At 35.9% G+C, this 70,710-nt stretch overlaps 8 protein-coding genes, 1 long non-coding RNA gene and 1 other non-coding gene across 15 annotated transcripts; 5 read left to right on the top strand and 5 right to left on the bottom strand.

Annotated features, from left to right (window-relative positions):
* Positions 1-3,396: 3,396 nt before the first annotated feature.
* LOC142539380 (gamma-tubulin complex component 4 homolog) lies at positions 3,397-10,359 on the bottom strand. Of its 3 annotated transcripts, XM_075644804.1 has the most exons (17): positions 10,217-10,359; positions 9,748-10,015; positions 9,334-9,625; positions 8,670-8,806; positions 8,294-8,392; positions 8,090-8,207; positions 7,487-7,759; positions 7,175-7,255; positions 7,020-7,103; positions 5,948-6,034; positions 5,410-5,465; positions 5,135-5,323; positions 4,730-4,952; positions 4,480-4,568; positions 4,184-4,337; positions 3,866-3,988; positions 3,397-3,784 (listed from the first exon to the last, which is right to left on the bottom strand). In XM_075644804.1, the coding sequence occupies exons 2-17, from the start codon at positions 9,915-9,917 to the stop codon at positions 3,719-3,721; spliced, it is 2,241 nt and encodes a 746-aa protein (XP_075500919.1). In that variant the 5' UTR covers positions 9,918-10,015; positions 10,217-10,359; the 3' UTR covers positions 3,397-3,718. The 3 variants fall into 3 exon arrangements, with proteins under 3 accessions (XP_075500919.1, XP_075500920.1, XP_075500921.1); XM_075644805.1 differs by lacking the exons at positions 9,748-10,015; positions 10,217-10,359 and having other exon boundaries at positions 9,334-9,415; positions 9,481-9,614; XM_075644806.1 differs by lacking the exons at positions 9,334-9,625; positions 9,748-10,015; positions 10,217-10,359 and adding an exon at positions 8,961-9,318.
* Positions 10,360-10,924: 565 nt separating this feature from the next.
* LOC142538300 (uncharacterized) lies at positions 10,925-15,138 on the top strand. The gene is made up of 5 exons (XM_075643650.1): positions 10,925-11,201; positions 11,292-11,315; positions 11,683-11,741; positions 12,290-14,796; positions 15,083-15,138. Exons 4-5 carry the CDS (start codon positions 12,969-12,971, stop codon positions 15,136-15,138), a joined length of 1,884 nt encoding a protein of 627 aa, XP_075499765.1. The 5' UTR covers positions 10,925-11,201; positions 11,292-11,315; positions 11,683-11,741; positions 12,290-12,968.
* A 1,836-nt stretch (positions 15,139-16,974) lies between these two features.
* Positions 16,975-17,081, bottom strand: LOC142541196 (small nucleolar RNA R71). The gene has a single exon (XR_012819263.1). It is a non-coding gene; the product is annotated as a small nucleolar RNA R71 (small nucleolar RNA).
* A 10,151-nt stretch (positions 17,082-27,232) lies between these two features.
* On the top strand, positions 27,233-27,888 carry LOC142538831 (protein SENESCENCE-ASSOCIATED GENE 21, mitochondrial). The gene is made up of 2 exons (XM_075644126.1): positions 27,233-27,412; positions 27,513-27,888. The coding sequence occupies exons 1-2, from the start codon at positions 27,339-27,341 to the stop codon at positions 27,724-27,726; spliced, it is 288 nt and encodes a 95-aa protein (XP_075500241.1). The 5' UTR covers positions 27,233-27,338; the 3' UTR covers positions 27,727-27,888.
* A 4,347-nt stretch (positions 27,889-32,235) lies between these two features.
* On the top strand, positions 32,236-33,066 carry LOC142538832 (uncharacterized). The gene is made up of 2 exons (XR_012818747.1): positions 32,236-32,606; positions 32,705-33,066. It is a non-coding gene; the product is annotated as an uncharacterized LOC142538832 (long non-coding RNA).
* Positions 33,067-40,317: 7,251 nt separating this feature from the next.
* On the bottom strand, positions 40,318-40,779 carry LOC142538301 (uncharacterized protein At5g01610-like). Its single transcript, XM_075643651.1, has one exon. It carries the CDS (start codon positions 40,777-40,779, stop codon positions 40,318-40,320), a length of 462 nt encoding a protein of 153 aa, XP_075499766.1.
* A 1,734-nt stretch (positions 40,780-42,513) lies between these two features.
* Positions 42,514-45,589, top strand: LOC142539383 (large ribosomal subunit protein eL19y-like). Its single transcript, XM_075644812.1, has 5 exons — positions 42,514-42,710; positions 43,186-43,308; positions 44,546-44,859; positions 45,215-45,279; positions 45,357-45,589. Exons 1-5 carry the CDS (start codon positions 42,599-42,601, stop codon positions 45,379-45,381), a joined length of 639 nt encoding a protein of 212 aa, XP_075500927.1. The 5' UTR covers positions 42,514-42,598; the 3' UTR covers positions 45,382-45,589.
* Positions 45,590-48,917: 3,328 nt separating this feature from the next.
* Positions 48,918-51,911, top strand: LOC142539382 (putative polygalacturonase). Of its 4 annotated transcripts, none has more exons than XM_075644808.1 (6): positions 48,918-49,077; positions 49,752-50,050; positions 50,167-50,287; positions 50,396-50,570; positions 50,661-50,731; positions 50,945-51,911. In XM_075644808.1, exons 1-6 carry the CDS (start codon positions 49,062-49,064, stop codon positions 51,622-51,624), a joined length of 1,362 nt encoding a protein of 453 aa, XP_075500923.1. In that variant the 5' UTR covers positions 48,918-49,061; the 3' UTR covers positions 51,625-51,911. The 4 variants fall into 4 exon arrangements, with proteins under 4 accessions (XP_075500923.1, XP_075500922.1, XP_075500925.1 ...); XM_075644807.1 differs by having other exon boundaries at positions 48,919-49,073; positions 49,748-50,050; XM_075644810.1 differs by having other exon boundaries at positions 48,920-49,077; positions 49,748-50,050.
* A 5,101-nt stretch (positions 51,912-57,012) lies between these two features.
* On the bottom strand, positions 57,013-58,639 carry LOC142539384 (putative galacturonosyltransferase-like 7). Its single transcript, XM_075644813.1, has one exon. The coding sequence runs from the start codon at positions 58,168-58,170 to the stop codon at positions 57,094-57,096; it is 1,077 nt and encodes a 358-aa protein (XP_075500928.1). The 5' UTR covers positions 58,171-58,639; the 3' UTR covers positions 57,013-57,093.
* Positions 58,640-66,762: 8,123 nt separating this feature from the next.
* LOC142538833 (phenolic glucoside malonyltransferase 1-like) lies at positions 66,763-68,365 on the bottom strand. Its single transcript, XM_075644128.1, has one exon. It carries the CDS (start codon positions 68,280-68,282, stop codon positions 66,891-66,893), a length of 1,392 nt encoding a protein of 463 aa, XP_075500243.1. The 5' UTR covers positions 68,283-68,365; the 3' UTR covers positions 66,763-66,890.
* Positions 68,366-70,710: the final 2,345 nt, after the last annotated feature.

Below are 70,710 nucleotides of genomic sequence, written 5' to 3' on the forward strand. Positions count from 1 at the left end.
ATTAAAAAATGTAGCAGTTAAAACACTTTCTCCCCAAAACTTGACGGGAATTCGTGACTGAAAATACAGAGCTCTTGCCACATTCAACAAATGTTGATACTTTCGCTCAACTATGGAAATTTGTTTCGGTCTTTGTACACATGAAAACTGATGCATCATCCTTTTTGATGAACTAGATCAGTGAAAGCTAACTCCTTAGCATTGTCAGTTCGAATATCCTTGATCTTGCAATTAAACTGTGTCTCAGTCATTGTATAAAACAGTGTGAAGCATGTAAAGCATCAGATTTATTTTGGAGAAGATACACCCAAGTAAAACAAGTGCAATCATCCACATGAGTGAGAAAGTATCGTTGATTTATTAGAATCATTAAAAGATCCCAATACATCACAATGTATCAGATTGAAAGGAAATGGGTACATATAACTGTTTGAAACAAATGGAAGTCTTCTCTGTTTGCTAAAGGACAAATATAGCATGGATCAATTTCATCCACATTGAATTTTTCAAAGTTTAGTTGACCTTTTAGGCTGTCCAGGATCTTCTTGGAAGAGTGTCATTGACGATTTTGCCATACTTGAACAGAGACATGATTTGATGTGAACACTTCATAAGTTGGCGCTGCTTCATATAGATTGTCCACCTGTCTACCCTTACCAATCATCTTCTTGAGTTTGAGATCCTGGATCGTGAACTGATCATGGAAATTTTTTGGTTCACTTCTGACTGTAAAGGACATCCCATTGGGTGGACATGTAGGAGCACTTTGGGACCAATTTGTCGTTGCCTCTCCGCTTGAATATCATATAGAACACTTTATTGATTGATGGAAGGGGATCAAGTAAGAAATAAAATGATATGTTCGCTTTGTGTGGTCAGGGGTTGTCGACAATTCTTAATAATGCGGTAGATCATAGATTGTTCAGGGGTGTCAAGATTGCCATTGGTAGTCCTTTGGTGTCCCATCTCTTCTTTGCTGACGATACTTTATTTTCTTTTGGGCCACTCTACATGATTGCTTCCAGGTTAAAAAGTGCATTTAGCTTTATGAAGAGGCATCGGGGCAAGCAGTCAACTATGAAAAATCTGTCATTGCATTCTGTCCTAGCACTACGTGGATGATCACTGATGAAATCCAAATTGTTTTTGGAATGCCGATTATTTGGGGGCATGAAATTTATTTAGGTCTGCCCACTTTTTCACTTCGGAGCAAGTGTATTCAATTTGCATATCTTCGTGATCGGGTTTTCTAAAGGATTAATGGATGTGCTTCCTAGCTATTTTTTGTAGGGGGCAAGAAGTTCTCATTAAGTCGGTACTTGAGGTGATCCCATCCTGTACTATGTCTTGTTTCAAGATTCATTCATCTTTATGTAATGAAATTGAGTAAATGTGTGCCGTGTTTTGATGGAAATCCTCGGGAGATAAAAGGGGCGTGCATTGGCCTTATTGGGACAAATTGTGTAAGCCTAAACAGTTGGGAGGTATCGAATTTCGAAACATGTAGGAATTCAATAAAGCCTTGTTAGCAAATCAAGTTTGGCTTATTATTCAATTTTTGGTGTCTCTTCTGGCGCGAGTCTTCGCCCGTTATTTAAGAGACAAGGATGTTTTGGATATTCGAATGGGCTGTAAACCGTCTTACATATGGCAATCTATATTGTGGAGTCTAGATCTTATTAGATAAGGAAATTGGATGGTGTGTAGGGGATGGTCAGTGTATCAGGGCGAATAAAGATGCATGAATTTCAGATTTAGCCACGGGCCAAAGTTCATTGACTGGTTTGGAAAGATAGTATTTTTTTAGCCCTTTGTTCGTCTCTGCCGAGAGGGTGAGTTCTTGGATACGTGGGAAGTCAGATTTGAGAAAACAACGATCATTCATCTAACCTTTAAAAAGTAGTTAATTGATTGTCTCCTGCATCACAAATAAAATTTTACAAACGTCGAAGATTATTCAACGAAAACTTTCTGACCCTCAAGTCAACATTACCCAGAACCAAGAAATGAAAAGACTTTTAAGAGCTAAAATTAGAGTTTATCTAAAAATGTGTGAATGATCAATTTATAAATCTTTTGATGAACTTGCAACGAGCGGGTCTCTTCTTTGGGCATGGGCCATGTATGTCGCTATTTTAAATGAAATAAATATAAATTGGTCCGATGTAAATTGGGTCTTACCCATAACTAATAATTTAATATTAAATTATTCCATGCGATCATTTCTATTCATTTTGATATACACTTTTATAAAAGTGAACTATTACATGAGAATTAAAAAAAATATTTACTTCAAAATGAAATAAAGTTTGTATCTCTACGCTTAGGGATGTAAATGAACCAAACCGTTTGTGAGTTATTCGAAGCTCGATTCGATAAAAGTTCGTTTGAGCTCGTTTAATGAGGCTCGTTAAGATAAACGAACCAAGCTCAAGCTCTACGATATTCGGCTCGTTAGCTCGTGAACTTGTTCGTTACTAAATTCATAAGTAATATCTTAGATGAAAAAATATAATTTTGATATTTAATTTATTGATTTAACACATTAATTATGAAATATATAGAAAAATCTATTAAATTTATTTATTATAATAAATTGACAAATTTTAATAAGAATATTATATGTTTTCTAAATGTATAATATATTTTTTAATGAATTTAATGAATATTTAAATGTACAATTCATATTTATTGAGCTCGTTTAGGTTCGATAAAAGCTTGAATAAGCTCGTGAGCCATGAATATATTCGTTAAATAAAGCTAGAGCTCGGCTCGATTATAAGCAAACAAGCTCAAACATTCAAGAGTTCGGCTCGGCTCGACTCGATTACATCCCTATCCACGCGTCATATTCTTATTTCCAAGGAAAGGGCCAAGGAATACGTGGAAAATTGATAGAATTTTCAATAAAATATTTTCATTCTATTTTAGTTGGGATTAATAGTAAAACTTGTAATACATGTAATAAAAAAGGTGTGAACTAAGTTTTTGGGACAAAAATATTTTAATGTAATTAAATTTAATTTAATCTACAATTTTAAATATTGGAAACAGATCCATCAAAATTTATCTTCTAACTTTAAATAATTAGCAAGAAAGAATAATAAAAAAGGTGTGAACTAAGTTTTTGGGAGAAAAATATTTTAATGTAATAATTAAATTTAATTTAATCTACAATTTGAAATATTGAAAACAGATTCATCAAAATTTATCTTCTACCTAATAATTAGCAAGAAAGAAAATATTTTTGTTTATGATTTTTTTTTTTTTTGAATTGGTAGCTTCACATATGGAATATGTACTATGATTATTTCTTCAAACTCCATTCGACGAGTTTAACTTTATTTGATATATCTGCATTTTGAGTTGACCAATTTATCATGAAGACAAACTATATTATAAACTGAAAAATCATTTGATTAAGATAACAGGCCTTTTTCTAACTTTGACCCCATTCATGATAATTTAAAACTAAACAAACAGGAAAATAATACAGAGGAGATCGGAAAACATCAGAACCAGGAGACACACTAATAATCATATAGCCAGGAATTAAGCTGTACAACATTCTTTCAATTCGATTAAGCAGAAGATCATCAGGCATAGGAACGTGGCATTCATCACCCCGGAAATAACTTTCAAGCGGCGAAAAACATCCTAGCAACATATCACCCTTGGTAACTCGAGTGCAAGGTAATTTAGGAAACATGATCAACACTCATTGAAGAACTCCTCCAAGTGCTGGCCGTGGTCTCACAACATTCAGCACTCCCCTTGCAGTTGCCTGCCGATGCAAATATCATGCAAATTATATCGTGATCATACAGATGGTCAAATTAAATTCTTTCCAGTTAGATGTTTTGACCTCAAAAAAGGAGTTGTAGTTAAGGCGCAGAAGAAAGCGTCTGAGGAATGGTGCTCTTTGACTCCCAGCTATTCTGCTGCTGCGAAGGATGGTGTATAATGAATTTGATTTCTTGTTGAACTCCTGCAGAGATATAGACATCCAACGACTGCTAGTTGAGCCACTTAAGAGACGATATATGGGCTACAGGATCCATTCATTTCACAATACTTCATAACCAGATGAGTTCAATGTAATGCAAAAGTCAGATTGTATTCCATTTGGTCAATACACTAATAAAGTACAGAGAATAACGTTGCCTGTATGCTCTAGTAGTACCTCAGCTATGTGCTCCAGTTCGGCCGTACTTTCACTGTTTTCATGGGTTTCAATCTTCCAGCAAAATTGCAAGCAAACTTTCATTATTCCATCCAGAATGCGTGATACAGAACCAATGTCCAAGAAAGATTGAGAAATTAGTGTGGATAAGTACCTGCAGAGACATAATTAATTAACTAATGCCAGATTTCCACAATTCATCCACCATTGCAACAGAAAACAAACCAGACTAGATATTTTATGGGCACAATCACCTGCAATTCTTTAAGCTAAAAAGAAAATAGCACTGCACTTACTCTTGATGGTAGCCAACCAGTTCTGTGAAATCGCGAGAACTTTGAATATGAGCTTGTAAAACATTCCATTGAGATTCGACCACATCCACCTGGCAAAATTAAAGATGCTTGTAATAACAAATAAATCTCTTAAAAGAGAATTAAAGAAATTAAGCTGTTTGCAGTTAACATGTAAATTATTCTATTATATTAACAGAGAAGTATTTACTGGCAGTACATCACCACTGAGCACAAGGGCATTGCAAGTTACCTGGATATAGAACTGAAGATTTCTTATTAAGAAGGCCATATGCTCTCTGACACGCCACATTGGTTTACAACGTCGTCGCTGTTGAGATATTGAACTCTTCGAACGGTCATTATGGCGTTTGGCAAAATCAGAATGATCTTCATGCATTGCAGAAGCCCAGGATTTTTCCAATTCCATCTGTGTCCTCTTTAATCGGAGTAAGTACTGGAAGATCCTCAGATACCTGTGACAATGGTTGATAGAAAAGGGTAGTCAGCAGCAGCCATAAAATTTGATGCTGCAGAGAAAACCAAGGATTCCACATTCTTGACAATAAAATTCCGGAATGAAGTTTTATATATATATATATATTCACTTCATATGCACCAGAAAAATAAAAAACCATGACCCCAACCAATAACTTACTTAGAGAGAACCTCCTGCGTAAAGAACAACTGTAAGGGCCAGTCAACAGAATATTCAAGAGCAATGCCATCCCAACCATCAATGGATGTTTCTAAGGAGGTACCTGACTGGATACGTAAGTCTCCAACAGAACATGTTTTTTCTTTTGGAAACTCAATCTGTGAGGTCTTAACTGTGATTCCTGACATTCTGAAAAAATTAAATTAGGACAGAAGTTACTATGAAAAGTGATAGTACATCTTAATTGAGATTAGGAGACAAAAAAAGTGTAAAACCTCAGAGACACTCTAGAGAAGTATTTGTCTTCTTCGCCAATGGTCTTTATTGCAGCCTGGATTATAGATATGATTGTTACAGCATAGTAGGATTGCCAAAGATATTCATTTTCAGGGCAGATTAATACGATCCCCGCTGGGGCTTCATGTCTGAATTGGAAAAGACTTGTGTTGAATTCATTTATTTGCCTTAATTGGACTTTGTTTAGTTTCTTGATTCCTTTGAAGTTCACTTACATCTTATATTAATAATTACTTACAAAGAAAAGATATAGTCACGTAATTTTAAATTTAGAAAATTATCAAGTATACTTCACCCATATTGATTAAATAAACTTTGAACAAAAGGAGGGAGAAAGTAAAACTATATATTAATTTTCTTTGGTGAGGAGGAGACAACTTTTAAAGAAACTAGAACGTATTCACCATTGAATTCAAAATCATGATGCAAATAAATCACAGGAGAAATTAACTGATGCAAGGATAACAAAAGTAGTATGTCTTCCTAACCATGATGACTGTCAAGATTAAAACTAACCAATTGAAAAGGAACCATGAGATCAGCTTCAGCAGTTGATTGACGAGGTGGTAATCGCATCAGCAGGCGACTTTCTTCAAGAAAACTCTAATTGCAAAAAAAAAATCACCATTACTACAAGCAAAAAGAAAGACTAAAACAGAAAAGGATTAATAGTGAGGAAGGAAGGAAGGCTTCCTTCCAACAAATTTCCATTGAAACTATTGCAATTGTTCTCATAGATTTTTCAGAGCTTGGGGAAGCTTTAAAAAAAGTGGGGATTGCTGAAGATAAATGGCCGTATTTGTTTTCAAATGGAGTTCTCCACACTCAAAAGTGGAGATATTCGGTCAAATTTCCAGTACTTCTGAAACATATTTCCTGGAAATGTATATAAATATATTAAATAAATTGAAGAATGTGATGTATTTTTTTTATTAGATTTTTAGATATATTTTCTATTGTAGATGCCATATCATATTGACATGTGTTGAGCTTTCGGGTTTTTATTAATAAGTGAGATATTTTAAAATTTCAAAATATAGTAATTTTTTATTAAAATATAATACAAGAACAGAAAAATTGTTGAAATTGATGAAACCATAATTAAAATAGTTATTGTATTGGTAAATATGAAAATGCGATGAAAATATAATTTTGGGAAAGGATTGTAAAATAATGTGAATATGTTTACTTGTGTTCCAGAAAACAAAAAAAATTTCCGACCAAACATTGCCTGAGTAGCTACTAGTTTCATCCATTTCCAAAATCAAGTCTCTCACAATCACTAAACCATTCCACAAAAATTTACATCTCACAAACAAATTTTCCAAACAAAAGAAATCAAACACACATCCCATATATTTTAAAAAAAAAAAACATTGTACAAACTTCAATTTTTTTCACCGTACACAATTCAACATTTATTTTAAAACTACTTTCGAAACTTTTAAGCTAAAAGATTAATGATAATCCGACCAAATGGCATCAAAATTATCAAACAGCTGAGTTCTTTATTTGGATATCCAAATCCTGATCCAGAAAAATTAACCCAAAAAAATTCATAAATAGATGCAATCGCCTCTGATCAAACCTGGAAAAAATCGCCTTTCGCTAAAAGGAAATAATCTTTAAGAGCCTTCAAATGACCATTCAAGTCAGCGCGCACAACAACAAGCTGCATACATCAAAAAAAAAAATTAATTAATTTCTTTAAGGCCACAGAACAATAACGTCTGCAATCAACACCTGCCAAAGATGACTTGCTGCAATTGCTTTGATTGAGTCGACCACGGTCTCAAATGATCTCTTATGGAATTCAGAAGACTCCTGAGGAAATAATAGAATATCTCAACATAGAAAATTCAAACATATGCTAATATCCAAAATATATAAGCACAGGATGTTTAGAGTTTCAATCACAAGAAAAAGACCAAGATGTATGATAACTACAATGGGAACATCACATCATGTTGTGTTAGAAATAGTTCGTTATGATCTAAAACTGATAGACTTGAGTAAATATCAAATTTCATCTGTATGTCAAAAATATGTGAAAACCTTTAAATCTTGCAGCATAGCCTCAATTTTGTCAGCCTCAGACTGAGGAAGCAATTCTTCTCCAATCAAAATGCTCTTAACAGAAGAGTCCTTCTGAAGAGAAAACTTCCCAGGAAACCCTTGTCCCCTTAGTGAGCCTTTGGGTATCTGCTGCTGTGATGATGCATCCTGGTATTGAACAGTCGGACATGGATTTCGTAGAACCTTGATAGCTTTTCCAGCAAATAGTACAGATTCAGCAACATTCATAGGAATGTACTCAGGAAGCATATCCTGCAATATATATGAAATTGGGTAATTGTTTTTGAAACAAGAAGATACCGAAGCAAGAAAAAAAGGTCAAAAAAATGAGTAATTATGGCACTGTTCAATAAGAAAAACGATCAATTAAAAATAGCAATCCTTTCAAAACATCATAGCCGATAATTCACACATTTTACTTTATTTTTTCTACATATATTGAAATAAATAAACAAGCATACAACGCCCACAATCCTTTTTCAGGTATGCCATTAAGATTACCAACACTTGTCTGCAAATATATTTACGTAAGAGCATCAAGAACGAGAACAAACCACCGTTGATTATCGATGAAAAATGTACCAGATAAACATGGAAGCCCAGATGCCAATCAGCCAATGACGCATCATTAACTGACAAGTGTGGCAACTTCTCGAGAGTATTTGGAGGTGATTCGTGTTCAGGATCCCTATCCTCTTGCCTGAAAAGGAGGGATTCATTTAAGCAATGTTTTTTTTAAGCTAATGTATCAAAGATAATTAATAAAGCTACTATGAAATCTCATACCTTCTAACAAAAAATTCTCCATATTGGTCATGCAGTATACCATACACCATCCATGAAGCCAGTTGATTGTACATGACCTGATGCCCATGCCATAATAGCCTGTCTGACACAATCATTACACAATCCATTATACAAAGTCAATGGAAAAGCGTATGCATAGAAATTGTATTTTAAAACCATTGATCTACAGCTTCCATAGCCCTCCATATATTCAGCTGGAAGCTTATACATAACTATCATGTAAAACAATATTCTAAAAGCAACAAAAGTTGTTGTTGTTCTAGACTTCAGAATGATACGGACTGAAGCAACCGGCTAAGAAAACTAGCTTAAAAAACAATTTTGATACAAACAGATCTCGATAAGCAGTTCACACCTCTGAATGCAAGTCTGCAGCTCAGGAACTCCGCAGTGGCATCTTTTGTGTAGAAGGTTGAGAAGTTTCCCTCCACAAATATTATCACGCTCAATTTCCAAAATTAGCCCATAAAGAGGTGGCAACAAAATCAAGAACTGTGAAGGAAACTTGAAAGTAAGCATTCAACGAAATGAAAGAAAGCAAATTTGAAATGAATAAAATATATGCTTCAAGCACAAAAAAAAATACAATTTGGTATCATTAAACTGCTCAACATAAAGATATTTCTAAATGTAATTTCACATTAACCATATATGAGTACACCATGCATATTGCCACTGCCACATAGCCCCACAAACCATGTTAAAAAAACAACATAAAACATAATAATATAAGCAAGGTCTGCATGAATAAATTCTCAGGTTCCAAGAAACTATTATACCACAAGCTCAGAGGACAAAGATATATCAAACGGGAAAACGGCAAATAAATCGAGCCCATTTCAAGTGCAAATTTCCAATCATATATTGATAAAATCATAACATGTTTCAGTTATCAATTCACGATGCTTGCAAACAGCCCTAATGAACAAAGAACACAACCAGAGCCATAAGCAATATTACAAAGAGTCAGGCTCACAACTTTCAAACAGTAGAGAATAATTAAATATCTTATATCCTACCTTATTGAGTCCTTGAGTCACTGTTGCCAAAATGGGCAGAGAGTCAGATAACATTTTCTGCTCAATGTGTAAAACAGCTGATCTGTAAACAGAGAGCACCTCAACAATGCCGTTCGCAATTGCTCTTCTATACACGCTAGGCTTCACCTTTTTAGCTTTCAACGATTCATTTACTCTTGATAAAGGAGACTCATTTGGAGCTCTAATCCAACTCAAGTTCCTAGATTTGGCTGCAAAACGTTCTAGTTCCCGGTAATAAAACCCTAGTGTGATAATCCTTTCTATTACTTCCCTGCAAATCAAAACCCGAAGCAACATTTATAAACAAAAAAACCCTTGCCATACTGAAGAAATCAACTTTTCAACTCTTACAGAAGAATTAACAGAAATTAAAGTGAAATATAGTGTGAATACTTATCGCTGGGTTGGATAAAGGATATATCAGGAGCGAGTTTGAAAGTAGGCTCCTCGGCGAGAGGCGCTTCTGGGGATAAGCTAACACGTGGTGATTCATTGTATTCCCTCCCATCGATTATGAGATCTCCAGTGTAACCTACGAGAGCCAACAGCAATTCGTGCAGCATGATTTCACAAATTCACTGGCAAGAGATCGCAGTGTTTCGAGACGTTAAATTAGTTGAAAATTAAGATCTTGCCAGTTTTCTTGTCGCTAAACTCATAACTGCAAATAAATCATACAGAGTTGGTTTCGTGTCAGTGGATTCTGTAATCCAAAGCTGCCGCAATCGAAATCGAGAATAGAGGTGATACAGTCGCATACTGAGGCGATGTAAACAGGCCAGCAATAAGCAAAATATACTCATATCCATACATACACATACATGAAAATGGCTAAAGAGAGAGAAAGAGAGGTGAAGATAACCTGAAAATAAGCAAGCCTCGGCCGACCCACATACAATCGGAGTGGGGAGAGTGGGATCACTACTCATTCCATTCCCTTGCTATTCCAATTCCATTCCCGCCGCATACAAATCTGAAATCTTGGTTGCAGTAATAAATGAAAACATGCCAAGAAAAATACAGGCAAATATTTGAAAAGGACGGGTTTTAGAACTGATAAACTTATTGGGCCCAAAAATGGGTTTCCTTGACGGCCCAGATTGTTTCGATCTTTTGAATTTTTCTTCAATTTAATTTTTACCAAAAAGAGATTACTTATTATTTAAACTTATAGTAAAAATTTTAAATGTGTTTTTTACTCTTAAACTCGTAGTAATCTTGATTAAGCTTGAATTTTGATCTACACGCTTCGACGCACTTCGCGTTCTTTAGAACATTTATATATATATTTGAAAAGTTTATTATACACACATTTAGTTTTGTGATAAAATAATAAATAAATTTTATGTGTTTTATTATTTAATATACTGTATTCACTTATATATAATTTGGAAAGAAAGTTGAAAGATGTTGGGGTGGACAATACTTGGGTATTATGTTTAGTTTTAGTATTAAAGGAGGTGTGGGGGTGTGAGAGCCCAAACACAAAACCCCAAAGCCCAGCCCATTTCAGTAATAAGTTAAATAAATAAAAATAATAATCATGAATCTTCCTTTTCTCTTTCCCGTAAGAACCGAAAGCTGCGTTTTCTTTCTTCTTCTTCCATTTCGAAATTCTTTTCATCGATTGTGGCCGTTTCGATCATCCAAAAATTAAAGTAAGTATATATTTGGAAATCCCGTGACGAGAGCTATCCATTGATACCTATTTTGCAAGGTTTTATCGCGATCCCATTCGAACCCGTGAACCTTGGGTCGTTCGAATTTTCTCTTTTGCCTTGATTTCGTGTTATTTCGAGCTTGGACAACTGATTGTATAGTTGTACTCGAAATTTGAAGCGTTTGAGGTAAAAATTCAGATTTTAGGGTTTCGAATTTTGGGTATTTTGTTTACTTTGAGTTCCAACAATTAATATTTGTTATATAATTGATTATAGGTACAAGAATTGAGCCGATTAGAGGTATCTAACAGATTTTCGGAATTTATTTGGATTAATTTCGAAAATTCAGATTTAATTATTTGGGAATTTATGATTTTTGAAATGTTAAATTGTTATTGGGATGCGTTTATAGCATTAGAAATAGAAAATGAAAATTTTGGAAATTTCTAGTAAATAACAAAAATTTCAGATTCGATATGATTGAATTTTCGAAATTTCAAGTTGTTCGGTATTGAGAGATTTAAGTTAAATAAATCGTTATATTTGACTTTGCGATGAATTTTAGAAATTTGAAAGCTTAAGTTATGGATTTTCGGAATTTTAGGCTAAATTATCAAATATTGGAAAAATAAATGGAATTTGATATGAAATGTATTATTCGTCACAGGATTGGATTCTGCGAGAAATCCTTAAGATATTTCGGTGGTAAATTAGTTATCAGTTAAGGTGCGCATGAACTCTTTTATTATGACGTCTATATGATGAAAATGACGCTAAGTACTTTGTAATGAGTTGTGACGTGCCTTATGTGCTTCTGTGAATACGTGATTGCATTCATGCATTTATTTGAGTCGATACTATTGCTGCATAGCATTTCGAGCCTTGACTCCTTTGATTGCTATTGATAATCGAGTTGTTGCGTCATCGATGGAGCGGGTGGGTAGGATTAGCACTCCCGATGACTTGCATGAGGGCTGACCGGGTAGCTCCCGTACCCTCGATGCTACGTGCATGGATGAGTGGCGACTTGATGTTGCGTTGCTACGTTCCTGGCACGGGTGGCCACTGTTGCTGTTGTTGATGCGATTCATTTGTACTCCGTTTGGTATCCGTTATCGGTTGTTACCTTTCACACATTGCATTACATTGCATTGCATCGCATTTTACTTGATTTTATTTCATGTCAGTTATATTTGTCGTAATATTATTGGTTCGTCATACTGGGGCCCGACCCCTCGTTTCTTTTTATGATGTGGTTGTTTTTGATGCTATAGCAGGTTATCCAGGAGGATTTGACGCGTCTGGTGGAGCGTCAGGTAGCGGTGCCCAGTAGTTGGATTGTGATTGAGAGTTCCAAGATATTATATTATGGAGTGATACTTTTGCCAGGGAATGCCACGTGTAGCTGTACTGTTATTTTTACGATGTTTTGAATTGATAGTTGTGTGAATGAGCCTTGCCGGCTCTACATGTGTTTAGTCCTGGCCAGTGCGGCTATATGTTGTGAATTGATGTTATGACTTTATTTCGAGTATATAAATATTATTTGTGATGTTTTGATTTTTTCTGGGATGTCTTATTTACGAATAGGTCATGCCGAAATTTTTGTACGCCCAAAATGGAAAATTTTAATCGCTTTCGCTGTTTACATTAATGAATCCTGGTTGTTTGGTTATTAAATATTAATCAGGAGCACGGGCCCCCACAGTTGGTATCAGAGCGTAATTGGGATATGCTCGAATTAGAGTCTAGGGCACTTGAGTCTAGACACAAATAACATGATTGTGCATGTGTTTGACTATTTGCTCTTATTTGAATTATTTGTTGTGATTTGCTTGAATTTACCTGCGTTAGAACGACTAGCTGATTAGACATGGTTTGTAGTTTAGAAATTGCCTATAACTTTCTTTTACCTGTTATCTGCCTGTGGATTTAATCATCGTGTCTTGTAGAATGGCACCAAGAGGAAGAGGTAGAAAAAGAAAAGAAATAGCGCAAGAATCTGAGACGCAAAATGTTCGAGGAGTTGCAGATATCATTAGAGGTAGACGTGGTCGACCTCGAGGACAAGTCGCTCAAAATGTTGAAGAAGAAGTGAACCAAGAACCTCCTCGACCTGAAGCTAGACAGGTAGCAATTGAGCAAGAAGTGGAACAGCTGACACAAAAATTTGGAGGAATGCAGTTAATAATTTCTCAGTTCCAAGAATTACGTCCTCCAAAGTTCTTTGGCAACGAGAGCGGAGAAAAAACAGCAGGCTGGCTAAAAAGTATAAATCATCTAGTTAATTTGTTGGAGTATTCCCAAGATATTAGATTGAAGCTTGCCATCTACCAACTTAAAGACCGAGCACAACTCTGGTGGGAAGCCACAGAGGAAGCAATGAAGGACTCTGGTGAAATTATTATTTGGGATGCTTTTCGTGCTCAATTTACCCAAGAATATGCACCACCATCATATTATGGTGCTAAAGAAGAAGAGTTCAATCAGTTGGTGCAGGGCAATAAATCAGTGGTGGAATATGCTTCACGGTTTTCTGCTCTTTTGCCCTATGTTCCACATGTTGCTTGGAATGATCAGGCTAAACTATCACGTTTTCTGCACGGGTTGCAGCGGAATGTTCATACTTTGGTAATGACTGGATCGCCTAATACGTATATTCAAGCAGTGGAAAAGGCGAATAAAATTGAAGCAAGTTTGCTCAGAGGAGACCCACAGCCAGGTCCATCATCTGTTTCTCAGGGATCTGGGAGTAGTATGTCAATGCCAGTGGATTTACCTCCATATCAGCCTGTACAGTCATACCAACAACCCAAACAGCAGAGGTACAAGACAAAAGGAAAGCAATTCAAGAAGAAGTCTCAATCCAGCTCCTCCAGTTCAGGCAGTGCACGAGGGGGAGGTTCTGTTGGGTCGTCTAGCACTGTTCATTGTGACCGATGTGGTGGTCGACATTTTAGTTCCCAATGTGTAAAATTTCAGGGGACTTGTCATAATTGTGGTCAGGTTGGACATTACGCCAGGGTATGTCCTAATGCAGGGAGACAGCAATTCCAGCCACAACAGTTTGGTCAAGTTCCCCGTGGACCAGTTTTTAGACCATATGCTCCTACCCAATCATTTCAGCAATCTAGTTATCCACCTCCCAGAGGTCCTATTCAACAGCCATTTCTAGGGCCACAGCAAGCCCAAGTCCATGTTTTGACTCAGGACCAGGCTCAGGATGCACTTGGAGGAGTGATTGCAGGTATTTGTTATGTTTTTGACTATCATGCACGCATATTGATAGACACAGGAGCATCTCATTCATTTTTATATGCTGCATTTGTTGATGAGCATGAGATTGCTACTATTCCTTTGTTGGATACTGTGTCAGTTGCTACTCCTTCCGGTGTATATTTGATGTCCCGTGAGATAGTTTTGAACTGTGTGATTAGACTTGAGGGTAATATTATGATAACAAATCTAATCAAATTAGACATGACTGATTTTGACTGTATTCTGGGTATGGATGTGTTGACGAATTATCGAGCCACTGTGGATTGTTTCCATGGAGTTGTCAGATTTAGACCGTATTATGGCAGTAAATGGAATTTTTATGGTTATGATTCACAGTCTCGAATTCCATTAATATCTGCAATGGAAATGTTCACGTTGTTGTTAATCGGCAATGAAGGATTTTTGATCTATGCTCTTGATGCAACACGGGAAGAACGATTGAAAGTTTCAGATATTCCCGTTGTCAAGGATTTTCCAGATGTATTTCCTGATGAGATTCCAGGTTTTCCGTCTCAAAGGGAAATAGATCTTAGCATTGAATTGATGCCATGGACAAATCCTATTTCTAGAGCACCATATCGTTTAGCTCCAACAGAATTGAAAGAACTCAAGGAACAGCTACAGTATTTACTGGAGAAAAGCTATTGATATGACTCGTTTTTACGTGTTTTTAGTGTTGGTTTTGAGTCGCATTCATGCATCATATTAGTTTGTTTAGTTTAATTTTGCATCTTTTTAGCATTATTTAGCATTTGACTGACCTCGTGTATTTTGTGGTGATTTTGTAGGAATTGAACCAAAGAGTGGGAGAAACTTTGGCATAATGTCGAAGAGGATTTGCTAGGACGGTCAAAAGTGACCGCCCCAGCGAGCATTGTGGTCTGGCCGAGGATTATTTTGCGCAAGTGTCTCGCTAGGGCGGTCAAAAGTGACCGTCCCAGCGAAACCAGGGACATGCTCGAGGAAGCTTATTCGAGGACCTCTCGCTAGGGCGGTCAAAATATACCGCCCTAGCGAGAAGCGAGATTGAGAAAGATTTGTTTCTAAATTTCTAGGGACTCTATCCTACACCATAACCTAACACACGAGAACAGCAGCCGTTTTTCATCTTTTATCATACTTTTCATCATTTTTCTTGGAGAGGAGGCTAGGAGCAAAGGAGATTTCGAAGACGTCGAGATTTCCACGCGTCGTGGCCGTCATCCATCGTCATCTTTAGTATTTTCATTATTCAGTATTTTATTTCTTACATTGATTGTTGGTTTTTATCATGAATTTCAGTAGCTAAACTCTAGATTTGTTGGGATTTGAGGGGATCTTACCCCGTACTCGGTGTTTAACATTATTTCTCGATGTTTTCATTAGTGAATTGTTTATGCTATTGTTCTTTCGTGTTTCAATCGAAGCCTAGCTAACTTCCTTTGATTATTTCATGTTGTTGATGAGTTCGATAGAATAGTTAACAATAGGATCAAATAGTATAAACCACGGATTTACAATTTTAGTAGATATACGGAATTGGGTACGTGTCGATAGTGATAGTTCACCCGAATGAAAGCTAGTGGATTCCATAGAATGTAATGCAATCTTGAACTGTTAAATATTTGAGGACACTTGAGTACTGCATGTTTTTTATTAGTATTAATATAGCTCGACAGAGTATATTAATTAGTCTAGGGGATTCCGTCGAACGCACGAGTAAAAGTCGAGTGTAATTATTTAAACACGAGTGGTAGGTGAACTGATAATTCCCAACAAATTCATTTCTCATTTGATTTAATCCAAATTAATCATTGCGTTCTTGAACACGTTTTCTTTGCAATTTAATTATTTTAATTGTTTACTTTACATTAGTTTAATCATCAACTCAATTTATCGTTGCTAAAGAAATTTTACTTGAAAATAAAAAATAGTGTAACGCAGTCCTTGTGGAACGATACTCGTATTCACTTACGTTTATTATAACTTGACTATCGTGCACTTGCGATATTTAAATCGAGCTTTCATTTATAAAATAAATTTTGGGATTATTCACTGTGCAAGTTTTGCTCGATCAAGTTTTTGGCGCCGTTGCCGGGGACTGTTGATTCACAATTTTTTATTTTTCATTTAAATTCTTTAGTATTATTTATTTTATTGTTATTTGATACTCTCATTGTGTTGCAGATTTTTCTTGTGGTGCATGCGAAGATCACTCGAGTTTAAGCTTGAGCCTTTTGACCCCGAGATCGAACGCACAGCTAGACGTCGACTACAGCAGCAAAGAGCGAAGGAAAGAATGGAAGGCGATCAACAAAGAGAGGAGCCAAGGCGTATACCGATGTTGGATTATGCACAGCCGTCTCTTGATGGAGCACGTCCAAGCATCGTAAGACCAGTCATCCGAGCTAATCAGTTTGAGATCAAGCCAGCTATCATTCAGATGATTCAAAACACTGTCCAATTTGGGGGAAGTGCACTTGACGACCCTAATTCTCATATAGCTGACTTTCTTGAAATTTGTGATACTTTTAAGTTTAATGGCGTGTCTGATGACGCTGTTCGTTTGCGTTTATTTTCATTTTCACTGAGAGATAAAGCTAAGTCGTGGTTAAACTGTTTGCATGTAGGGTCTATTACTACATGGGAAGATATGGCAAAGGCGTTCCTGATCAAGTACTTTCCTCCGTCGAAGACTATGAAGCTCAGAGCCGACATTACTACTTTTGCTCAATATGAGCAAGAGTCACTTTACGAGGCATGGGAGCGCTACAAGGACTTGTTGAGGAGATGTCCACACCATGAGCTGCCTCTTGGGTTAGTTGTTCAAACTTTCTACTACGGTCTGCTTACTCCTAACCGTACTATGATAGATGCTGCTGCCTGTGGTAACTTACTGAGAAAGACGGCGGAGGAAGGATATGAGTTATTGGAGGAGATGGCTGCTAGTAGCTATCATCCTCAGTCTGATAGGCAGAGACGAGGTGCTGGAGTTAATCAAGTTAATGATTTGTCGGCGGTTTCAGCACAGTTAGAGGCTTTGAATAGAAAGATTGATGGGATGAGCATGAGTGGGTCGGCTATGCGTCTGCAAGAAATTTTTTGTGATTAGTGTGGGGGTGAGCATGATGTGCAGGATTGCCAAGATGGCAATCCATTCTATGTGCCTGAGGGAGCACCGGTAAAACAAGTGGGATTCCAGAACCGTCCTAGAAATGACCCTTACTCGAACACATATAATCCGGGATGGAGGAATCACCCAAACTTTTCATGGGGAGGTCAAAACAACCAACAATGCCAACAAAGAGGTCCACCATATGTGATGCACCAAGGATTCAAGCCAGAACCGTCTCGGGAGGAGAAGTCCAATTTAGAGCAAATGATGACTAAATTTATTTCTGCAACAGAGACGAGATTTCAGAACCAAGATGCATCCATAAAGGGGTTAGAGAATCAAATTGGACAATTGGCTAAGCTGATTGCTAATAGGGAGCAAGGAACTTTACCAAGCAACACGGAAACTAACCCAAGAGAACATGTGAAGGCGGTGGAATTGCGTAGTGGAAAAACACTCGGGTCTAATGAGGAAAAGACCAAGCACGGTGAGGATGAGGTGAAAAATCGAGGAGGTAAGTCTTCTAACTCTACATCTACACCTATTGCACAGAATAAAATTTTTATCCCTCCACCTTTTCCTGCAGCAATGAAGAAAGCTAAATTAGATGCACAATTTGGTAAATTTCTTGAGATATTTAAAAAATTGCATATTAACATTCCTTTTGCTGATACTTTATTGAATATGCCAAGTTATGCAAAATTCTTGAAAGATATCTTAGCAAATAAGCGGAAGCTAGAAGATCATATGACGGTGAATTTGACCGAAAATTGCTCCGCTTTAGTTCAAAACAAGATGCCTCCGAAGCAAAAAGATCCAGGGAGTTTCTCGATACCTTGCATTATTGGTGACATTAATTTTCATAAAGCTCTATGTGATCTTGGTGCGAGCATTAATCTGATGCCTTTTTCTGTGTTTAGGAGACTGGGATTAGGTGAACCCAAGCCAACTGGGATGTCGTTGCAGCTGGCTGACAGATCTGTCAAGTATCCACGTGGGATTATCGAAGATGTTCTGGTGAAAGTGGATAAGTTTATTTTTCCTGCAGACTTTGTGATACTTGACATGGAGGAAGATTTAGAGATGCCTTTAATCCTAGGGAGACCGTTTCTGGCTACAGGGAAAGCACTGATTGATGTTGAGGAGGGGAAATTGAGACTGAGAGTTGGAGAAGAAGAAATTATTTTGATGTTTTCAATACTCTCAAGCACACAATGCACAATGATAGTTGCTTTCGTATTGATGTCTTGGATTCGCTTGTTTGTGATTTTGTGCAGGATGGATTGAAAGAACCATTGGAGGCCACTCTCACTACTGAAAAGCAGGAGGACGAGCTAGACGAGGAAAAGATGGAGATGGTAGCTCATTTGAATGCCATTCCACCTTGGAGAAAGCAAGTGAGGCTTAGACTAGAGGAATTGGGAGACAGAAAAGATTTAATGCCTCAAAAGTCAAGCCTAGAGGAGCCACCTATTTTGGAGCTCAAACCATTACCTCCACATCTCAAGTACGTATATCTAGGAGAAAATAATAAATTGCCTGTTATTATTTCCTCTTCTTTGACAGATGATATGGAGAGTAAGCTCTTGGGAGTCCTCAAGGAGCATAAAGGAGCGTTCGCTTGGAAGGTTTCGGACATAAAAGGGATAAGTCCTTCGATCTGCATGCACAAAATTCTGATGGAAGATAAATACTCACCTCTAGCACAACCACAAAGGAGACTCAATCCAAAGATGCAAGAGGTAGTAAAAGCTGAAACAATTAAACTTTTGGATGCATGTATTATCTATCCTATCTCTGATAGTGTGTGGGTAAGTCCTGTACAATGTGTGCCTAAAAAGGGTGGGATTACTGTTATTGCTAATGAAAAAAATGAGTTGATTCCCACTAGAACTATTACGGGTTGGCGTGTATGCATAGATTATAGGAAATTGAATGATGCAACCCGTAAAGATCACTTTCCCTTGCCATTTATCGATCAAATGATTGAACGATTAGCAGGTCATGAATTTTATTGCTTTTTAGATGGATATTCGGGATACAATCAAATCACAATTGCACCTGAGGACCAAGAGAAAACTACTTTCACTTGCCCTTATGGTACTTTTGCGTTTAGGCGTATGCCCTTTGGTTTATGCAATGCACCTGCAACATTTCAAAGATGTATGACCGCTATCTTTCATGACATGACTGAAAATTTCCTTGAAATCTTTATGGATGACTTCTCTATTTTTGGCTCCTCATTTAATGAATGTTTAGAGAATTTGAACTTGGTGTTAGTTAGATGTGAGGAGAGCAATTTGGTGTTGAATTGGGAGAAGTGTCATTTTATGGTTCAAAAGGGGATTGTGTTAGGACACAAGGTATCGGAGAATGGAATTGAGGTTGACAAAGCCAAGGTGGAAGTAATCAAAAACTTACCCCCACCTTCATCAATAAAAGGAGTTAGAAGTTTCCTAGGGCATGCTGGTTTTTATAGGCGTTTCATTAAAGATTTTTCCAAAATTGCTAAACCTTTATCCTCTTTGTTGATGAAAGATGCTGAATTTAATTTTGATTCTACTTGTCTGCATGCATTCGAGATACTCAAGGAAAGCTTGGTGACAGCACCTGTTCTGACTGTCCCTGATTGGGAGCTACCGTTTGAGGTGATGTGCGATGCTAGTGATACAGCTGTTGGTGCGGTGCTGGGTCAAAGGAAGAACAAGGTATTTCATACCATCTACTATGCAAGTAAGACTTTAAATGATGCTCAATTGAATTACGCTACTACTGAAAAGGAATTGCTTGCTATTTGTTCTGTCTAAAGCAACTGTGTATACAGATCATTCTGCCCTAAAATACTTGCTTGCTAAGAAAGATGCGAAACCTAGGTTAATTAGGTGGATTTTATTATTGCAAGAATTTGATCTCGAAATTCGAGATAAAAAGGGTGTGGAAAATGTAGTTGCTGACCACCTGTCTAGGCTTGAGCATGTTAGAATTAAGGGCAGTGACGATGATATTGATGACTGGTTTCCTGATGAACAATTGCTTGAGGTAAATGCGTACCCTTGGTATGCCGATTTTGCAAATTTTCTTGTCACTGGCACACCTCCACCTAATTTATTGTTTCACCAAAGAAAGAAATTCTTTTCAGACGTGAAATATTATTTTTGGGAGGAACCGTTCTTGTTTAAGATTTGTGCAGACTCCATGATAAGAAGATGTGTGGCGGAGGAGGAAACCAATCAAATTCTGAACCATTGTCATGACCGTGAGGTAGGTGGTCACTTTGGACCCATACGGACGGCATCTAAGGTACTTGAATGTGGCTTCTATTGGCCAACTCTTTTTAAGGATGCTCGTTTGTATGTTCTCAATTGTGATAGATGCCAACGCACAGGTAATATTTCCAACCGTCATGAGATGCCTTTAAATAACATTATTGAGTGTGAAATATTTGATGTGTGGGGGATTGATTTTATGGGTCCTTTTCCTGCGTCTTTTGCAAAGAAATGTATTCTGGTGGCAGTGGAGTATGTATCTAAATGGGTGGAGGCAGAGGCTTGTGCCACTAATGATGCACACGTGGTGTTAAAATTTTTGAAGAAACATATTTTAATCGATTTGGTGCACCACGTGCAATCATAAGTGATGGTGGCACCCATTTTTGCAACAAAATTTTTGATAAACTGTTGGGCAAATATGGTGTCACCCACAAAGTTTCCACTCCATACCATCCCCAAACGAGTGGACAAGTTGAAGTATCCAATCGAGAAATTAAGAGGATTTTAGAGAAGACGGCCACGACGCGTGGAAATCTCGAGGTCTTCGAAATCTCCTTTGCTCCTAGCCTCCTCTCCAAGAAAAATGATGAAAAGTCTGATAAAAGATGAAAAACGGCTGCTGTTCTCGTGTGTTAGGTTATGGTGTAGGATAGAGTCCCTAGAAATTTGGAAACAAATCTTTCTCAATCTCGCTTCTCGCTCGGGCGGTATATTTTGACTGCCCTAGCGAGAGGTCCTCGAATAAGCTTCCTCGAGCATGTCCCTGGTTTCGCTGGGGCGGTCACTTTTGACCGCCCTAGCGAGACACTTGCGCAAAATAATCCGGCCAGACCACAATGCTCGCTGGGGCGGTCACTTTTGACCGCCCTAGCGAATCCTCTTCGACATTATGCCATCCACTCTTTGGTTCAATTCCTACAAAATCACCACAAAATACACGAGGTCAGTCAAATGCTAAATAATGCTAAAAAGATGCAAAATTAAACTAAACAAACTAATATGATGCATGAATGCGACTCAAAACCAACACTAAAAACACGTAAAAACGAGTCCTATCAACCCCCTCATACTAACCTTTTGCTCGCCCTCGAGCAAAATAGGTTAAAGCACGATATTCTAAACAAACACAACAAACACAAAATACTCAAACAAAAAATAACCAACACAAGTAAATGTCAATGGTGAGTTAACACTTTTATGCTCATGCCTCAGTGAACTTTCCCACATACAAATCATAATCAAGTCAAATCACAAACGAATACTCATTCTCATCTACACATAAATCTCGACACTAATTTGAACGTGTGTGTGTGTCATGATGGGTCTAGTTATTCGTACTTCAAATAGATCAATCATCCGATCATGCGAGTCACTCAATTAGCACTTCAATACAAGTCTCACTAGCATGCACCCCGGTGTCCATTTATCACTAACCATAATTTGAATTTTATTCGATTCTTAAGTGCAGAGAAGGGTGTCGAAAAGAAGGAAAATAAGCTCAAGTGGCTAACAGTCGGGAGTACACCGATCATTTTCATTGTGCAATCGTCAAGACTTTTCGTCTGACTTTCCTCGTCTCCTTACATCTCCAACTTTTAGCCCAGGAATAGAATTCCATTCCTTTTATTTCGGCTCCCCCTCACCTTACATCTCCACCAATTTTTTCTTTTTCGATATATTTTTTTTTTTGATGCACAATTTTTCACACGTGTACTCCCTAGGCTAAGAATATATACTTTTGATTACAGCTGGTTAGGAGTATGATATTTTAATTCAGTGCATTGAAAAAAGGGGTATATGTGAAGTTCAAGGCAAATCACATGTTCTCATTCAAGGTCCCAATTAGTGACTTATTTTCACGGGTTTACATGCTAAATCAACTCATAAATGATGCCTTTCAAGTTAACCACACAAAACCTTCAAATTTCACCATTATTCCTACAAAATTCTAGTCCCCACACATATGTGCTCAAAAAGTTCAACTTTGTGCCAAAATTCATGCTTTAACAATCAAGAGTACCATTCATGAGGTGACCCAATCAATACTTTTGTATACTATCAATTCAACATCATCATTGGCTCATACACTATGTATTCTCACCATAAACGACACCAAATAAAAGAAATGCAACAATTTAAAACCAATTAACTAAGCAAACATAACAATCTACCCCCCTCATACTAGAGTTGTGCAATGCCCTCAGTGCACAAAACGAAACAAACACTAAAAACATAAAAAAAACTCATGAATTTAAATGCAAAGATAGAATATGCAAAATAAAAAGAAAGGGGAAACTGTAAACTCCCCTGATCAGAAATCATCCTCCTTCTCATTCTCCGGCGGTGGAACTCCCTCTTCAGCTGCTGGGGGCATATGATAATTGTACTGAAATTGGAAGGGTGGCGGGTATGCGGGTGTAGGTGGCCGTCCGGAAGTGTCGATGCCCAAATGAGTTGAGATCCCCTGCACCAGGTGTTCGATGTTCTGAATATGTGCCTGATTAACGGCCTGGTACTGCGTCTGATAATGGGCCCAAGCGCCCAATTCGGCGATGCGATCTCGCATGGCATGGCGGCGTGGCTGCGGGGGTGGTGGTGCATGTCCTAAGGCCGGAGGTGGTTGAGCTGCTATCCCATAATCGAAAAATACCTCCTCGGGCAGCTCAGCCTGTCTCTTCTCCCTCTTGGATTTATAGAGAGCCTCATCAATGGCTCTCATCGGCGGTAACCACTCATCATCATCTTCGAATATCACCCCCGCTCGGGCACACAGCTCAGTCACTATCGTCGGGAAGTAAAAAACCAAATTGCTGCTATTAATGCACATGTTAAGCTGTCCGAAAATGAGCCTGCCCACATCAATCACCATCCCAGTACAGATGGCATAGAGAACAACCGCCCGCTCACGCTGCACATCACTCGTATGACCGACCGGCATCAATCTCTTAGACAAGAATGCATACCACAATGCCCCCTCCACTTTCAAAAACTTTTCAAGAAAGACCGTGTAAGTCCCCGGTTGTTTCCACGTGGTGCCCGGATAACACAGTGTGCGAATGATCAAATCATAATCCGGGTTAAGCACCCACGCCTGAAACACCGAATCGTCCACCGACGGTAAACCCAACATATCATTGATCGTCTTGGGATCATACGGGACTATATGTCCCCTCACAAATGCCTTCGACTCATTTCCCTCCGGAGCATTGGCATAAAATTCACGCACAACCGGAACCACTGCTGCATTTGGTTGTGCTACAAAGGTATTCCACCCTCTTCTTTCTATTTGGGACTCCGAAAATTGACCGATAAGAAACGAGCTAAATCCACGCTCAGGGATTGGTTTCCTATGTAGTCTAGCATGCTCAAATCTCTCCCTAGCTTTTTCATTCACAAACATAGATGGAGTGGAACGAGAACTAGAAGCACCGTGAGTTACCTTAGATCTTTTGGGTGCCATGTAGAGATTGGAGTGCACAAAGTATCCAACCGCCGGAAAATTGTTGAGGGTCGCCGGAGAAGCTCACCGGAATATGTGGAAGATAACCGGAGTTGCTTGAAAAACCGCCGGAGAAGAAAATCTTGTAGCCTAAATGCTTCCTCGTGGAGTGTATGGACCAAGATTGAGTCTTTGCCCTGAAAAATCACCAAATAATAAGGATTGAGCACAAAAGATGGAGGGGGGTGCCGAAAATCGGAGGGGAGTAGTAGGGTTCGAAGTGGGGAGGAAAAGAGAAGAGGAAAGTATTTATAATCTGCGCGACTCGCTAGGGCGGTCAAAACTGACCGCCCGAGCGAGAAGTTTTCGGAAAAAAAATTTTTTGTTAATCTGTGCGACTCGCTAGGGCGGTCAAAATTGACCGCCCGAGCGAGAAGTTTTCGGGGAGAAAAATTTTTAATCTGCGCGACTCGCTAGGGCGGTATATTTTTCCCGCCCTGGCGAGACGTTTTCGCAAAAGACTTCTTTTTTTTAAAAAAAAAAAAAAACGAGTACCCGCTGGGGCGGTCAGTTTTGACCGTCCGAGCGAGAAGTGTTCGGGAAAAAAATTTGAATGCAATGCCATGCAACTACCTAAATACAAATGATGCGATTAATAACTAAAAAAAAATATAATCAAAATCAAAATAAGGAGTAGAAGTAGTTCTCAATTTATAGTCTAGAGCTCGACTCTTCACCCATGTCCTCAATGACTGTCATGGAGCCGAGTGACTCCAATTTGTGGCTCAATTGTGCCACCGATATAGTGCTTCAATCTTTGAGCGTTCACAGTAAATGTCCCGTCCTTGCCATCATGCAAAACCACTGCACCCGATGGGAACACCTTGGCTATAGTGAATGGTCCTGACCACCTTGACTTTAGCTTGCCCGGAAAGAGTCGTAAGCGAGAATTGTATACCAACACCGCTTCACCCACTTTGAATTCCCTTCTTATAATGTGTTTGTCATGGGCTCGTTTGGTGCGTTCCTTGTAAGATAGTGCAAGATCATAAGCTCTTCCCCGGCAACGGCGCCAAAAACTTGATCGAGCAAAACTTGCACAGTGAATAATCCCAAAATTTATTTTATAAATGAAAGCTCGATTTAAATATCGCAAGTGCACGATAGTCAAGTTATAATAAACGTAAGTGAATACGAGTATCGTTCCACAAGGACTGCGTTACACTATTTTTTATTTTCAAGTAAAATTTCTTTAGCAACGATAAATTGAGTTGATGATTAAACTAATGTAAAGTAAACAATTAAAATAATTAAATTGCAAAGAAAACGTGTTCAAGAACGCAATGATTAATTTGGATTAAATCAAATGAGAAATGAATTTGTTGGGAATTATCAGTTCACCTACCACTCGTGTTTAAATAATTACACTCGACTTTTACTCGTGCGTTCGACGGAATCCCCTAGACTAATTAATATACTCTGTCGAGCTATATTAATACTAATAAAAAACATGCAGTACTCAAGTGTCCTCAAATATTTAACAGTTCAAGATTGCATTACATTCTATGGAATCCACTAGCTTTCATTCGGGTGAACTATCACTATCGACACGTACCCAATTCCGTATATCTACTAAAATTGTAAATCCGTGGTTTATACTATTTGATCCTATTGTTAACTATTCTATCGAACTCATCAACAACATGAAATAATCAAAGGAAGTTAGCTAGGCTTCGATTGAAACACGAAAGAACAATAGCATAAACAATTCACTAATGAAAACGTCGAGAAATAATGTTAAACACCGAGTACGGGGTAGGATCCCCTCAAATCCCAACAAATCTAGAGTTTAGCTACTGAAATTCATGATAAAAACCAACAATCAATGTAAGAAATAAAATACTGAATAATGAAAATACTAAAGATGACGATGGATGACGGCCACGACGCGTGGAAATCTCGAGGTCTTCGAAATCTCCTTTGCTCCTAGCCTCCTCTCCAAGAAAAATGATGAAAAGTCTGATAAAAGATGAAAAACGGCTGCTGTTCTCGTGTGTTAGGTTATGGTGTAGGATAGAGTCCCTAAAAATTTAGAAACAAATCTTTCTCAATCTCGCTTCTCGCTAGGGCGGTATATTTTGACCGCCCTAGCGAGAGGTCCTCGAATAAGCTTCCTCGAGCATGTCCCTGGTTTCGTTGGGGCGGTCACTTTTGACCGCCCTAGCGAGACACTTGCGCAAAATAATCCTCGGCCAGACCACAATGCTCGCTGGGGCGGTCACTTTTGACCGCCCTAGCGAATCCTCTTCGACATTATGCCAAAGTTTCTCCCACTCTTTGGTTCAATTCCTACAAAATCACCACAAAATACACGAGGTCAGTCAAATGCTAAATAATGCTAAAAAGATGCAAAATTAAACTAAACAAACTAATATGATGCATGAATGCGACTCAAAACCAACACTAAAAACACGTAAAAACGAGTCCTATCAACCCCCTCATACTAACCTTTTGCTCGCCCTCGAGCAAAATAGGTTAAAGCACGAGATTCTAAACAAACACAACAAACACAAAATACTCAAACAAAAAATAACCAACACAAGTAAATGTCAATGGTGAGTTAACACTTTTATGCTCATGCCTCAGTGAACTTTCCCACATACAAATCATAATCAAGTCAAATCACAAACGAATACTCATTCTCATCTACACATAAATCTCGACACTAATTTGAACGTGTGTGTGTGTCATGATGGGTCTAGTTATTCGTACTTCAAATAGACCGATCATGCGAGTCACTCAATTAGCACTTCAATACAAGTCTCACTAGCATGCAGTTACTTCAATTATTCAATCTTATTATTCTCTCGATTTAATATTTGATAAATTTTAATATATAATAATCTTGTTATTGCCAGAACGATTTATTTTTATTCAAATTTAGTGATATGATTAGAATATGGTTAATTATGTGGGAGACTATTCAAATCACCGCGTGCATTGTAAGTAGCCAACTGTGCAACAAGCGCCAGCTGCGTGGACACCTACTCAATCATTTTGCCGTCTCACAAAAACCCTATTTTGACCCGGCCCATTTATTTTTTGAATTTAGTTCTCCTATAAATATGGCAGCCTCCTCCCCTCGAAACTCCAATAAAAAACAGAGATTCATTCTCCATCCATCGCAGCTGCAGAAACCTGTTCAATAAGAAATTACTCTCTGCGGCAGCTTTCGAATCTCAATGGCTCGCTCTTTCTCCACCGCTAAGAGTGTCTCTGCTTTCGTCACCAACAATATCTCATCGGCAATCACCTGGTAAAATCAATTTTTTTTTTTCCTGTTTTGATGTATAAATGCATGTGCGTATTGATTTCGAGTTCAAGATTGTTGAATGGGTCTTGTTTGAATATCACAGGAGGGGATACGCTGCGGCGTCGCAGGGTACCGGCGTCTCCAACATCGGGGCCAGTCCGAACGTGATGTTGAAGAAAGGATCCGAGGAACCGAGCAAGATCTCATGGGTGCCTGACCCGGTGACCGGGTATTACCGACCCGAGAACCAGGCGAAGGATGTGGACGCGGCCGAGTTGCGCGCGATGCTCATCAAGGACAAAACCAGACGAGACTGAATCCGAGATCGATCGAGTCACCGTACGTTCTTTTGACTGCGGTAGAGAAATATGCGAGCTCTGCTTCTAGTGGTGGACGGAGGGGTGTGGAACTGCAATTACCGATCTTTGTTTGGTTAGCAGTATGAAATATGAAATGGGAATAAAATCTAGTTGAATGAATATCTTCTATTTTTTCCATTTTAATTTAATTATATTTACATCATCATTTCTTTTGTCTTTTCTATATTTACCGATTTCATTATAAGATCTACATACCAGATATTTTATATGTGTGTGTATATAAATATATATATATATAGTAGAAACCATATCTCTCAATAGGTTAGTAAATTTATCATGACTTAGAGAGACATGAAGGGTTTCGATGAAAGATGTGGTTTCTAATATATATATATATATATATATATTATATATCGAATTTTCAACTTTCACGTTGAGTGCTATAATCCTATAATAGATAGGGTCTTCTAATTTCAAAAGGTCAAAAGTTGGATCACTCTAAATAAGCTCATAGCTATTTTGTATTAAACAAATAAATCGGGTTTTTGGATACCTATCGAGTAATTCAGATACATATTTTGTACCCGAACCCGATCAGATTAAACATACCTAACTAGTTATCCGCTTTACGGGTTTGGGTCGGATGACTCTATCTGATTCCCCACCTTACAAATTAGTTCCAAGTCATACAAAATAAGTTATTGCATTAGTCTAGTAAATTTAAAGTTGCAAATAGAGCAAAAAATGTTGAATCACTAATTCAATCGTTACATGTACCGGAAATGCGACGTAGGCAAAAAATGACAAGAGGTAGTACAAAAGGATAAAATTGAATCAAATACAGGGCATTATGTTTCTGGCTTGGTTCCGAATAACCAACCCCATGATTTCAAGTACTTGTTAAATTAATGAAATTTTATTCTTGTATATTTTTTATTATTTATAATTTGATAACAAAACATATATTAAGAAAGGAAAATTAATACAGATTCAGTATCAAGCAAACAACTTCAACCAATTAATCCGATTGATCTAATCTAATCTAATCTAATCATGTGCGGTCATTTTCATTAAGTCAACTGGTTTACGGTTGAGCACGAAATGCAAGTAGCCAAATCTCTGTAATTTTTAAGATGGTCCACTTTGCTTATATATAAATTTATGTCCTCTGACACTATCACTAATGATAAATTCATATTGTTTTCGATCTTCATGTATCATCTCTACGCACGTTGAATGACATGTCAATAATATCGGAGTATAGTTCTCCATACCTGTGGGCCCAAGATTGACACATGTTCCGAAGTGCTCTCGATGTGAGGACACTGACATAGTATTCTTCTTATAATGTTTGGGCTAACCTAAGAGCTCGAGCTTGTTTGTGGTCAGTTTCCCTTATTGTTGCAAACTCAGAGATGACCTATAGATGAATATTTCCTTTTCCCTATTTGGTTCTTACACGACTTTTCTTGTCATCTCGATCTATCCTCTTTCTTGAATACTAAGATGACCCGGACTCTTCTCGGTATATCAAAAATATAAGAGAAAAATATTGGATAGTACAAATAGATACAAATTCAAATATAGTTTCCCGTCAACCTTGATCACACATTGAAGTTTGCTTATAAACACAAGATTTTCATACATTAGAGAATTTGTTTGTTCAAATGTCTTATGTCGATCGCTCTCGTAACAAAAAAAATTTGATTGTTGAAAAAAAATAAATCCAAGTTCTTCTATCCAGATACACGATTTAGTAATTAACACCAACTTTGAACCACATACGTTTTTGCAGCCTCAATAAATTCCATCGCTTTTGCATGCTAAAAGCCACATACCCAACTTCACAAACACAAGGCTAACAATTCATGTTTCTTGATTTTTTCCCCCAACGCAGATGCATTAATTTCAGCCGTGTATCTTTTACAAAAAAGGTACTCCTCCGTCTCAATCATTTAAATTTATGTCTGTTTTTATACATATTAGGGAAATGTCCGTAAAGGTAAATTTCATAAAGCAGTATACTATTTTATCCTTGTTTAATGAAAATTTTACAAATAAACGATTTAAAATAAGAGTATATTAGTAAAAACAATTAATTTTTTTTACAAATAAATGATTTTAAATAGAAATAAATCAGTGAAAGAATAAAAAAAATAATATTAAATATAAAAACTGAACTTTATAATTGAAACACGTGGGAAAAAAATAGAATGTGCGGAGTACTTTATTCTTGTGGATAATTTTTAAAGGATCATTCATAAATACATGTGCACGCAAATTAATAAAAAAAAAAGCTTGGTTTGTGGGATTTTCAGATAAAATAGCAATAATTATTTGCCAAGTAAATTGTATTGATCGGTATATTTTGGAAAGTGAGCACCACAAGATCGGGCGCCCAGATACATTCCGCCGCCAAACCCGATTTTTATTACGATGAGTGGCGTGAATATGTCCCAAGTGCCTCGCAATCTATGGCCACAAGCCAACGAATATCTTGGCATTTTCCCCACTAATCAATTTTTGTTTCTCCTTTTATTTTCACACCAAATTCAAAATAACATTTTGAGAAAGAATAAGTGTTTTGTGAGACAATCTTACGAATATTTATCTGTGAGACGAGTCAACTCTACCGATATTTACAATAAAAAATAATATTTTTTCATGGATGATCCAAATAAGTGATCTGTCTCACAAAATACGATCCGTGAGACCGTATCACACAAGTTTTTGTATTTGAGAAATGGTTAATCTTATAGAAGGGAATAAATCCATAAACGTGTTGTGTTTGAAAATAAAAACGAAAAGTACGTAAAATGTTTGGCAAGTGATATTTCACTAATCAATTTTTGTTTCTCCTTTTATTTTCACACCAAATTCAAAATAACGTTTTGAGAAATGGTTAATCTAAATCCATAAACGTGTCGTGTTTGAAAATAAAAGCGAAAAGTATGTGAAATGTTTGGTAAGTGATTTTTATTATCATCTTTTTTTAATAAAATACTGAAATATCTTTATTGGTATTTTTAATGCAAAATATAAAGTTTGATGGTGTATTGTGAATTGTAAATAAACTTAACATAAATTTTTAAAATAAACAAAAATATCCGAGGGTAAAAATGATTCATTTATTTGTGAAAATACTATGATACCCCATAGATGAGTTCACTAGAGTTAAGGTCAAACCCGATGTGGGACCCCTGGCCCATCCCCAACCACGGTGGAAGGCCTGTCAAGGGCTCAAGTACTCTCCTATAAATATCAGGTTTGAGTGTTTAGTTGATTCATTCATTATAATATTTTTCAGCAGCACATTTAGCTGTTTTCCACTTATATCCTCAGTCTCTGACTTGAGCGTCAGAGGGACTACGCCGAGACACCCTCCTGGTCCCTTTCTAAAAGTCTTATTCGTGATTTCAGACTCAGGACAATTTCGAAACCTGCGTCTGGACTAGTGACACTTGCTGGAATCGGATCCTAAATTTTTCGTGAGTATCATAACATAATAGAATCAACACGATATCAGTTTCTGGATTACAATTAAACTAGAGAGGAACATAAACAAAGTCGAGGTTAAGAAACTGATTATTTCAAATGAAAATTGAAAGAATCGCTTGTTTTGTATAGGAGTTACGGACACTCCAAATTAAAAATTATTACAATAATCAATTCCCGATCCCCCATTATAAATCAAAATATAAAATAATCTCATATGGAAATCGTATATATTCTTGATGTAAATGGAGAATCTTCTAGTGATATTTCTAAATATCATATACACGTATTCTTAAATTCTATTATTCTCTCAATTTAATATTATTGATGGTAACTTATGAATATGTTTCTTGATAAACGGTCTCACGAATCTTTATCTGTAAGACATGTCAATCCTACTGATATTCACAATAAAAAATAGAGTAGGTATATTGTGAGACGGTCTCACGAATCTTTATATGTGAGAGGGGTCAACCATATCGATATTCACAATAAAAGTAATACTTTTAGCATAAAAGTAATATTTTTTAATGGATGATCCAATTAAGAGATCTGTCTCACAAAACACGATCCGTGAGACCGTTTCACACAAGTTTTTGCCTAAAAAATAATAATTTTAAATGGATGATCCAAATAGAGATCCGCCTCACAAAATACGACATGTTATACCGTCTCACACAAGTTTTTGCCATAACTTATTTATAATAATCTTGTTATTGCCACGTCAATTTGCTTTTATAAATCGAGTTGGATAAGATTCTGTCTAACAAAAATAAATCATAAAACAAAAACAAAATTTTTTGTAAGACAACCAACAAGTCAATTTTATGAAATAAATATCTTATTTGAGTAAATCATAAAAAAATATTACTTTTTATAACAAAAATATTACTTATAATTATAAATATAAATAAAATTGATCCGTCTTACGAATCAAAATATACGATATCATCTAAAAAAAAGTGTATTTGTTAAATTTCATATACTTATTACCTGTTCAACATGATCAAAGAGCAGGTTAATTATGTGGGAGATTATTTAAATAACCACATGCATTGCAAGTAGCCAATTGTCCAACGAGCGCCAGCTGCCCAATCAAATTGCTTTTTCGCGTCTCACAAGAACCCTATTTTGACCCGGCCCACTTTTTGTTTTTTAAATTTGGTTCTCCTATAAATATGGCCGCCTACTCCGTCGAAGCAACCCTAAACAAAGAGGAAATAACAGAGATTCCAACGCCGCTGCAGAAAGTTTTTCTATATTCAATAAGAAATTTAATCGACTCTAGGCGGCAGCTTTCGAATCTCAATGGCTCGCTCTTTCTCCACAGCTAAGAATGTCTCTGTTTTCGTCACCAACAAAATCTCATCTGCAATCACCTGGTAAATCAATTTTTTTTTTCCTTTTTTGATGTATAAATGCTTGTGCGTATTGATTTAGAGTTCAAGATTGTTGAATGGGTCTTGTGTGACTATCACAGGAGGGGATACGCTGCGGCGTCGCAGGGTACCGGCGTCTCCAACATCGGGGCCAGTTCGAACGTGATGTTGAAGAAAGGATCCGAGGAACCGAGCAAAATCTCATGGGTGCCGGACCCCGTGACCGGATATTACCGACCCGAGAACCAGGCGAAGAAGATGGACGAGGCGGAGTTGCGCGCGATGCTTATCGAGGACAAAGCCAGACGAGTCTGAATCAGAGATCGATCGAGTCACCGTACGTTATTTTAACTGTTGGCAGAATCCGTGGTTGTAGTAACTTCTGATTGTGGACCACAATAACTCTGATCCTTCTTTGGTTAGCATGAAATACGAAAAAGGGAATAAAATTTTAATTCTTATATATCAATTAATCTCTTCTATTTTTTTCGGATTTTGATATAATTTTATTGTTAATCATAAAAATGATAATTTTTCATGGATATTCAAATAAGAGACCCATCCCACAAAATATGTAGATTTGACCCATAAAATAATATCAAACCATGCTAATCTGGGAAATGGTATTAACCAAATTTTTTATAGAAGACAATTTATTTAATAACAAAAAGTAATCCAATAAACCTAAAAATTCCATCATACAACAGAAGTTAAAATAAGAATGAAACGAAATAAGGATTACTTAATTTTAGTGGTTCTTGAAGTGCCAAGCACTAACCAAGTAACCAAATTTTGGTGACCAACAAAATCATTATAAAAATTTGTGTGAGACGGTCTCATGGGTCGTATTTTGTGAGACATATCTCTTATTTGGGTCATCCATGAAAAAATATTACTTTTTAGCTAAGAATATTAATTTTTGTTGTGAATATCGGTAGGATTGACTCGTCTCACAAATAAAGATCGTAAAACCATGTTACAAGAGAATTATTCCAAAATCATATATAGGCGGTGCAAAGTAGTGTCAGGAAAGGAAATTAAAATTAGGTGTTGTTTTTATTATTATTATTTGTAAAGGATACTTAACCTAATAATAGCATTTTGTGCTGTCCAGGTGTTGAGGTCTAAAAATCAAAATAAAAAACAATTATGAACAGTACAATTAGTGGTTGACATGGTTAACAAAGCCATGTGAAATCATCCAATGGTTCGAATTTTTTATTACGAAATTGGTATGGGTAGAGGTGGATGACTTTTTTTACTCATATTTCTCCTTCCAACTGAGAGATGTTTATGTCATTTAACCATAAAATAACTATGACGTGTCGTTCAAGACTTATTTAGCAAAAAAATGACTCCGTCGTATGTTTGAGCTAATTAACTATTATAGATTCCCAATCAAAGAACACAAGTTCAACTATCTAATCACATCGATCTCGTCTAATCATGCGCGATCAAGGAAGTGGAATTTTCCTAATTTTTACTTAGGATGGTCGGCTTTGCTTATCAATTATGTATGGGAAAAATGTAACCCCTCAATATTAGCCAAGAATGATAAATTAATAGCATTTTAGCACAACTTTAAACCTAGCAAGCTAGACCAGATTAGCAAAATTTTGATATGTTTCTAGGTAAACGTGATACTAATAAAATGAGATCAAAAGTTGCATGTGGGCTTTGCGATATTAGCAGTACTGTTCTTGTTTCTTGCGCAATTTTATAATTTAAAAGATTATTTTAATTTGAAGCGGAAGATTGATCTTTTCCAGGTAGAGTATTAGTTCAAGAAATTGATACGCGGAAATCGACCTTCCTAGTTATTTATTTTTTAGCCAAAGAATGACTAGTTATCAAGCAATGTATGCGTGCCCCTTCCCTATATATATATATGAGACTTGTTACCATGGGTGCAGGGTATTCTTGGGCGCCTGCACAGCTGGCACCCACCTGTTTTTTCCTTTTTTAAAAAATTTTTTTTAAGCGCCCAGTTGAGTTTTTTTTATTAATTTTTTTTTAAAAAATTAATAAACAAAATCAAGAGAACAGGGCCATCATTTACGTCCAAAAATTCAGAACATACCTCACGCTCAGAAGAGTAAATTGAGCGCGAAATTGGAGATCTCGGCCATGCTCTTTCCGGTCATCTTTGGAAGACGATTCTTAAATCAGAATAGTACGCTTCTTGACCGTGCTTTTTCAGGTGAACAAATTCTGATTTAAGAATCGTCTTCCGAAGATGACCGGAAAGAGCACGGCCGAAATCTCCAATTACGCGCTCAATTCACTCTTCTGGGCGTGGGTGATGGATCATGTTCTCTTGATTTTGTTTATTAAATTTTTTTTAAATAAAAAAAACTCAACTGGACGCTTAAAAAAAATTTTTTTAAAAAAGAAAAACACAGCTGGGCGCCAGCTGTGCAGGCGCCCAAGAATACCCTGCTCCCATGGGGTGCAGGGTAACAAGTCTCTCTATATATATATATACACATACGAGTAGTTATCTTGTAAGACAGTCTCATAAATCTTTATTTATGAAACGAATCAATCATGCTCATATTTACAATAAAAAATAATATTTTTTCATGGATGACCCAAATAAATGACCTGAATCATAAAATTGACAACAAAACCAATCTCATAAGAATTTTTATACGTGTGTGTCTATATATATATATATATATATATATATATATATATTAGCTAGTTGGCAACTCACAATTCTTCAAAACGACGATAATCAGTTGACTTATTAAAATAGATTGCAAATGATTAGATTAAACCAATATATATATAGACATACATAAAAATTAGTTGACTTTGCTTATTATGTCATATATGGACAAGTTCTTTGAGCTACCGTTGACATTCTTCTTTCTTGCACAAACTCGAGTAATGACTGTTTTAATTTCCGTTCAAAAGTTTTGTGTGTGTCTTTATATTTCATTGGAACTCATGTGTATCGATAAATATTCATCCTTGAGAATTGGGGAAGTGTCCTAAAGATACGTTGCATCATATTAGCCTGATCGATGATGATGATTAACTAGTTTTGTTTCGTTATTGTTATCGTCTTAAATGTGAGTAACTTTATAGATTGTATCATAATTGTTCAAATTTTGGCTTGAACCGAAGAAATCGGAAATCTAAACCAAAAATTGTTGTTATTTTCGATTCAATTAATTATTTTTTATTTTTATTAGGAGTGATAGGCGGCTACCTAAAAAAATTAAAAATATATATAAATATATGATAACGATTGTATTGTAGATTCAAAAAAAATATTATTTTTGGAAAATAAAAAAATTCAATAGAGTTATACAATGAATGTATAATTATAATTTGACTAAGTCTCTTGTGATACGGTCTCATAAATATTTATCTGTATGACGGGTTAATCTCACCGATATTCACAATAAAAAGTAATGTTCTTAGCATAAATAGTAATATTTTTTCATGGATGACCCAAATAAGTTATTCATCTCACAAAATACGACCCGTGAGATCGTGTCACACAAGTTTTTGCCATATAATTTTAAATAAGTTTCACAAACCAATTATAAGTTAGTTAAAAGAAAGAGTAACTGACAAAAACACAACATTCCGGTAGCTTGTTCCAGTAGTTTCTTTTGTTAGTGTGTGACAATTAGCGATCGTTTGACTTTGTTTCATTGAATTCTAGTTGTTAATATGTTAAATGTTGTTCGAAATGACATAATTAAATTTCATGTTGGTTGCGAATCGGCTTTCTATCATTTTTTTTTCGTGTAAACGTTTACTTTTTAGACATCTAAGCTAAGGAGGCTTGAACCAACAATCGATTCGAGATTTACGTTGTTCGAATTAGAAGCAGGGACCGTTCCAGAAATTTTGTTATGGGGGCAAAGATCCAGAGATTAAGGGCTGACGTTTTGTGTCGGGTTTTACAATTGATATTGATATTCGGGTAGTTTTTTTACTATCCGAAATTAAATATAGGGTACCTGACTATTTTCTAAATATTGTTCTGAATTTCCTATAATATGTAATATATGTATGTTTTTAGCCTTTACCAAATACCTTAAATTGGGTGACGGCTTAGTGCTTATACCGGCCATCTCGCTCTTGCTATCTTACTGTCTCATAGTCCTATATCCGATTCAATCTTCCAACTTTCCATGCAATCGACGATTCGAGGCCTGAAGCAGGGAACGGCAGAAACACTGCGCATGGCGAGTTGCGAGTAGCCGAGGACGCATTGAAGGCTTGAAGCAGTGAACGACTGAACCAGCTTTGGTCCTTTCTTTTTCGACAGTTGGAGGGATTTTCATTCGTAGAAGTGATTTAGTTTTGATGGCTTGATTAAATATGTTGGATATGTTATTGTTGAGTTTCAATTTGTACTTGAAATCGTTGGATCGGCTTCGGGTAGTAAAATTTTCTACCTGACAGATCGAGAGTCCATAAAAAAAAAAATAAACAAAATATAATTGATATTTTTTAATTTCATATTTAACTTACAATGTCTTCTACTGATTGAAAATAATTAATTACAAGATGAGATTATTTTTCAGTCTACCGAATTACCTCAGACAAAGTTCAAGATCGTAGACAAATTCATTGGAAACAAATTCACACCTTCAGATGCAAGCAATTTTACGAATTGGTCATTGCTTGGCGGTCATTGGAAAAAGACCATAATGATGAATTAAAAGTGGAATAAAATAGATGAAAATGTTATGGTCAATTTTCATATCCAACTATTGGTCATTCTCCAGCTCTAGCTCTTGCTCTTAGAGCCCCTATTTTTCCTTTCCTTGACGAATAAAGAGCTGAAGTAAGAAGTGACCAATTTTATCATACTCTTCTCACCAACACCGCTTCTTACATGTTAGGTATGTTGCATGAATCAAATTAAATGGCAGACGAAATGGTTCGTAGCTGCAAAAAAATTGATGGAATTAGATGCACAAGCACAAAGAGGAGATGTTCATTTTGTCGGGCATGTATGATAAGTCATCAACAAACAATAAAATACATCTATGAAAAAATTATTCAACTTGAAAATGAGAGAAAATGTTTCAGTGGATAAACACATCAATGAGTTCAATAAGATTGTTTCCCAATAACATCGGTTGAAATTAGTTTTGATGATGTGATTCGTGCATTTATTATTATTTTGGCATCTTTAACAAATGTTTGGGAATCAATGCGAGCAACATTTAGCAACTCAATTTGAAAAAGATAGCTACAACTCAATGATTTTATAGATCAAATTCTTGCAGTTACAGAAGTTAAAAAGAAGATGATATTGTTGAGATATTTTCTAGAGAAATTGGGTCAAAATTTTGAGGGTAGCACGTTACACTGTGACAATTAGAATGATATTCATTTAACAAAAAAACATTTTTATCATGCTAGGACGAAGCATATACAAGTTCAATGCCATTGCATAAGATCAATATTGGAATATGAAATTTTGATGCTTGAAAAAGACTATATTGGAAGTAAGAATCCGGCCAACTTGCTCACAAAGACTATGACCATTGACAAACTGAAATTCAACTTTAGTCGGACTGTAGGTATAAAAGGGAAGATATGAGCGGCAACCATGATGATGTGAAGATATGAATGAAATCAAGTCTTTAAGTAGGAGAAATGTTACGTAGGTTGCATGAATCAAATTAAATGACAGAAAAAATGGTTGGTGCCCGCAACGTAATTGATGGAATTAAATACACAAATGCATTTGGTAGAATAAATGCAAAAGGAGCTCTATAAATTAAGCTCATTCGGTTCAGTTCAAAACATTCGAACGAAGCTTTTCAGCATCGTAAATTAGAGAGCAAAGAAAAAAAGGTTTTTCCTTTAGTGTTGTGTGGGTTAGAGAAAATATTTCCTTATACTCTAGGTTGAGATTGTAAGAGATTGAGTATTATGTATACACTTGTAATATTTTATTCAATAAAGGCTTGCAGTAGCACCATAGACATAGCTAATATTGGTTAACCACGTAAATCTTTGTACTCTTCCTGATTGTTATAATTTTACATTTTTGGTACTATATTATTATCACGATGGTCATCGCTTCGACGTAATCCCAAGAATAAAGTTATTTCCAGTTTAGAAATGGCCTTCTTTACAAACACCACAAATTGTGTCTTATCACCGTTTATCCTTCAAAACCCAAAGTTCTTTTTGAGTTCCACAATAATCATTTGGCAGGTCATGACGGAGTTGAGAAGACTATTTTGTGTTTGGCTCTCTGTTTCTATTGTCCAAAAATGAATAGGGATGTGCAACATTATGTTATCAGTAAATTAAAGTGGGGCTTTTGCAACCTCTTCCGGTACCTCGAAACATTTGAGAGAAAGCATCCATGGATTTCATTACGAGGTTACGCATATATAATGGATTTTCTGTCATCACGGTGTTGGTTGATCGTCAATCCAAGTATGCCCATTTTGGAGCCTTTAAAAGCGTTCTACATCAACACACGTGGCTTATTTATTCATTGGCATTGTTTTTAAATATCACTCATTTCTGGAGCACGTTGATTCAGACCGTGATCCGATTTTCTCAAGGAGGTTCTGGCAAGATTATTTTGAAAAACAGTGGTACTTTGTTGCCGATGTCTAGTGCATACAATCCTCAGCCTGATGGTCAAACGGAGGTTTTAAATCGTTTATTGGAACAATACCTTCACAGTTTTGTGTCGGAAACTCCTGTTAAATGAGTTGTTTTTTTACCTTGGGCAGAATTATGTTACAACCCTAGATTTATTCTACCTTATTAATGTCCCGTTTCGAAGCGGTGTTGGGGAAATCACCTCCTTCGATGCCTTTTCATATTTTGGATTCTTCCACATATATATGAGGTTGCTGATCATTGGTTGAAGGAAAGGGATAATGTCTTACATTCTCTCCGAGCCAACTTGGAAATGGCTCAGTTAAGAATGAAGGTGTAGGATGAAAATCCTTGCCGAAAAGTTGTTTTGGTGGAAAGGCGACGGTGCTATATTCGTGTTTTGATTAAAACTACTAGCCAGAAAATTTTTTTCTCAGTTAAAACTATCTAAATAATATAATCATAATGAAATACAAAATTGTATATAATATTATGATTAAAGCTATTTTTTTTCAAATATAATCTCAATCTCATATAAATTAAAAAACACTAATAAAAAACGTGCCCATTACTAATAATAAAATGAATAAATTTTTAAATAATAATATGTAAAAATGAATAAATTTTACAAATTTATTTATGAAAATTGACTTGAAAATTGAACTAATCCATTCATTTAAAAACAAATACACATCTGATTCTGTTTTTTCTTCTGAAAATTCCACCTAAATTTTATATTAAATAGACATTGTCATACATCTCATAATTTTTTAGGATAAAAAATAATAGGTAAAACCTTGTGTGATACGGTCTCACAAGTCGTCATCCATGAAAAAATATTACTTCTTATGATAAAAATATTATTTTTTATTGTGAATATCGGTAAATTTCACCTGCCTTACAAATAAAAATTCGTGATATCGTCTCTGTTCAAAATAATAACGCATGATTATTAGTAAAAAAAATAATAAGTTGCAAATGTTCGCATAATAAACATTTCGATTCATTCTGCAAACTAACATTACAATCTGTTCTTATTCGTCACATGCAGAAAACAAAACCTCAAAACTTCATATATCATCGATCGATCGGGCACGTGGAGAAGAATGAATCAATACGAGTTAATTATCTCCCTCAAATCAGAACAATCCAAACCACCACCACCACATTGCGGGCACTCGTCGAAATTCCGTGCCGGAAAATTCGCGGACGCAAGCCCCACCGAAAACTCCAGGTTTTCCCCCTTCCGGTTGACCTCCACAATGCCCAGCCACACCACCAACACCTTCACGGTCACGCCGCTCAGCTTCTGGAGCCTTCCTTTGGATATCACCCCCTTTATCACAGGCAGGTACCTGAGCTCGTACGAATTCTCGATCTTGAAGTGGCAGGAGCCGTTGAGCTGAGCTGAGAATTCTCCGGTGGCGGAGTTCAGGCTGTAGTCGACGGCGCCTTCGGGTAGAAGGCCCACCGGGAAGTCGTACTGCCGGAGAACTTGGTATGCCGAAGGAACAGTACTATTAGCGGATAACACGCAAAGGGAGAGGTAGAAGATGATTTCCCAAAACGCCATCGATCATCCAATAATCTCTTCTCTGGTTCTTCGACTGAAATTAAGCTTGAAAAATATTGTAAAGGGTGGGGTGTCTCATTGCATGATGACATACGTGTTTTTTTTCTGTCCACGTGCATGCTTTTGCTATATTTTACACTGAATTTTAATTTTAATAATTCTCTTGCAATCGTTTATTATTATTATTATTATTATTTAGTGAAAATATTATATGCATTTTGGATAATTAACATAAAATTGATTTTGATTTAAATCCCAACCCTGCACAAGAAATAGTCGTATTTTGTGAGACATATATCTTATTTGGATCATCCATGAAAAATTATTACTTTTTATGCTAAGAGTATTACTTTTTATTGTGAATATCTGTAGAGTTGATCCGTCTCACAGATAAAGATTCGTGAGATTAATTCACAAGAACCTATCCACAGAATATTGCATCAATTCTTAGCCACATCGGTCTCAAGGGATTGCAGCCTCAATTAGCCTTGAAGATGTGGCATATCCAAAGACAGAAAGAAAATTCCTAACTGCGTATTTAATATCAAAACAAATTATATTAATTGATTAATACGTTTACTGTGAGACTATTTTACGGATCTTTATTTATGAGACGGGTCGATAATGTCCATATTTATAATAACAAGCAATATTTTTTTTGAAAAAAATATTGGTTGTTATTATAAATATGGACAGTATCGACTTGTCTCATAAATATAAAAAATAATAATTTTTTAATGAATGACCCAAATATAAGATCTGTCTCAATAAATTTATCAATGACACCGTCTCATAAGAATTTTGTGTCAATAGATATACACACAGAATAATAACTATAATTTTATATTGTAGCGCAACTAGTTATGTAAAGATTAGTCAGACAAATATATATAATTTATTAACTTATTTATCATGTTTATCATCTTAGGTTGTTCTTGATGTTTCCGCATGACTGCAAATTTATCCATAGTAAAGAAAATAACGACGGTTTGATCGTTCTATTTTTCAATTTACATAAGTAAATGAATATTTTTCACAATATTAGTATCAATAATAGGTTAATTAAGATTACTTTAAAAGATGGAAAGTGGAATTAAAAAGATCTGAAAATAAGAAAAATAATTAAAATCTGTATCAATTTTTTAATATCATTTTACACTTGCATGATGCTTAAATTAGTAAAAAGAATAAGTTATTTCTCAATGAAATAAGGGGTTAGGAAAAAGGCTAGAGGAGTTGAGGCAGGTGCTCGCTCCATCGCCTTTTTTCGCTTTTGTAAGACAAATATTCAACTCAATCTAGTTCATAAAAAAATAATATTTTTATATAAAAAATATTATTTTATTTTGTAAATATAAAACGTGTCAATCCATATCAGGAATATAAATCCGTGAGATCGTATCGAAAGATATTCACTCAACAGTTTTCTACTATTTTATATGTAATAACTTTGAAAAAAAAACTATAATATTAGGTTACTAGAATTTATTCATTTAACCAATTTCATATAATTTATTTCATTTTTTTCAATGATATATATTATTTACATTTAAATCACATTATCTCATATTTATTATTAAGTTCCGTTTGCTACGTATGATGTGATAAGTAAATTAGTAGCAGTGCGGCGAACCTGAAGAATAATCTATCCCAAGCCCATCATCGATAGGAAATGGCCCAATAATAATAAAAGAGAAGCCCAAGTAGAAAAAACCCCAGAGTGCAAAAGACCCGATAAGAATACCTAGGGCAGAGAGAAAAAACGCTCTCGTTCAGCTTTTCCTCCACGAAGGAGAATAGAGGCGGAGGGTAAGGAGAAATGGTGTCGCTCAAGCTACAGAAGCGGCTCGCTGCCAGCGTTCTCAAGTGCGGCAAAGGAAAGGTCTGGCTCGATCCCAATGAATGCAACGAAATCTCCATGGCTAACTCTCGTGAGCTCTCATATCCATATCACTCGCGCATTTGTTTTGCTCTTTATTTATAAATTTTTATATTGTTAAATTTTCTATTTTTTGTTTAACTTTTATTTTGCGATGTGTGTTCAGTTGATTGACCTCCGGGCTCCTTGTTGGTTTTTTGTTAGTTCAACACTGTGTACGGATAACTTGTTCTGTGATTCTATCATTTCGAGCGGCACATGAAGGTTTAGGTTAATTAATCTTGTAATAGTTTTTAGCTGTGATTGTTAAGGTAAAAAAGTTATTGGTTTAGTCATTGGGCTATCAAAATCGCGAGTTCCAATTTGCAACATGATTGAGAGGCTCATGATTTACGGGTTGATCAAATTCATTTCTTGTCGATAGAGTTCTTACATCATTTGTAGCATGGTGGATTTTATGATATATATTTTTTTGATTGCCATACATGGCTTTTGTTTTGTCAGATGCTCTTTTTTTGTTTATACAGGTCAGAATATAAGGAAGTTGGTCAAGGATGGTTTCATTATCCGGAAGCCAACTAAGATTCACTCCCGATCTCGTGCTCGCCGAATGAAGGAGGCCAAAAGAAAAGGCCGTCATTCTGGATATGGTATTGATTCCTCGTCTATGTTGAATTCAGAATTTCCACTCTTTCGTGTTTGACTAGTCACTAGTATGTCATTTTATAGCTTTGCTGCTGAGATCGTGCAATTAGTTTGATTGGTCATTTTGTTATTTTTAATCCCTAAGTGTGAAGATTTTACTGGATTACCTGTACCACAGCTTGCGGGCACTCCAAATTGCAGGGCTATTGTGAAGCACCCGTTTTGCCACTTTAAGCACATATCAGAGTAAATGAGCCTTTTTTCTGAAAAAAAATCTGGCAGAGGAGAAAAAATGTGATTTCTGCTATTTATTTTTTGTAAAAAAAGATCAGAGGATATCTGAACATCATGTTGTCTCTGCTCCTTGCCATCGCATTTTAATATTTGATACTTGGAAGATGAAGATACTGAATTCAATATTTGATGTCTCATAATTCATATATTTTTAAAAATTTGATTTGTTTTTTATTTTTTTAGAATCTTAGTTGGCTTCCGGATAATGAAACCATCCTTGACCAACTTCCTTATATTCTGACCTGTATACACAAAAAAAAAAGAGCAAACTAAGTGTGAAGATTTTACTGGATTACCTGTACCACAGCTTGCGGGCACTCCAAATTGCAGGGCTATTGTGAAGCACACGTTTTGCCACTTTAAGCACATATCAGAATTCAGATTAAATCAGCCTTTTTTCTGAAAAAAAATCTGGCAGAGGAGAAAAAATGTGATTTCTGCTATTTATTTTTTGTAAAAAAAAATCAGAGGATATCTGAACATCATGTTGTCTCTGCTCCTTGCCATCACATTTTAATATTTGATACTTGGAAGATGAAGATACTGAATTCAATATTTGATATCTCATAATTCATATATTTTTAAAAATTTGATTTGATTTGATTTTTAGAATATTTTATTTAATGCGCTTTATTTCCATAGAGCGTAGGTTGCGCTTTGCACTCAAAGCCCTAGGACACTTGAGCGCATTATTACGCCTCACACTTTTATTTACTATGACCTAGGCTTTGATTGATTTACATGCTGTAATATTGATTTTAATTATTGATGAGATTGAATTGAGAAGATCAATACTTCAATTGTTGATGTTGTACCCCTATTTAATCCACCTATGTTTATGAGTTTTTTTACCTCCCATTTAGAAATTGGGTTCTTATGTTCCTGACCATCGATTCACTTGGAGAAGTGTGTTACCTTTTATTGAACATTATTTCTGAATTATTTCAGGTAAACGAAAAGGTACCAGGGAAGCAAGATTGCCCACGAAAGTTCTCTGGATGAGGAGAATGAGGGTTCTCAGACGTTTGCTTCGCAAATACCGGGAGTCGAAGAAGATAGATAAGCACATGTATCATGATATGTATATGAAGGTCAAAGGTAATGTCTTTAAGAATAAGCGTGTTTTGATGGAGAGCATCCATAAATCTAAGGCTGAGAAGGCTAGAGAGAAAACGCTGTCTGACCAATTTGAGGCAAAGAGGGCAAAGAACAAGGCTAGCAGGGAAAGAAAGTTTGCTAGGAGGGAAGAACGATTAGCTCAGGTGATTAGCTGATGCATATTATTGAGTATAACATGTAATTCGTTGTTTGTATTTAGTTGCTTTGTGTTGCCTTTATATGGACCAGAAACAGGACTCCATCTCAGACACTGAATTTAATGTGGAACTTGATATTGAGTCTGTTGCATTTTTTGGTCAGAGATTAGCGATAAATTAATTGAGTTGTAGTTCCATTTGTTTCATGTTTTTTAAGTTGATATCTGTTTGATATCGCCCTTTTACTTGGGGATGGATGCTCGGCGGTGCTGTAATTTTGAATTTTAATAAGTTCAATGTCATCTATATGATTTTCTATGCAATATGAATTTGAATGAAATCTTTTAATGTGACGTTACAGGGCCCAGGGGAGAAAGCAGCTAAGCCTGCAGCTGCGACTTCTGCTCCCACTTCTCAGCCAGCTCAGTAAGTGGCTTCTAAATATGTCACAATCAATTTATTTCTATTTTACTTGAGTTCTCACCATTTCAAAACTTGTGCAGGGTAACTAAGAAGTCTAAAAAGTGATCCTAGATGACTGATTCCATGTTTGGCAGCTTCGTGTCATCTTTATTGTTTTGTTAGCAAGGTGCTCTCGTAAGTTCCTATCCGTGCCATTTTGTTGTCGTTAATGACACAACTAGGCGATTTGAGTGAAAGGAGTATTGGAATTAGACCAATTTGTTTTAATCGTGGGATTGATTTTTATATGATTTTACACCATTTAGTGTTGTTATTTTTGTGGTTGATGCTTTTTCTGTGACAATCTTGACACAGCCCAGCGTGAATTTCATTTGCCATTCTTTTGTCTATTTCAATGAATGGTAGTGCAAAGTATTCTTGTCGTTCAGATCATCAAGCATCCAACAGGCACTTGACTTGAGGTTTAAGCCAATTGGACTAGGTGCTGTGTTGTGTGGTGAAATTAACTAGAAAGGGCAATAGCATTAATTTAAAATGGTGGGGCCATAGTTAGTTACCTAAAGAAAACACCAGATGAAGAGTTGGAGTGATCTAGGAAATTGGGATTAAACATGTTGCTTTAATTAATACAAATGTTGGAGTGATCTTGCAAATTGGAGTTAAACATGTGGCTTGAATTAATTAAAATGTAGTAGAAACACGAGAAGGATGGATGGCAAATCGACGGAAAAAGAGTAATCGGCAATGCAATAATAATTAAGCATTGAAGCAGTCACGGCGCGTATGTTTTTGGTTAAGATGGTTTGTTGCTCGATAATTGTTTTTTTGGGAAAATGGTGGAATCTTGCGGAACCATGTAGAAAGCCGTAGAGTGCAATTCCAGAAATCGCGCACCATATAAGTAATTATTCAGAGGGGTCAATCGCCTTTTCTGATACGACATGACTTCTTAAATCCTTCATGATTATCGAGGACCCCAAGTTTCATGTAATGCACCATACAAGTGTTAAGATATCTAGTAGAACAATGGTCTTGAAATGAAACATTGTTAATGCACCGGAAACTATTAGATTTACATGAGAATCGTCGGAGTTTTGGCGTGGGGTGGTTGTCTGGAATGACCAAGGTATTGTGATTCTAGCTCGCTCAGCCAGCATCTCTGGGAGGTTCACGCCCTATTTTTGCCAAGTTGAAGGCGGTTGGGAAAGGTATTTTGATAGCCCTTCAACGTCGGTGGACTAATATATTCGTGGAAACAGATGCCATCAATGTGGTAAAATCGTTCTACAATCCCTCACCTGTTGCTGCAGAAGCCTATGTCATTTCGTATCTCCATCGCTCTTCTTGCACACAAGCTTTCGAACTGAATCGTCAGGCATTGTCGGCGAACTACCAATCGTGTTTCTCATCTTCTTGCAGTTGCCTCACATGGACTTTTGCAACCCCTAAACTTTGAGTTTAATGAGTTATTGTCATTTAGTTTGAGCTCATATGTAAATGTTCACTTGAATGATTTCACACCATTTTTCTCTTTTCAACATAGGCACGTACGTACACTCCAAATCTGGAAAAAATAACATAGAGATATTAATATAACAGATGAATTTTTAATTTTTTATTTTGGTTATGGAGTATATAATACCGTGTTATGCTAAATTCAGAACATGGGGTAAGCTAGATCCAACGGATGACCCAAATTTCCACAAAACCAGCACTGCGGTCAACATTGCCCATAAGATTGTCCGTGAATGGCCACTGGATGCCTACATTGTACAAATTGAGAGTTGGTAATAACTAATACTAATTCAATTATCCACATAATGTAATGTGACGTAGTTTCCTAGAAAACTTGCGTGGTTGAGTTGTGATTATAGAATTATCAATTTTTTAACCTCGATACTTCTGCAAGTCTTTAGTGGGTGATTTCTATTCTATTCTGTTCTATTTATTTAAAAACAAAGGCATAATTACACAAGGTGCCTAAAAATATTTACGAACTTTACTATTTGGTAAAAAAGAAAAATTTACAATCTAACATACATGAATCATATTTCCCAAAAACTATATTATATAAAAAAAGAGATAATAGAATTGATGAAATAATGTGGAGGAAGTCTACATGTGGTAGGTGGGGCTTTTGCCATTGGATGCTCCATTGTTTTTACCAAAAGTGGGGACATGCCACGGCTCTGTATTCAACGATTCAAGACATAGTCAATTGTTTTATTTTTTGGGATTTGTTTGATGTAACTAAGGTTATATTGGAGGCGGCCGGCCTGGTCGAATTTCGATTTTAATACCCGACATTAAAATGTCGATACTTTAGACATCCTCACATCCACATCACTGTGCCAGAGCTACGGTCTCGGGCTAAGTATTTAACTTGACACCTGCTATCTCCGATATCTCTGCAAGTACGTAGAATATACATTGTCACCAGACAGGGCATGAACCGATGTCTGATCATGAGTTGTGATCGGGTACTGAAAATAAGATCATCATTATTTCTCCCTTTATAAATATTCAAGTTTGGTCGATTATTGGGGGATATTACTTAACATTTTTCACAATAACTGAATAAATACTCATCATATATCAGCTTCGTTTCTTTTGAGTGAATACTTGGCTGACTTAAGCGTTCGAGTAATTACGTCGAAAATATTTCCGGCGCCCCACCAATGTTCTTTATTTTTCAAGTGTGTAAATCATCTAGTACGGGCCTCTCTGCTCGGTCGCTAGCACTTATAGGGAAGAAACACCACTCTTTTCGGTGAATTGTCCATCTAGCTCAAACAATATTTTCGGACGACATAAAAAAATGATAAAATATTTTATATAAATAACTTTTTATTAACTGATCAAGATAATTTTTCACAATTTTTCCTCCAAAAATGCCCTTCAATCCATTTATTTTTCTAATTTTGAGAAATGGCCTAAAATATATTTGTCCTTATTAGCCATAATATATATACATATATATGTATGGACATGGAAAATGAGAAAAATAATTAGAGAAAGAAGTGGAATTAAAGGGAAGAAACAAGGGAAGCAATGTGAGGACAAAAGTGTTTGGCTATTCCGGTGGGGTTTTCTTCTGGCAAATACACTCATGCCAGCCTAGCATTTCCGAATGCCATCATTCACATCTTGCATGGATCCTATTCTCACTTCCACTCTTTTTTTTTCCCAAAATAAAAAGGAAAGTTAATTCCAGTTGTCCTTTTGTTTTGTTTTATGTTTATGTTTATTAATGATTTTGGTATGTAGCTATATTATTCATTCAATATGAATTTTCTTTCGTAGATTTATCCATATATTTGAGAAGATGAAAAAAACCACTTGATTCTACGTCACGTGAGCGAAAATAGCATTCCATATTTCCTCCTAAAAAAACAAGAAGTCGTCAGCTTAGAGTCCGAAAACCACCGACGGCCAAAGCCAAAGAAAAATAATTAGGGAAGAATTATGGGAGTGATTAATGATTCAAAATTATGTAGATAAATTTCACTTACTGTTGATTGAATCCCACCTTCCATACAAGTAAAGAAAATTCCATTTTTATATGAAGTAAGAGCTGTCTATTTCTCATTCTGTGCTGTCCTTTTCATTTACCATCCGTTATTTTTTGTTTATATTTTCCTCCTTAATTGCCACTCATCATCATTCAATCACCGCACGTTTCCTTTCTTCTCCCTTCTTTCTGGCTTCCTTTCCGTTTTAGCTTAGTGTCGAGTCAAAGCTTCTTGGGTAGGGTGGCTTAGAATGAGGGCTTGAAGAAGAGAGACATGAAGAGGCTAGTAAGTACGTTGTGATTCTTATTTATGCTTTCTTTAGTTGATTAATGTTAGTTTTTTTTTTTAGTTTCTTGATTGTGGGTTTCTTTGATAATTTTCTTGGATCCAGTACTATTGTTTTTTGCTTTGTGTGTATGTGGGAATCCTGCAAAAAGTAAATCTTTTCAGTGAATATGTGTTGGGTTAAGCTCATAATTTCGCAGAATACTATTTCCAAGACCTTGAATCTTAACTTGAACTGCTGTTCTGTTGTTTTTGCTTATTTGTTTTCCTTGATCTGATTGTTTTCGCTCTTCTTTGTTTGGTGAAGTGTGTATTTATTTACTTCTGTCTACATTTTGCTTTGAATTGGGCCTGATCTTCAACTTTCTGAGTAAGGATGCTGGTTGGTCTGTCTACATTGTCTGTAATAGACGCTTAATTCTTGGACTCTAGATCTAACGGTGATTTATTTGTAGGTAGCAGTGAAGGGACTAAATTTTTTATCAATGTTCTAGGCTAACTGTAATGTTTGTTCTCTTAATCTGTAACGTGGATGATTGAGCTATTTCTGAGCTCTTAGCCAATATATGCAACAATTTATTAGGGGCCTGATTCTTGCAAATTTCAAGCTAGTATCGAGTATGGCTTTAAGGTTTGATAAGCTATCTGTTTCTTTGTTACTCCTTTATTCTCAGGCAGTTTTGCTTCTGTTCCTGGTTTCGAGTTATGCAGCAGAATACAATGGAGAATGCAAGCCTACTTGGCCGATGACTCCCAGACCTCACAGTGTCTCCGTTTCCGAATTTGGGGCGATAGGAGATGGGAAAACCTTAAATACTTTGGCTTTTCAGAATGCTATTTTCTATCTGAGGTCCTTTGTTGACAAGGGCGGTGCACAGCTGTATGTTCCACCTGGCCGTTGGGTTATCGGATGCATAAATCTCACCAGCCATCTCACGCTATTCCTTGAAAAAGATGCTGTTCTTCTTGCCTCTCAGGTGATCACCGTACTATGAAAAATCTTATCATGCTATCATGACAGCAGTCAGCAGCTAAGTTTCCTGGTAATCTGGGAATATGAGTTATATTGAACTTTTAACGAGTATCTTTGCAGGATTATAGCCATTGGGATGTTGTTGGACCCTTACCTTCTTATGGTCGGGGCCTTGAGATACCCGGTAACAGATATGGCAGCTTGATCATGGGACATAATTTAACTGATGTGGTTATAACGGGTATTGAAATTATGCCTGAAACTGATCCATTTGCTACTATTTGTGTTTTCTCACCATTAGCAGTATTACCATTCTTATAGTAATTTAGTGCTCTTACCGTCTAAACAGGCAATAATGGAACTATTGATGGTCAGGGCTCAGTTTGGTGGAAACAAGCGGAAGCACACTCCTTAAATTACAGTCGACCGCATTTAATAGAATTGATCGGCTCAGACAATGTTTTAATATCGAACTTGACCTTCTTAAATGCACCTGCTTGGAATATACATCCAGTTTACTGCAGGTGCGTGCCAGTTAAACTCATGAAATTCAATATGCCATGTTTGAAATGCTTTTGATTGCAAGATATTTTTTTATTTGTTCCGTTATGCAGATACTTGCTGGTTCAGAACATTACAGTATATTCTCCGCCTGAGTCTCCACACACCAGTGGGATAGTTCCAGGTCTGTCAAATAGTTAATGGCTCGTGCCTCCCAATGTGGATTTTGATTTTTCAATTGATCCTTGCTGATCTTACTTTATTTGATTATGGCATGTTCACCTTTCATTCTTTAATAATTTTAATGTTACCATACCACGACTATATATTATTCATGTGTTGGCTAGTCATAGTGACTCTATTGTTGGGAACCTTATATAGAACTTTTCAAATCCAGATTCTTCTGAGCATGTGTGCATTGAGAACAGCAACATTAGCACGGGATATGATGCGGTTGTGCTTAAAAGTGGTTGGGATGAGTATGGAATATCATATGGGAAACCAACCAGCAATGTTCATATTCGGTGGGTTCGCCTAAAGTCTTCTTCAGGATCGGGAATCGCACTTGGCAGCGAAATGTCAGGTGGCATTTCAAATGTATTGGTGGAGCACCTTGACGTGCAGGACTCGTTGACAGGAGTTCAACTAAAGACAGCAAGAGGAAGAGGCGGCTATATCAAAGGCATATATGTATCGGATGCTTACATGGAAAATGTACAGGAGGGGATCAAGGCAACAGGTCAGTATGATTCACATCCGGATGACAAATTCGATCCCGATGCGTTGCCGGTGGTTAGTGGAATTACCTTCAAGAACATTGTTGGTGTAAATATTAGTACGGCCGGTACCTTTATTGGAATTGATCAATCTCCCTTTACTTCTGTATGTTTATCAAACATATCGTTCTCAAGCTCTTCTGATTCATCCATATCGTGGGTATGCTCCAACGTTGAGGGGTCATCGACCAATGTGTCCCCCGAACCTTGCCCGGAACTCCAAAACTCAACTACCAATTCATCAACCAACTGCAATTCCTTCTCCCTCTCGTATCTGAATAGGCAAGTAGCAGTCTTATGATACGCTGTGGCTGAACCTCTCCATTATTCATTCATTGCTCTGTATGATAAGAAACAGTGCTTCCTCTGCCGATTCAACATCCCAAAACAGGCAAAAGCCAAAATGCTGGCCAAGAGAAGAGAACTCTCCCGGGTAGTGTGTACAGTGTCGATTTCTTGATTTATGTGTAAGAAAAGTTTTGGTAGAACTCAGATACTTGTTTGTGTGGAGCATCATTCATTTCATGTCCATTAATTAGTCATGTTGTGTACAATGTAAATCACCGTTAATAAAACAGATTATTAGTATTCGAGATGTGTTGATTCGTGATCTTGGCTCCATTGATGTGGTTATTTATTGCTTAGATCATTGGTTTAATGGCACGGCAGGTCTTAAGCATGCGTATGATTTTTTTGTTAACAAAGAGGGAATATGGCCATGGAAACCTCTAGTATCAAAGTCCTTCATCTTACCTGAGCACTGGTTTGCGCTTTGGCTCTTTGCACACGCTAAGTTTCTTACTTGGGATAGACTTGGGTTTGTTCTGGATAATTCATGTGTGCTGTGTACTGATGCACAGGAGTCCAACGACCACATTTACTTTAGGTCCATGTTTTCGAAGAAGATATGGGATGGTGTTCGAGATTGGTTGGGCACGAAGAAAGGTATGGGATCGGCAAAGGTTGTCCTCAAAGTCTTTTGAGGTGTTTACCGAGGTAACTCAACGATTAACAAAATGAGATGTATGGCACTTGCAACTGCCATATACCATGTTTGGAACACGAAGAATGGGCAATTTTTGAAAACGAAAAGCCGGATGTTGACGCTATTGTTAAGAAGATCAAGATTTTAATTTATCATTGTATTTCGAGTGGAGTATGTAATACAATGTTAAGAACTATGTTCTTGTTTTAGTATGGGGATATCCAGTGTAGTTGTAATTATATTATTTTTTTTATCTAATTTAATGGGAGTAATTTCATTAAAAAAAAAAGGAAGAAAGATGAAAGGAACCGGCAAGAAGCACAAGAATAAGATTGTCTTCCACAGCACAGCTGCTGATATATGCATATCTTTCAAATCTTGCATGATTCAATCGCTCATTCATTATGCTTCACTGTATGTTTACATTCACCAACTTTTCCACATCGCGAATCATCGACTGTAGCAACTGGATTCTTACATCATGAATGTACGGTTGAATAGTTTCAATTTTCTAAGTTGATTGAATCTTCTTTTCCACATTCATTCACTCGAATGCTTGATCAAAGTTTTGACCGAACCCAAACTCATCTCCTACATTAGGACTGTCAGAAATTTAACTTTTTAAATGTAGATTACATTTCTTGGTAAACTTTGATTCATAAAATTTTATATTATATTTTATTTGTATTCGGATTCGAAAATATTCAATTTTTTCGCAAGTCAAACTCAGAGCTCAAATTATTTTATTAAATAGTTCTGGAGCTTTATTATTATATCAATTTAATTTAATATAATCTAATCTATCTAATACTATTATAAATATATGAGTTTGAATTGTAAGCTTACTATTTTACTCTTTCATTTATTTTACAATTTATTATGTTCACGATGTTCTTTAAGTCATTTTCTATGTTAGTTTAATATGATCATTAATAATATACTTAATTCAATCAAGATAATTATTGATTTGATTTTACATTGTGAGCTTACTGTTTTACCCTTTCATTTATTTTTCAATTTGTTATGTTCACGAGGTTCTTTAAGTCATTTTCTATGTTAGTTTAATATGATCATTTGTCACGGCCCAGCCCACTTGTGATATTGTCCGCTTTGGCCCGAGGGCCTCACGGCTTTAAAACGCGTCACAAGGGGTTGCTACACGCTCATTTAAATGCCCAGCATCTCTCCCGTTGTTTAGCGATGTGGGATTTCGCCTAAGGACCCTCTCACCCCCCTTTCGGGACTTAGCGTCCTCGCTGAGGTTTGTCCCACCATCCAAAACTCACGCGAAGTCGCTCTGATACCAAATGTCACGGCCCAGCCAACTTGTAATATTGTCCGCTTTGGCCCGAGGGCCTCACGGCTTTAAAACGCGTCACAAAGGGTTGCTACACGCTCATTTAAATGCCCAACATCTCTCTCGTTGTTTAGCGATGTGGGATTTCGCCTAAGGGCCCTCTCACACCCCCTTTCGGGACTCAGCGTCCTCGCTGAGGTTTGCTCCACCATCCTAAACCCACACGAAGTCGCTCTGATACCAAATGTCACGGCTCAGCCCACTTGTGATATTGTCCACTTTGGCCCGAGGGCCTCACGACTTTAAAACACGTCACAATGGGTTGCTACACGGTCATTTAAATGCCCAACACCTCTCATGTTGTTTGGCGATGTGGGATTTCGCCTAAGGGCCCTTAGGCGAAATCCTACATCGCCCTTAGGCGAAATCCCACATCGCCAAACAACAGGAGAGATGCTGGGCATTTAAATGAGCGTGTAGCAACCCATTGTGACGCGTTTTAAAGCCATGAGGCCCTCTGGCCAAAGCAGACAATATTACAAGTGGGCTGGGCCGTGACATCATTAATAATATACTTAATTCAATCAAGATAATTATTAATTTGATTTTATTTTTAAATTTAATTTAATTGCATGTTACATATTTAAAAAAAAATTGCTAATATTACTAACATCTATTTTACTTTTATAAATATATGATTTTCATTTGTAAACTTATTATTTTACCATTTTGTTTGTTTTATAATTTTTCATGTTAATGAGGTTCTTTAAATTATTTTATACGTTAGTTTAATATGATTATTAATAGAGTACTTAGTTAAGGTATTTATTATTTTAATTTTATTTTTAAATTTAAATTTAATTACTTTAATTATACATTTACATCATTTGAATTGTGAGCTTACTATTTTACCATTTCATTTATTTTACAATTTGTTATGTTCACGAGATTCTTTAAGTCATTTTATATGTTAGTTTAATATGATCAGTAATATTATACTTAACTCAGTCAAGATAATTATTAATTTGATTTTACTTTTAAATTTAATTTAATTACATTTTACATATTTTAAAAAAATTTCAAATATTACTAACATCTATTTTACTTTTATAAATATATGATTTTCATTTGTAAACTTACTATTTTACCATTTTTTTTGTTTTATAATTTGTTATGTTCGTGATGTTCTTTAAATTATTTTCTACGTTAGTTTAATAGGATTATTAATAGAATACATAGTTAAGATATTTATTATTTTAATTTTATTTTTAAATTTAAATTCAATTACTTTAATTATACATTTGCATCATTTGAATTGTGAGCTTACTATTTTACCTTTTCATTTATTTTACAATTTGTTATGTTCACGAGGTTCTTTAAGTCATTTTCTATGTTCGTTTAGTATGATAATTAATAGTGTATTTAATATTTGAATAGATTTTCAAGTATTATTTTTCACAGTGATTGAAAAATAATTGTTAAAAATTTATTAACATTATAGTTATATGTTAATAATATTGATATTAAATATATAAATTTGATATTACAAATATCACGATGTTTGAAGAAATTACAACATCATTCGTTTGTTATGTTGTTGAAGGATATATACGTTATACATACTTTTACTCACAAGTGAAAACTTATCACGATTAAAATAATTTTTTCTTAGGAGTTACATTTAATGATTGTCATAAACTGAAAAATCATTCAACAAAAATAACAAATAATCGAAATATAAGATTACCGGATAAAAACAATATAGAAAACCGAAAAATTTCGTGATAGAGAAGCAAACTACAAGCATATCAGATCCCCGATGAGAATTCTAAATAACATAATAAGTGTTAAAGATGATCATATACTTGTTTAATATACCAAAATGGTTATACGCATATTACAAAAACTACGACAAAGAGTTATTGAGTTGTCAAAATCAAGCAAGAAGTATATTGAAAAAATGAAAAATGTGTCATGTGGATAAGATAATTTTTTCGATTTGTATACCGTCTATGGTCATGGTTTTTATTTTTTGTGGTTTGTTTTGTTTCAATTAATAAATGCTACTAGCCATATTTTAATTCATTTAAATATTATCAAAATTTCATTTATATATTTTCAACAGTTTAGTTGCTCACGTGCAACGCATGTGTATTTTTCTCGTATTAAACAAATATATCTATATGCTTTTTTTAGTACAAAAGTTCAAACAATTCAATCTTCCAAGTGAACTCGAATATATTGATTAGAGTTGAATTCAACCCTTAAAATTTTCTTCATAATCGAATCGATTCGATTTGTTTTCATCCCTGATTGGATCTTACTAGTAAATAGGCATCACGAAATGTTTGAGGACTTGACCGTGTGATCTTGAACATTCTCTCTTTCTTTCTTTATTTATTTTAATAAAAAATATCTAATGTGGCCTTTTACATTTTTTTTTTCTGGAGGGTTCTAACATTTAGTATAGGACGACTCCTACAAGGACACGAAATTATTTTTTTTAAATCATAGCCCATAGGTGGTTATGAGCCCAAAAACAAATGGAGTTTGGTGTTTTAGGGTTGGGCAGAACCAAGATTCAGAAAATTTATGGTTCCCAAGTCCCTCAACCAATGATTCTTTATTCCCAGTTTGGTCCCCTGGCTGGGCAGGGTTTTTGTAGCTGTAAAGTTCTGAGGGCATACATCCAATTTTCTACCTATCCTCAATTCTCAACTCACACACCAGCAAGCCAGATGTTACTTATCCCAACTTCGACAAAAATTTATGTGAGACGGTCTCACGGATCGTATCTTGTGAGACGGATATCTTATTTGGGTTACCCATGAAAAAATATTAGTTCTTTTTACGCTAAGAGTATTACTTTTTATTGTGAATATCGATACGGTTGACCCGTCTCATAAATAAAGATTCGTGAGACCGCCTCACAGGAGATGTACTCCCCAACTTTCATATTTGTTTTCGATTTTAGTTGTGAAAACAAACAAATTGCTTATCATACAACTAGTTCAAATATAATCTTTGGATAATTAAAGAACAGACCAAACCAATACAAATTTCATAATGTTAGAACCACTTGGCTATAATCATAAAGCATATTAGATGCTCGATACATGCATGCAGAATCGATTTTATTTGATCTCGTACGTGCAAATGATGCAGTTGAATTTCAGATGATCTGAACAATTTCAAGTCTTTCGATCTTCTCATTTACTCTTTAAGTGTGTGATTCCGAGTTGCATTCAAAAGGATATTTGGTAGTGTGAAATGAGCTATACGTCATCAAACGTAAAATTACTCTACTAAAACCGCGACCGCGATTAAATGAATTTAAAATGCATAAAGACTTTCCATTTGCTAAAATCTTTCTTGTTCTTTTTAATTTTTATTTTTATTTTCAGGGGAAGTGATATACACGTAATGGTAGAATATTTTGAACAAGAAAAACAATATGAAATGGAAACTAAAATATCCGAGAAAAATTGTCAGCTCCTGAGATCGAAAGGGGACCACAACGAGTCCAGCGGGCATGGCTGACCGGAGTCTAGCCGGTGCCACGGCTTGCCGCTGCCGCTCCAGTGTAGCAGGCTCACCGGACCAGGATGCAGGTCCCTGCAGCTCCCACGCACATTGTCCCCTCCCAAACCATGCTGGTTCCACCGGTGGTCGATCGGAGCCACCTGCCCGGCGAACACCAGCAGGTATGGAGGCAGCGAGCCCAGCTCGTAGATCCGGTTCGAGCTCGACTTCTGTAGCTCCATCCACCGCTCGATCAAGGGGGTGTACCCGAACCGCCTCCAGTTGCCCAGATCTATCACCATCACACCCGTGTTGAAATAACAGGGGCGGCGGCCCGAAAACACGCCGGAGAATCTCGACCAGAAGTGGCCTGTGAAGTATTTCGTGAAATTGGCGTGGCAATACTCGGGTGCTCCGATGGTCTTCCTCCCTAAGCTTGTTTTCCAGAGCTTCGAGATGTCATCGACCACCACTAGATCGGAATCCAGGTAAATGACCCGGTTCACGCACGGTTCCAGAAGTTCCGCAAGATAATTTCTCGCATAATTTAGCGGCTGTTCAAGGGCTTGCCTGACGGAGCTTGAGATTAGGCCTCGAACCCGTTCCGGGACGAAGTAATATACTCTGAATTTCAACTCGGGGAAGGTGGAACGGACCAGGGTTTCTAGACCCGTCTCTGAAACAAGGAAATGGAAGAACACACTTTCCGGGCACCTTGAATGCCGGAGAATCGAATGGACGGCAGCGATTGAACCTCGTAGATATTCCACATCCAGAGTTATCGCTACGTGTACCAGAGAAGGATCACAAACACTGAATTTCCCTGATTTCAATGAGTGGCACTCATCGGCATTGTGGAATGGCGGGACCGTCCGGAAGGTGGATTTTTCCCAATCGTTAATGGGTCCACGGAATCTGAAATATAAATCGACTTGAGATGATCTGATAGCTTCCGCAGGATGAAAAGATTGCAGAGAAGGAGATAGCACAATAATCGCCATCGCCGCAGAGAAAAAACCCGAAAATCTGATAACCCACTGCATTTTCCTTCGTCGAAAGAATTCCCAACTCCTTTTCCCTGGGTTTTCGACGGGACAGAACAAAAAAGAATGGGAATGCCAGAATGGGGACAAAAATCCAAAAGTAACCAGAAAAAATTTTCTGGTTACTTTAGAAAGGAAAAAAAACGAACAAAATGTGCTTTGCTTTCTGGGAATTTCTTCTGTCCTTTACGTGTGGACGAAGCGAAGCGATAAAGAATCAATCCATGAATTGGGAAACGAGATGCGCCAATATGCACCGACGAGCGGTGCAGTGAGTGTGTGGCATTTACTGGTAAAGAAAGAAAGATTGGCGCTCACAACAGTCAGAGAAGAGTAGTTCGTGGGAGAGATTTTTGCCTTAAATATTGTTTCTCATTGTCATTATCCGTATCATTACATATCATCCACATTATTTATTCTTTCATGTAATCTTTCATCACAAATCAAATCAAATCAAATATATACAATATGTGAATGAAATCTTCTATACTTCCCTATCTTGTTACACAAATAAACCTTCTCTTAATTTTTATTAGGCAAAATAATTTTTCCTGGAGTTATTTCTTTTATTTATTTTGTGAAATATATACTTCAACTTTTATGAGATTTTTACTTATTAATTTTGTTAAACGGAACTCTGAGCTGATCCGATTTATGAAAAATATTAATTTTTATGTCAAATATATTATTCTTAACTACACATATAGACCAAATCGACATATTACGTATAATTTTTTGTTCATAAAAACTTCTGTGAGACGGTCACACATAAATTTTGTGAAACGTGTATTTTATTTGGGTCACTCATGAAAATATATTATTTTTTTATTGTAAATATGAGTATAGTTCAGCCATCTCACGAATAAACATCCGTGAGACTGTTTCAAAAGAGACGTACTCTTATTTGGTATATGTTTATTTAATAAGAGACTCTTAGGTTGTTTGATGGATGTTTTCAAGTTCTTTGATTTAATTACTTGAACAAAATTGAAGTGAATTTCAAATTAATGGCATCTCGTACTCAATTTTTAATAATAACTTTGATAAACTTCATATACATCTAAAATGAGTGTTTTATTATATATTTCAAATGTTTTTCGAATCAAATCTCTCTTTCCAAATAAATTTGTCAATCTAAGTGCAACATTAATTTATTTATCAGCAATCATTTCCAAATACAAGATAAGATTATTAAATATTTCTGAATAAAGAAACCAAGCATGCAAGTGAAAAAGCAGAAAAGGGATTATTGAGTTGCATTTATTACATCATTCCAATGGCTCTCACCGCAGGTGTAGATAGGCACCGTGGTTAAGAAAAATAAAATGAGCAGATGAACCAGAATGCAAATTTCGACGACCTCACCACAGCCAAAAATGGCTTTCCGACCAGTTTCCAAAACTCCGTCTGCCAAGACTCCGATCCCCTCAAGATTTCATCACTATTGTTCACTTGTTTTTACGTATAACATCCCCTATGAACTCGACTGCTTTAAAAAAGCCACCATTTCCTTTCAAATGTTTGTGAATTGATTTTGTCCTTCCGAAATAGTTGTCGAGAAGTGGTGGATTTAGACATGTCCTGGCATCAATCGCGAAGACGAAGTATTCCGGCTCGTTGGGATCGACTTCTTCCCAGTTCTTGCCGCTGATTTCACTAAGAAAGTCCAAACGTAAGCAGTCATCACAGTATACGAAGATAGGTAGTGGATACAGCAAGCCTAGGAAGTGATAATTGCTGACCCCGATGCAGATGCTGGAATCTGAAAATAGTGTTATCTGGATTGTTAAAAGAAAGATTTTCTTGAAAGACTGATTCAGAATCAATTCTGGGTTCTGGAAAATCTGGAACGAAATGGTAGAATTTGCCGAGTTCCCTGTTTCGATTGTCTGTCGGATAATTGAAATCAGAAGCTCGGCTCGGTTATTTTGGCAGAAACTGAATCACTCGTAAATATTTATTTATCATATACTTTAAAAAAAATTAAAATTTTCGGATCAACTCGGATTAGTTTAGGGTCGGATATCAGGTCAAACTCAAGCTGACTCGAACCCAAAACCCTAGACCGAGAGCTAATTTTTCCTTGGCGAATCAGGTCGAGTCCTATTTTGAAACCCCTATTTGAAACTATTTTATGTAGGAAATAAGATTTGGAACATGGAAATTGGTACTGAAAGAAATATAATTTATTTCTAAATTATATTTTTTATTTTTGATAATATAATGCATATTAAATTATAGAGTTTTTTTCTTTTCTAGAGTATTGAGATATTTGATAAATTTTAGATATCATAGATTTATTTAAAAGAGTTTATTTTCTAATGAAACTTTTATTTCTGTACTTGTAGAATTATATTCAATGAATAAATTATATGACAAAGGAAGCTTATAAATAATCAAATATAGATGTTGGAATCGATTGATGAATATAGACGGCACGTCAAACAACTTTTTTCAGTTGGTATCATAGCAATATATTACATTTATTAAGTGAGATTCTGGTTGTTTTGCTTGAATAAGAAAATAAACTATAGACGTGTCAACTATCAACACTGAACTTCGACTACCAGTTTTGGATGGATCCAACTACGCTCTTTGGAAAGTCAAGATGAGGGTCTACATAAAATCTATTGGAGAAAGAGCATAACAATGTGTTATAGATGGTTGGAGACTATCTAAAGAAGATCAGAGACAAGAAGAAATCGGACCAACAACTTTAACTTCCTAGCATTACTGCTCCCAAGAAAACTCAAAATATTGTACCTACTCAAGGACAATTTTGACCAAGGAATTATAAAAAGATACAATCGGATGTCAAAAGGCTAGACTCGGTTCAATGAAGAGAGTGTTCAGGATTCGAACATTATGCTAATTAATGTGTCAACCGACTTTGCAAAAACAAAAGAAATGTCTTCTTATGTGATGAAGATTCTCGCGAAGAAAAAGGATCAAGTGAAAGAAGATCACACTTCCATTCACCCCAAATTTTTCAAAAGAATATAGATAATCTATTTAAAGATTATTTCAAATTTATGTTTGTCTATATTGATGATATTCTAATAGCATCTAAAAATATACAAAAGCATATCAAATACTTAGAGATTTTCTCTAAAGTTTGTAAGAAAGAATGACTGATTCTATTTGAAAAGAAAACAGTCATTACTACAAGAAAGATTGAATTACTCTAAATAGAAATCGATGAGTCATGCATAATTTTACAAGAGCACATAGTAGAAAAATGCAAAATTTTCCATATATACTAATTGAAAGGAAAAAATTTCAAAGTTTCTTAGGAGTTGTTAACTAGGATATTTATTAAAAACCTAGCAAAACATAGGAAATTGTTTAGTCCATTCCCCAAGATGAACAGAAGAACACGTGAAGGGACTTAGCCAACTAAAGAAGATTTGCAAAAATCTTCCAAAAATGGACACTCTCCAAGATGAAGATGATCTGGTATTATACACAAATTTCAATGATCATTGATGAACATCAGTTTTAACAAAACTCACTCCAGAATAAGAACAATCATGCAGGTACTGCATGGTTTATTATCTAAAGCAGAAACCATAAAATGACATATCAACAAGAAGGAATTTTATGCTGTTGAAAAATGACCATTATTTTTATTAGTAAAGAAATTTATATTAAAAGTTGATAACACATAGGTAAAGGCTTTTTTAAAAAATGATTGGATCTAAATCCGAGACAGATAGATTATTAAGATGACAAGATTTATGTCAAAATTATATTTTTGATATTGTGATTATTAAATCTCATAAAAACATTCTTGCAGATTTTTTAACAAGAGATAGACAGCGGTGATATCGATGTCATCATAAAAATGTAAAGACATTTGAGTGGAACAACTTGAAATGCTTCAAAAATGAGTTCAACAAGCATGCCCTAAATGCAGAAGTTCCTAGGATACATCTAGCCGATAAGAGAATTGTCTCTGATCGAATTACATGATGTTTACAGACTTATACCCAGTTATGGTTTATAATAAAAATACATATCCTCCACAGCATTGGGAAGCCACCTTTTTTCCAAATGGAGAGTTTTCAAGTACTTGACTCTATACGTGGAACAAGATATTCAAATACTCCTATCACAAGTGTTAAGTCGATATCATCTCTAGATGAGTAGGTAAAAAACAATTTGAGATTTAGATCCTTATCTCGAGCCCTCAAGTCAACCCTTCCCCTCGGAGATTGAAGAGGGAGAGTCCAACCTTAGACCTCATACAGACAAGGGTAAATCTAAGATTGGTACTGATGAATCTGCATTTTCTCCATTTCAAGTATATCAATAGAATTGAGAGAAATTGAAAACAATAATATGCATTAACTCAGCCACAATTAGGGTTGATATATCAGAAAAATATCTTAGGACATAGATGAAACCAAATCCATATCTAGAGGAGGTCAAGACATGATATGAATTTGGGACTCATACCTCAGTTTATACTACATCATCCAACTTTCCAAAAATTTCAGGATTATCTTAGTGGATCCAGGAAGCTGCTCATGAAACATGGGCAAACGACGACTTTTTGTCCAGATGAGACATTTTGGAGTTATACTTTTTCACTACAGCACCAAAACTATTTGAAGAAGGCTCACAAAAAACTTTTCATTTTATCAAATTATGGAGGCCATATACAAATGTCTTGTCGCTTCAATAACTAAAGATGACATCTCTACTAGAAGAACATAAGGTCTATGAGTCTGTCTAACCGAGATAGACAAAGTCATGTTTCTATTTAAATTTTTACCATAACTTTGTAACTAAATCTTTCTTGTTAAACACTATGACGGAGAAAACAACAAGTTTTGTAGAAGATCTTTATGAAAAGAAAAGAAATCTTCTATGGAATAGCAAGATACCGGAGAGCAAAGAAACTAGCCTGAAATTCTGTAACATGGCTTATGTGGGAAGATAGTCATAAAGTATCTGTACAGAATGCCCGAACCAAAAACTGTCAGAATTCGAGAAATGTTTTCGGTCAAGATATGATGTAAAGCATAATGCTCAGACAAGTTCAAGTGGTGAAGGACCACATAAGAAACAATTTAATCGGGGACCATACAAAAACATAAGATTACCCGACAAAGATAAGAAGACATGTAATCTAACCACTCCATTAGTGGAGGGTGAATCGCCATTAAAAGATGATTCTACTAATTGGTGGAAAGATATAACACTCAACCACCCATAAAAATAAGTCATCAACTAGTGGTTGAAGGGACCACCACTCAAAAGATGTTGCCGGCTACAACTGGCAGAATAATTCACAAGATTTGAAATCCGAATTTCGAATCCACCAAGACTTCTATATATACCAAGGTAGAAGAAAGATGAAGACATCATTCAACATCTTCATTTTTCTTTCAAAATAAACTTGTAATAGTTTTATTTATTGTACGTGTATTGTAATTCTGCTATTATAAGTAGCTAAGCAATATCATTCTCCTCTACAGGAGGTTACTATGTATTAATAATTTGTATGTTTGAAAAAAAATCAAGATTTATTGTCCATCTCATGTATTATTTTCAAATTGAACTACTTTACTATAAACCCTGATGTAAGAAACGAAACAGGACTGTGCTAAGTGCTGTGGAAGTGATCTACGTCATGAACCATCTATTACAATTGTGTGGTTGGACTGGAGGAGCAATTTATGAAATCCCGGTGGATACAACTCGCCGTCACTTCGATCAAAGAGGTAAGCTGTTTAATTTATTCTACGAAAACATGATGAGTCATTTATATATTAAAAAAATCAATCATCTGAAACATGGTATAAAGGTTGAGAACCTTGTGTAGCTGCATATCTTTAGGCTATATGGCTTTAAGAACAAGTTCGATAGGTATAACAATTTCATGTACCATAATTATGAAGATTGAGGGTAATTTTGGAAAATTTAAATGGTTATGGAGCTCAATGAAACATTTGAGGATGGAGAGTTATTAATAGGGGTGGGTACGGTACGGTATACCGCACATTCGGTATACCGAATTTTCGGTATGGAAAAAGTTCATACCGGTACCGTACCGACACCGAATATTTTGTCGGTATACCAAAAAAATGTCGGTATACCGAAAACATTTTCGGTATATTTTCGGTATACCGACATTTTTTGGGTATACCGAACTTAAATTTAAAAAAAAATAATAATAAAAAATTATTTTCGGTATTTCGGTACCGAAAAAAAAAATTCATACCGATACCGATACCGAACATTTCGGTAAGTTCGGTATTTTTTTCGGTACGATTTTTCGATATTTCGGTATTTCGATATTTTTTCCCACCCCTAGTTATTAATTATTTCCCCTTAAATGAACTTTAGTACTTCTAAAATAATTTGTTTAGCGAAATCCAAATTTCAAATAATCATGTATGTATATGTATAACTAAATATTAAAATTTAAATTTTAAAAACAAAAAATTTTATTTTTTCATATATGTATATATATAACTAAATATTAAATTCAAAATTTTAAAAATAAGAAATTTTATTTTTCAGAAAAAATAAAATTTCTGAAACCGATTGAACTCATTTCCTGTTCATGACTGGTTCCCGGTTCAACCAATTTCATCGCTGAAATGGTTTTTCGGTGTGTTCTAGACAGGATCCATGACCAATTCTTGGTCGAATTAGCCGATCTGGTACTGTTTTGAAAACATTGGTGCCGGGTTTAAAGTAAGCTTATTGTCATCCCTACTTTTTTTCCTTAAGTAAGTCTCTCTTGTGACAATCTCAAATATGTATATCCTTGAGAAAGAACAATTCAATCCATAACTATCATGAATAATAATATTTTTGACATAAAAATTATTATTTTTGCATGAATTTGAATTAAGTCGAATATTCGTCTCACAAAATTGACCCGTGAGACCATCACTCATAAATTTTTATGTTTTTTTTATTTTGTATTATCATTATCCGTACCATTTACAATTACAAATCATCGACATTATGTTATTTAATATAATCTTTCATCACAAATTAAAAAAATGGCGACTGCCCATCAAACATGGACTTCTGATTATTTACAATCCTATCTGCAATCATATAACTTAAAATTTTTTGTTTTTCGAGAATTAACGAACCTGTGCGATGCAATTTTTTTATTATTATTTAGAAGAAGAAATCAATTTCTCTTTTAGTAATAACGAATACGATCATGTAATTCTAGACTCCCAAAAATGACCAATGATTACTTTTTTTTAAAAAATGTTCCATATAATCTTCTAATCCAAAACAAAGAACGCTTAATTTCCCATGCGCCGGCTAGGACCTTAGGCTTATTGAGATTCGCATGTTTATGAGTAGGGAGGTAAACGATTCCAAACCAAACCAAACAGTATCAAGCTTGAGCTTGGTTCATTTAAGATTGTTTGAGGCTCGAGCTCGATTCGAGCTTTTATTATCAGGCTCGAGCTTGGTTTGTCTTGAAATCACCAAGCTCGGGAAAAGCTCGAGCTCGGCTCGTTAAAAGCTCGTTTAACATGTTAATCAAGTCAGGCTCGACCTTGATTCATTAATAGCTCGTTTAGCATGTTTAACAAGCCTGGCTTGAGCTCGGCTCGTTTTCGATCTCGTAAAGCATAGAATTGAGCTCGAGTTTGAGCTTGATTCGAGCTTGTTAAAAATTAAATATATCTATAAACTAATTTTAAATTAGACATAAAAATGTAAATTCATTCATAAATAACCAAAATGACACAAATAAAAGCTAAAAAACATAAATCAATATATTATTGAACATTCCAAAATAATACATCTAGAATATTCGTCATACACTGATATAACCATATAAATAACAATGAAATAATTTCACCCATTTAATACTTCAACTAAGTCTGGTAAGAAAGTATGGAGGACGTCAAATAATCCATTAAAATAAGGAATTACAAAATCATCTCCAATAACAACTAGTCAAGTATCCTGCAAAGTTCATAATAATACAAGTACTAATATTTTTATTTGTTGTGTTCAATTCCTTCCATTGACATTAGTACTTATATTTTTATTTGTCAACTCAACAAATGAATCAAGCTCAAGCTTACGAGCCACCTAAACGAGCCGAGCTCGAGCTCGAGCTCGCGAGCCTATTATCAAACATGTTTGCGAGCTCACGAGCAGAATATCTTTAGGCTTGAGCTTGGTTTGATTAATTTTTCGAGCTCAAAATCAAGCTTGAGATTGGCTTGATATGATTAACAAACGAACTCAAACGAGATTTTTATCAAACCGAGCTTCGAATAGCTCGCAAACGGTATGGTTCATTTACATCTCTATTTATGAGGTCTTTCGAGACCTTTGAAACCCACATTCTCGATGTAAAAATTAAGAAAAAAATGTATCATTTATTTGGGCTAGGTAGATTAGATTTCATCCGTATGAGCCGTGTCTTTATCCACTCAGCACATGACATGTGTGTAGATTGATGAATCATTGTAACTCATCCATATGTTATGGTTGCATGATATATGCTTGGATTTAGATATTTGGAGTCGTTAATCCATGATTTCATCAATTTAATTGCTTTGACAAATTTGTGTTGATGATATAATTCAATCAAAACGTTGAACAATTTCGATCCGAATATGTTAAAATCTTTTGAGATACAGAAACCATGCATGAAAACTGAAAAGTGACGAGGAACCATAAGAAGAAAGTAGCAGACGAACAAGACTGCTAATTTTATGTCACTCTATCTTCAATCCGTCAGAGAATGTTGCCGCAAAAGCATCCATTTTCGCCTTAGCCAAGGACAGACCAATCTCTAACCCTCCTTCAAATTCCCTGGATTTGCAAAGTGACATGGATCCATCAGCATCAATCGACACGGATTCGAACTTCTTGGGTTCCCCCCACCCGAAATCAGCGTCGTAGGCATCAAATTTGGGGGACCCCGCCACCCCGAACAACCGCTTTCCGATCAGCGCAGAAAATTCAGTTAGCCAAGACTCCGCTCCCCTCAAGATTTCATCACTTTTGTTCACTTTTTTACTGATAACATCCCCTATCAACTCGACTGCAGTAAGAAACCCATCATTTCCTTTCAACTGGTGGTGCGTTGACTCCGTCCTCATGAAGGCCACACAGTTTCCGAAATAGTTGACGGGCAGTGGTGGATTCAGCCGTGGCCTGGCATCGGCCGCGAAGGTGAAGTGTTCCGCCTCGTTGGGATCAACTTCTTCTCCTGTACTTGCCGCTGATTTTACTAAGCAAGTCCAAACGTAAGCAGTCGTCACAGTATACGTAGATAAGTAGAGTAAAGCTGGATTTTTCGATAGCGCCAAAATCTTGAGTTTTTGTATGTCATCCTTGTGTAGAATGTAGGTTGCTCTAACTTTGTCAGCGTGGGAGTTTGAACGGTGAGATTTTCTCTTGTAAATTTTCATTTGATTCCAGAAAATGTTGGCTATTCCAGATGGATCTTTGATCCCAGATCTTTCAAAAAAAGGAAGTGAATAATTTTGAGCCAATACTTCGTCTCCCCCGAGCCTAGCTACTGAACTCCAAAATCTGATGAATCCCGTAGTTGAACTCGCATCTCCTACGACGTGATAATTGCTGATCCCGATGCAGATGCCTGAATCTGGAAATAGTGTTATCTGGATTGCTAAAAGTGAGATTATCTTGAAGCCTGATTCAGAATTAATTCTGGGTTCTGGCAAATCAGGGACGAAAGGGTAGAACTCATTGGCATCCTTGTATCCGTTTCCTGTCAGATGATCGAAATCATAAGCTTGGCTCGACTCGGCTATTGTGACAGAAACTGAGTCGCCAGGAAAGTAGCAGAACTCCGGCATGCCCGATTCTAGTGGATACAACAAATTTCCTGCCAGCGGGAGATAATGCTGGAGAGTGTGTGCGAGTGAATTTTTCAGAGTTGGAACTATCGTTTGTAGGAAAGAAGATTTGGAACATGGAAATTGATACAAGAGAACACGATGGACCGGATGGAAGTGCAGCCACGGCATGTCGAAGAATGAAAGGGGAAGGCGTTGTTCAGTCGACGAGTCGGTGGTGGAGGGCGGTGCAACGCGGCAATAATCGAGGATAGAGGCGGCTTTGGGGGTGCTTGCAGCCATGGATTCCTACCTTGCTTCTCGACAAGAAGGGAAACCCAAGATGCCTACAAGACCATTGTCATCTAGCATGTTCTCAAACAAAAATTGTATATAGTTTTCTAAAAGATGTAATTATAAATTTCATGGATAATATGAATGTTAAAAAATTATATAAATTTCGTGAAATGTTGAATCTTTTGAATTCAATATTTCAACAAAAACGAACCGTATGTATTTTAATATTATTGGTCAAGATCAAATGAATAAAATAACAATTGAGTTTCAATCGTTGGTGTCAAATATAGTTGGTGTGAAACATGAGAATCCTTTGCTTGATAATAAAAATCTTAATGATTGTTAATGTTGTGAAAAAGTAAAAATTTATGGTAAAAAGTAAAAATCTCAAACTCTCAAAATTTACCAAACTACACACTTTATAATATTTTTCTATCTACTCAATTGTGATTTTCTTCACAAATGAGAGATTTATTTATAGGAAATCTTTACAAATAATCCAAAAATAAAATACATCATTACCTACATCATCACACACTAATTTTCAATATTTACAACTCTTATTTTCAACATTCAAATATTCAACATTCAAATATTCAATACACACATTTTAAATATTATTTTCCAATACTCCCCCTTGTGATGATAATCATGATACGATGATGTCTTCATTACGTGTTTTTGTACTGCCTCGTTAAAAACCTTACTTGGAAAAACCCATTGGGATAAAAACCATAGTAAGGGAAAAAGAGTGCAGTCACGTAAACTCTCCCTGATGTTGACATGAACAATTCTTCACAAATTTCGTAGATTGCGCATCCCAATATTATATATGTGCTTTCTGAATATTGACGTAGGAAGTGCCTTTGTGAAGAGATCTGATGAGTTTTCACTTGATTGAATGTGACGAACATCAATACATCTATTCTTCTCAAGCTCCTTGGTGAATGCGAAGAACTTAGGAGGAATATGTTTAGTTCTGTCGCTTTTTATGTATCCTTATTTCATTTGAGCAACACATGCAGCATTATCTTCATATAGTATCACAGGCTTCTCATCAGATGATAATCCGCATGAGATTTGGATATGTTGGGTCATTGATTTTAACCACACACATTCACGACTTGCTTCATGTAGTGCAATAATCTCGGCATGATTTGATGAAGTTGTTACGAGCGTTTGTTTCTGTGAACGCCAAGAAATTGCAGTGCCTCCACGAGTAAATACATATCCAGTTTGGGAACGTGCATTGTGTGGATCAGATAAGTATCCAGCATCAGCATAACCAATTATACTTGGATTAGTATCTTTTGAATATAAAAGTCCCAAGTCTGTCGTTCCTCGTAGATAACGGAATATATGTTTAATTCCGTTCCAGTGTCTCTTTGTTGGATATGTGCTAAATCTTGCCAACAAATTTACGGCAAAAGATATATCGGGCCTCGTACAATTTGTAAGATACATAAGGGCACCGATAGCACTTAGATATGGTACTTCTGGACCAAGAATAGCTTCATCATCTTCACATGGTCGGAATGGATCCTTTTCTATGTTTAATGATCTAACAATCATTGGAGTACTTAAAGGATTTGCTTTATCCATATTAAAACGTTTAAGGATCTTTTCTGTATAATTTGTCTGGTGAACAAACATTCCACATTCTTTTTGTTCAATTTGTAAACCCAGACAATACTTGGTTTTTCCAAGATCCTTCATTTCAAATTTTTCCTTCAAGTATGACACAACTTCTTGAATTTCCTTATTCGTTCCAATGATGTTTAAATCATCAACATATACAGCAATTATTACGCATCCGCATGTTGTTTTCTTAATGAAAACACAAGGGCATATTGAATTATTTACATATTCCTTTTTCATCAAGTGATCACTTAGTCGATTATACCACATTCGACCTGATTGCTTTAACCCATATAATGATCTTTGTAATTTCACAGAATAACATTCCCTGGGTTTTGAACTTTGTGCTTGAGGCACCTTAAATCCTTCAGAGATTTTCATATATATATTACTATCAAGTGATCCATATAAGTAAGCTGTAACAACATCCATAAGACGCATTTCTAAATTTTCAGATACCGCCAAGCTAATCAAATACCGAAACGTAATTGCATCCATCACAGGAGAATACGTTTCTTCATAATCAATTCCAGGCCTTTGAGAAAAACCTTGTGCAACAAGTCGAGCTTTATATCTCACTATTTCATTTTTCTCATTTCGCTTTCGAATAAAAATCCATTTGTATCCAACAGGTTTTACACCTTCAGGTGTAAGGACTATAGGTCCAAAAACATTACGTTTATTTAGCGAATCCAATTCAACCTGGATGGCTTTTTTCCATTTTATCCAATCCTGCCGATTTTTACATTCACCAAAAGATTTTGGTTCATGATCTTCATTATCATTTATGATATCG

This window comes from Primulina tabacum, chromosome 3, assembly GCF_025594145.1.
Source record: "Primulina tabacum isolate GXHZ01 chromosome 3, ASM2559414v2, whole genome shotgun sequence".
NCBI classification, from domain to species: domain Eukaryota; kingdom Viridiplantae; phylum Streptophyta; class Magnoliopsida; order Lamiales; family Gesneriaceae; genus Primulina; species Primulina tabacum.

What these genes read in the sequence shown, in the direction of transcription:
- LOC142538301 (XM_075643651.1), bottom strand. Translation starts at nt 40,779, where the DNA reads ATGGCGTTTTGGGAAATCATCTTCTACCTCTCCCTTTGCGTGTTATCC.
- LOC142538300 (XM_075643650.1), top strand. Translation starts at nt 12,969, where the DNA reads ATGGCACCAAGAGGAAGAGGTAGAAAAAGAAAAGAAATAGCGCAAGAA. An exon ending in ATTTCCTGATGAGATTCCAG is followed by an intron (nt 14,797 to 15,082) that starts GTTTTCCGTCTC and finishes GTGATTTTGTAG; the next exon opens with GAATTGAACCAAAGAGTGGG.
- LOC142539383 (XM_075644812.1), top strand. Translation starts at nt 42,599, where the DNA reads ATGGTGTCGCTCAAGCTACAGAAGCGGCTCGCTGCCAGCGTTCTCAAG. An exon ending in AGGCCGTCATTCTGGATATG is followed by an intron (nt 43,309 to 44,545) that starts GTATTGATTCCT and finishes GAATTATTTCAG; the next exon opens with GTAAACGAAAAGGTACCAGG. An exon ending in CCCACTTCTCAGCCAGCTCA is followed by an intron (nt 45,280 to 45,356) that starts GTAAGTGGCTTC and finishes AAACTTGTGCAG; the next exon opens with GGTAACTAAGAAGTCTAAAA.
- LOC142539382 (XM_075644808.1), top strand. An exon ending in CTGTTCTTCTTGCCTCTCAG is followed by an intron (nt 50,051 to 50,166) that starts GTGATCACCGTA and finishes GTATCTTTGCAG; the next exon opens with GATTATAGCCATTGGGATGT. An exon ending in AACTGATGTGGTTATAACGG is followed by an intron (nt 50,288 to 50,395) that starts GTATTGAAATTA and finishes CCGTCTAAACAG; the next exon opens with GCAATAATGGAACTATTGAT.
- LOC142538833 (XM_075644128.1), bottom strand. Translation starts at nt 68,282, where the DNA reads ATGGCTGCAAGCACCCCCAAAGCCGCCTCTATCCTCGATTATTGCCGC.
- LOC142539384 (XM_075644813.1), bottom strand. Translation starts at nt 58,170, where the DNA reads ATGCAGTGGGTTATCAGATTTTCGGGTTTTTTCTCTGCGGCGATGGCG.
- LOC142539380 (XM_075644804.1), bottom strand. Translation starts at nt 9,917, where the DNA reads ATGCTGCACGAATTGCTGTTGGCTCTCGTAGGTTACACTGGAGATCTC. An exon ending in CTGCAGACTTGCATTCAGAG is followed by an intron (nt 8,393 to 8,669) that starts GTGTGAACTGCT and finishes TGTGTCAGACAG; the next exon opens with GCTATTATGGCATGGGCATC. An exon ending in CTGGTTGGCTACCATCAAGA is followed by an intron (nt 4,338 to 4,479) that starts GTAAGTGCAGTG and finishes ATGTCTCTGCAG; the next exon opens with GTACTTATCCACACTAATTT.
- LOC142538831 (XM_075644126.1), top strand. Translation starts at nt 27,339, where the DNA reads ATGGCTCGCTCTTTCTCCACCGCTAAGAGTGTCTCTGCTTTCGTCACC. An exon ending in ATCTCATCGGCAATCACCTG is followed by an intron (nt 27,413 to 27,512) that starts GTAAAATCAATT and finishes TGAATATCACAG; the next exon opens with GAGGGGATACGCTGCGGCGT.